Genomic DNA, 72,089 nt, shown 5'->3' on the forward strand with positions numbered 1-72,089 from the left:
AAACACTGAAGTCAATCTTCAATTTCAATTTTCAATGTCCATTCAATTTTGATATGCATGATTCAAATGAACCAAAACTAAACGTGTGTTTTGGTTAAAATAGTTGAAAATTAAACAAAAAAAGCAAACGTGAAAACAGAATAGCTGGCTGAAACGTATTTAAATTAATTGCCGTTATATGTAAAGAACGTAAGCCAAGATCCCCCCCCCCCCCGCATATGTTTAACACACCAAATCTAGCCACCTTTGCTAAAAACTTTGCACACCAGATACAGGTTTGAACCGAGTTACAGCGACCGCTCCCGTCAGTCAGGCGGTCTTCCTTAAACCCGAAAATAGCCGCCATGCTGTCAAACCTTTTTTTTTTTAATATTGAGAACGTTGGGGCTGTGGTTGTTTGCAAACTACAGATACTGTCTCAGACCTTCCAGTCATCACCAAGATTGTCAACAGTGTTTTTTCATCAACTCAGCAAAGTGTTGAACTCAAGCATGATGTAAATGCTTCATTTGCTTTTGCGGGCCATATAGAATGATCCCATGGGCCAAATCTGACAACCCCCCCAAATCCCCGCTCGTCAAGAATGACTCCGCCAATGTTCAAAAAGAAAGCCCCCTTTTTCTCATTTTCAAGAGAAGAAAGATGAGATGAGTCGCATCAAAACAGGCTACGGGGCGCATCGCACACTAATGGACCGGTGGGAACTCATTCGTGAGCTCCAGTTGCACCAGGACGGCTTTCGTGGTCTTATTTCAGGCCGAGCGAGGAGCAATTTAAAAGCCTCCTGCGTGGAACTGGCACGAGCTCGGCTGCATCTGCGGTCCCTTCCTCCACCCCTCCCCCACCTCAGCCCATGCGCACAATGAGCGGGTTCGGCGACGACACGCTGCTTAGTGCAGCGTGAAAAGGCCTTTTGATGACTTGCCGGTCGTACTGCGGTTGACTGTTCGGCTTTCGGACGTCTCTCTGAATTCTGAGATAAAAGTGAGAATACTGACAACTTTGGTTTTTTTCTTGGTTGGCCCCTAATCCCCTTTCGTACATTTTAACCCCATCAAATCCATGTAACGTTTTAACCACTGTCTCTGTCATGACATTTATTTTCCACATGATGGTACAAAAGAACAAATGAAGCTACAGTAAAGTCTCGTTATATCGATATCGGTTATATCGATAGTACTGCTTATTACTATTTCTATGAACGCAAGGAGAAAATTTACATGCCGCAGGATCGGATATATCGATAGTCCGGTTATATCGATATTTTTTCCGACTCCCGAGGAGCGAACCATGTGGATAAAAAGTCTCATTGCTTCACGAAGCTTCGTTTTCCCATCATGAGTCGTTGACTCTTCGCTTGCAAGTCGCACTCTCTTGGTCATCATCTCATAAAGACAGTGACGTTTTTGGATATGTCTCGTTATTTCGTGGTCACTGTCACAACGGTTTCACTAACGAGGATTTGCTGACGACTTCCAGTTTGTATTAAAGAGCGATGGAGTCCTCGTTTTCTCCCTTCGTCCCCAGCATCTTTCATCCTCTGTGAGCTCTTCCCCCGCCTCTTTGCCAACCATGTTTAATTGATAAAGCCACGATGAAAGTTGCAGGAGGGAGGATGCTCGTTCCGTGTTTTCTCCCCACCTGCCAAAAATGTCACTTTCTCGCTAGCCGTTAGATTTCAATGTACTTCCATGTTAGCGGGATTCTATTGTACCATATTTTCACCACTAAATGGCGCACATTTAATGAATGGCCTACTTTGGATTTTTTTTCCTTACATTGGGCGCTCCGTATGATAATACACAATTGACAATGCATCCACTAGATGGAGCTACGCTCGAGGACATGCCAACCAAACGATCAGATGTCAGTCAAACATATTTAATTAAATAAGGCAGTTACACCAATCAGATTGGTTCAGATCAATAATTTAGCAGTGCGTACTCCTCTGATTGATACGGCAATGTACGTAATGTCGAAATATTTACTACTTTCCTCATTAATGCAGCAGCACTCATCTGGAAAAGCAACACTTACTGCTATACACCCGGGTGAAAAGTACAGTGACACAAAGAGTACCGTATTTTTGGGACTATAAGGCACACCCAAAAGCCCTAATTTTCTTCAAAGGATGGAATTTTTGTCTCTATTTTGCCATAATTTTCCGTTTTTGGCACAATGATTAGAAATGAAAAATGTGACGTTTTTTGCTTGGTTTTATATTTAGTGTAACAAAAAAATTGTTTATTTCTGAAAATGTTAAGGCCAAAATATATATAAAGTGGTGATTCATTTTAATATTCTCTTAAAATGACTTCGCTGGGTGGAATTGTTTCTCAATATTGCCATCATTTTCCGTTTTTGGCACAATGATTAGAAATTGAAAATTTTGCGGGTTTTTTTTGCTTGATTTTGTATTTAGTGTCTCAAAAAACTATTTTTGAAAACCTTAATGCCAAAATATAAGTAAAACAGCTTTTCATGTTGTAATCTGTTAATTATTTGGCCATGTTTTGCATATTGATTAGAAATGGAAAATTTAGTGTTTTTTTTTGCTTGTTTTTGTGTCTCAACAAATCGTTTATTTCTGAGGATTTTAAGGCCAAAATATTCCACGAAAACCCCCAAGCAATATTTTAAAGAAGAAAGCTTGGTCATCTCTGAAAATGATATTGATTATTGCATTGTGATCAACTCTGATCAAACCCTGAAATATTTTTGAGCTCATAAAAATACCACACATTATATGTGTGGAGAAATGTGTGGAGAAAATACCACACATTATACTATTCTGCAATTTTTATTTACATGTTTGAGAGCAAAAAAAAAAAATGATGGCAAAATCTGCCCTTATTTTGACATGCAATCTAGCGCAGCAGCGTCCGTCTAATGCACAGGTGTCAAAGTCAAGGCCCGCGGGCCAAATCCGGCCCGCCACATCATTTTTTTCGGCCCGCGAAAGCAAGTCCAACTTGTTAAATTCCATGATGATTGCTAAAATCTGAGCCAAAATGTCATATTTTTGGATGTCAACCACAATAAAAGTTATTATTCTTGACTTCAGATTTGAAAACGAGTTATTCATTAATTTGCTGTGTGTAACGTAAAATATAGCTATGTGCGATGGAATCTTTGTAAAATACGCCGAGTAGAAGTCATTGGAAGTGATTTTACTAATTATGGACACAACTTGTCCGAAAGCGTCGGTTGTCCTTTAAAAATAGGTCATTTCTGGAAGGTGCACTTTATAATCTGGTGTCATTTATAAGTGGAAAAGGTTATAAAATACACCATCCATTTATGGTGCACCTTATAGTCCAGAAAATTCAGTACTTTATTTGTAGAAGAAGTACTCTGTAGCATGCCTCACTTCTATGAATGCTTTCCGGTGACGGGTCCAGATTACCCCCCACACCTCTCCTTACAGACCTGATCCTTTATTGCGACACATGGTAAATGACCTGTTCACCAGGGACATGAATCCCCCCTGGCAATTTGGATCGCCAAAAGCCCTCCGACATGGTCGGCTGATGTCTGACGGGGGAGGCTGAACGCGACGGTGCAAGTTTAAAAAAAGATGAATTTAAAGTAGAAGCGGAGATAAAAGTCTGCCTCTATATTCGGCTCCTGCGGTTATTTATAGAGCACACTTTGAATAAAATGTCATATCTATCTTCCGATCTGTCCGTCCGTCCAGCTCGCAAGCTAATTCAGGGGTCACCAATGTGGCGCGTTAAGCCTTTATTTAAAATAGATGAGATGTTGCATAATGACATTTATTTGCTTCATAATTAAAAAAAAAGCATTTGCATTATTGTTGATGTAAAGGTTTTTTTCTGCCGTCATCTGTACTTTTTTGGAGGTGTCGGACGTTTCGCTTCTCATCCAAGAGGCTTCGTCAGTGAACTAAAATTTAGCTGGTAGATCTGGCCCTATATATATATATATATATATATATATATATAGAAGGTGTCGGACGTGTCACTTCTCATCCAAGAGGCTTCGTCAGCGAACTAACATTTTGCTGGTAGCTCTGGCCCTATATATATATATCCCTACTGTCCAGAGGTGGCGGTGCCAGACCTCTGCTATGATATTTCCCTGCTCTCAGGTAGGGGTGAGCAGAGGAATATTTCCTGAGGCTACACTGATTACCACTATTGTCGTGACTGATGATGGTCTACGACTGGCCTGATTGCCCCATTTGCTTTGGTATCACCTAATCAGCATAACTAAGCTTATGTGGTAACAATCTCAGAAGTGTGTTGTCAGCACGATCCATCGCAGGGATAGTACTAGTGGGCCTCAATCTGCAGTACATATGCACCTAAAAGCTAGCAACCACTCATTTGATGACAATGAGGTTAAAATCTTAGCGAAAGAAAATAGATGGTTTAAAAGGGGAGTAAAAGAAGATAGTTTTATAAAACAGCAAAACCCTTCACTAAATCGCCATGGTGGTGTGAGGTTTAATTTGGATCGTGCTTACCATAATCAGTCAGGACAATAGAAGTAATCAGTGTTGCCTCAGGAAATAGTCCTCTGCTCCCCCCAACCTTAGAACAGGGACCTATAATAGCAGAGGTCTGGCACCGCCACCTCTGGACATTCGGGATATATGTATAGGGCCAGAGCTACCAGCAAAATGTTAGTTCGCTGACGAAGCCTCTTGGATGAGAAGCGACACGTCCGACACCTTCAAAGAACTACAGATGACAGCTGAAGAAACATTTTCATCGATGGACCATTCCTGTACGACTGAGAGCTTACATAGACGGATTTGCATGATTGGTGTCCTTTGCAAATGAATATTCATTTCCAATAATGACCGAAAATTGTCTGCCCGCCTCTCTGTCTGTCCACAACGCATTTACTCATGAATAACTCAACATAGCGATCGGATGCGCCTCATGATAAAGTTTTATTGTTGCAAACTAGAAGTTCTTCGTCACGGTCGCCGCCACCGCTCCAGGGGAGCAGAGCAATAAAAAAGACGAGACGATGAGAAGAAGAAAAAAAAAGGTGAGGCGATGCAGAGTGCTTGTGATAACAAAGTTAGCAAACAGAGAGCGGTGAAGAAAAAGAGAATTGGAGAAGATGAAGCTTCTGTGATTTGGTCTCTTAAAGACAAAGTACAAGTAGTTTGCTGCTTTTGGTATTTTGCTTGACTTTGAGGAGGACGGATTGGGCATAAAGTGGGTGTTTGTGGTATTGTGTAATTGAATGTACAGTGAGACCTCAACTTACAAACACCTTATCTTAAAAACTTTTCGTCTTAAGAACCTCTAATTTATGAAAATTAAACCTTATAATAAGCACTATTTTCATAATACACACCCACCACGGCGAGGCGGAGTGATCTTCGGCGGAAGCACACGACCGAACAGCGCTCCAGCCGACGCTACTTTGCACACCCCCTCTCATTGAATGCACACGTCGATCGCCTACTTGGAGCTTTTTGCTGATAATTTTACTATGATGGGACCGAAAAAAAAACCCACCACAGGCTCGTGTTCAGCCCAAGAAGACACAAAATAAAATCACCGTCGCTGCGAAGGAGATAATTGAAAAACACGAACGTGGTGTGCGTTTGTGTGATTTAGTGGCCGAGCACGGCTATGCTAAGTTAACCATTGCTCCCATTCTCCGGAACAGAGAAGCCATCAAAGGTGTGTTTGTTGCAAAAGGTGTTTCCGTGCTCTCAAAGCGACGGTCTCGGGCAATCGAAGAAGTTGAAAAAAACTTTATTTTACAGCACAGTTTTCTTTAATTTCTTTAATTACAGTCCTCATGTAATGTGCCTCTCTTTGTGACTTTATGATACAACGCAGTGTATTTCTTTCATTACAATACAATAGCACATTTATTATACATAGAATAAGGTATGTTGTGTGTAGTTTTAAGGCTTATTTAGGAGAAAGGTATATTTTATGGAAACCCCGGAACGGATTATTCCCATTTTAATGGTTTCCTATGGGATTTTTTTTTTTAGATACACACTTTTCGCCTTACACACTCTGTCTGGGAACCAATTAAGTTCGTAAGTTGAGGTCTCACTGTAGCTTTTTTGGAGTCACTGACCTCATTTGCATTAAAATCATAACATTTGGAGGTTGACATTGGAAGGTAGTGCAAGATCCACCCTTGCGGATGTCCATCCATCCCTTTTCCAGACCTCTTAATCCTCACGAGAGTCACCAGGGGTGCTCGAGCCTATCCCAGCCGTCTTCGGGCACGAGGCGGGGGACACCCTGAACCGGTTGCTAGCCAATCACAGAGCACACGGAGAAAAACAACCCTCTTCTCGCACAATCACAGCTTGGGAGAAAAGCGTTCAATCAGCCTGCCATGCATATTTTTGGAATGTGGGAGGAAACCAGAGGACCCGGAGAAAACCAACACGGGCCCGGGAAGAACATGCAAACTCCACACAGGGAGGTTGGACCGGGTCTTAAAACCACGACCTCTGCACTTTGAAGCCAGCGTGCTAACCACTCGCCCCCTTGCAGATGTGACGTGGACAATCATAAGATTCCTAAAATGCACTCGTCACCACCACAGGGTCAAAGTGGTCATGATTTTTATTTTATTTTTTCATGAATGGACTTTTCCGGTGATTCACACAAATTGTTATTGTCCCACATTGTTGAAAATGTCGGCGTATTTGCCGCCAAATTGCAAGATTTGCTAATAGGTATGGCAACTTGCTAAGTTACACTTAACCCAGCACGAAAAAGGAGCAACATATGTAAGGAATTATCAATTGCATCGCGGGGGAGGTTGTGTACCGTAATGAGTGAGTCATATCGTGCCCCCAAGCATACTCGACTCGATTCGCCCGGGTACCAAAATTAAAATCAGTTGATTTTGACATCGAGCGCACGGGTTGCTGCGTAGGAAAATCAGTTTGCCAGTTCTCAAGCTGTTTCATTCAACTTCCACCGAGATATCGTATTTTCTTGACTATGCGGTGCACCAAAAAGCCTTTGTTTTCTTAAAAGATGACCCTGCGCCTTATAATTCGGTGTGCCTTGTAATATGGACTCGCAAAAGGTCTTGCAATTATTGTCAGCAGCCATGTAGCAGAAGTAGTGTGCCGTCCATGTTTGATATGTAAAACGACGTTTCATTTCAATCATCACTGAAAGGACAACCGACGCCTCCGGACAAGTTGTGTCCATAATTTGTAAAATCACTTCAAATTACTTCTACTGAGCGTATTTTACAAAGATTCCACGGCATATAGCTATATTTTACGTTTTAAGACTCGCGCTGAATATTCTGGAAGTCTTGTTTTTGAGTTGGTGACGAGTCCGTACGTGACGTCATGAAAGGACTGCCCCCTGACCGTAAAAAAGACGCATTGTGGCATCCTTCCATCACGTCAATGTATTTTGCTGTACATGTTTGGTCTGAGAACCGTGTTGCACCCAAAAGCCACCAGAAGAGGGAGTCCAAGCTCCACGTGAGGAATTTATCAGCCTGTGGAAGCGGAGGTGGCCACTGGAGGTCGCCATTTTGTGCCTCTTCTGATTATCCATTGTTGCCCCAATGTTGCCTCAAAATGGCATGGAATAAATTGTTTAATTGACTGCATGTATGCTTTCCTCTTCAGAACTATTTGAATCATATTCATAACTGGATGTGTAACAAGAAAGCATATTCTCCGAAAATGAAGCCATTGTTTTGATTCTCCAGCAATGCAAGACACGACATCTTGCATGACGTCACGAACTGGGGGCGGGACTTTCTGAAAATGCCCAATTCGCAGCTCAATTTTTTTTGCAGATTTTGGACATTTTAAGTCATTTTTATTGGTGTTTTGCATTTGAATAAAAATATCATACTGCGTGTTTTGGGTATTTTAGATGCTATCAAACGTTTTTCTGATGTCAGTTAAAAAACAAAAAAGTGACGTCGGTTGTCCTTTCAGTAATCTCTTAAAATTATTTCACCAGATGGAAGTTTTCTGGATTTTGCCTTAATTTTCCGTTTTTGGCACAATGACTAAAAATTGAAACTTTGGCTTTTTTTGCTTGTTTTTGTACTGAGTGTTGCAAAAAAAATGTTTATATCTATATTTCACCGCTATTTTCTGTTCTTGGCACAATGATCAGATTTTGTTTTGCTTGTTTTTGTATCTAAAATTTATATACATAAATTCTTTTATTTCAAAATATTCCATGAAAACTCCTAAGGAACATAAATGTTTTAAAGAAAGTAGATTGGTAAACTTTCAAAATGATATTTATGATTGGATTGTGATAACCTGTAATAAAACCCTGCAATATGTTTGAGCTCATAAAAATGTAGAAAATACCCCACATTATATACTTTTTGCAATTTCTATTTTCGTGTTTGACTTCAAAAAACGGAAAATGATGGTAAAATCCTGCTCGGGGAAATCAACATTTTAAACTGTGTTATTCATTGAAGGTGCAATTTATAATCCGGTGCGCCTGATAGTATGGAAAATATGGTACAGTAAAGTCTCGTTATATCGATATCGGATATATCGATAGTCCCGGTTATGTCGATACTATTTCTATGCACGCACGGAGAAAATTACATGCAAACAGGGTCGGATATATCGATAGTCCCGGTTATATCGATATTTTTTCGGACTCCCTTGAATATCGATATAACGAGACTTTACTGTAGTTCTTTTGCATTGTGATGCCCAAAATGAAAGCCCCTTGGCCCCACTTGGACTCACTATTCCAGATGTTGTGACTCACAACAATCAAAGACAACCGCAGGCTGTCTTTGATCCAGCAGATTCTGACATGCCACAACAAAGAACACGCTCCGCAGCTCATAACCCCCCTGCTACACACCCCCTGCTGTGACTCACTACTACTGGAAGGCCGAAAGTGTGTGTTTCTCCATCTGCGACGACGCTAAGATGGCACGACCGCACTGCATACGCGTGGGCGGCGGCAGGACGCGGATTGGTCGCCGCGCTCGAGTAGCGCGGCGTGGGCGGCGCGGCTCGGTAGGAGACACCAAAATGTGTTTCGCGGTCGCCATGGCGACACACAAGCGAACGAAGGAAGGGGCGACTCACCCTAGCGTCGTCATGGTGACGATGGTGTACCAGAAAGAAGCTGGGATGGAGGTGAAGGTGGATCCCTTGGTCCCCTTCTCGGCGTAGAACATGACGGTGGCGAAGATGATTATGGCCATGGTGAGGGAAAAAAGAAGGAAGCCCAACTCGGAGGCGCAGCTCTTGAGCGTGTATCCCAGAATCCTCAGACCTTGGGAGTGACGGGAGAACTTGAAGATCCGGAAGACGCGGAAGACCCTCAGCGTGACGAAGGCCCCGCTAACGTCCTCGTTCTCGGGCATGACCAGGCCAATGTAGTAGGGCATGATGGCCACCACGTCGATGACCGACATGACCGAGCGCATGAACTTGCAGCGACTGGGGGCGGCGAACAGTCGCATCAGGTACTCAAAGGTGAAGATCAGCACACACGCCGTATCCATGCAGAAGAAGGCCAGATGGTACTTTTCGCCGCACGGAAGGTCCTTGACGCTACCCTTGGGGGGCCGGCAGGGGACCGTTTCCACTACGTTGGCGATGACCGACACGGCGATGAAGAAGCCCGTCACGTAGTAGAAGACCAGCGCCATGGTGGACGTGTGGGGGTTTTCGAAAGCTCGCCACAGACGCTCTCTGGGGGTGCTGTGAGGGGGCAGAGGAGCGTCCATGGCCTCGTTGGCTTCCGTGTCCTCGGCTAGACGCTCCTGGTTCTCCTTTTTCCGGTCTCGGTATTCCTTGGAAGCAGAAAGGCGGGGTATATACAGTCAGCTTTCAGATTGGCCAAAAAATAGCAACGAACCAACATACTTATCAAAATGAAGCGGTATAACTCTATTCATCATAAACAAAGTACTTTGGCACCACGTCAAGGTGTCAAAATACTATTTTTGTCCACACATAGCCCTTCAACACAGACAACGGTAGCAATTAAAGTACTCTTTGGTTCATTTCATCAAAATTCTCAATTCAAGTCAATCATATTGATAAAGCATTTTTATAAAACAATCGTGACATGGAGAAAAAAATAATTCATACAACAACAAACAATCCAAAACAAAGACAGGAAAAAGACAAAAAACAGTCCAATTGCAGCTAAAAATGAGATGTGGTGGTAAATCACTACTTTTGTTTAAAATGAAGCTCTCCGACTCAATTCAACATACAGTAAAGTCTCGTTATATAGATATCGGTTATATCGATAGTACCGCTTATTACGATACTATTTCCATGAACGCAAGGAGAAAATTACATGCGCGCAGGATCGGATATATCGATAGTCCCGGTTATATCGATATTTTTTCGGACTCCCGAGAATATCGATATAACGAGACTTTACTGTAGTTCCTTGGCGACGTCAAGAAACACGATGGCGGTGAAGTGCAACTTGTTTTCAAAATGCAACTCCTCAACTCACTTCAACACAGTTCTTTCACATCAAGCTGCCACAAGACACCAAGCCACCACTCAAGGCCAGCAGTTCTCAGACCTTGAAATTACAAAGAAGAAATAAAGAGTTTTGCTTACCTCCATGCAACAGTCGCCGATGATTTCGGGCACGATTCCGTAAAAGGCCAACTCCTCGTCGAAGGCTTGGATGCATTCGTGACGTGGGTAATGCAGCTTGCCTGTACGGTAGAAATTGAGGATGTGGCGGAACATTTCGGGGTCCCTGTCGAAGAAGTACTCCTGAGTATCGTCGTTGTAGAAAAACTCTTTTTCCGAAGAGCCTAGCAGCGTGTCGGGATAGCGGTCCAGTGTATTCTTCCATGTCTAAGCAAACAAACAAACAAACAAACAAATATTTGACGAGTGAATGGTGAGGATGTGATTAGACTTTCTTACTTTAGAGTAAGAGGTTGTGAGAGTGATTGAGTGTCAGGATAAGACTTAGCTGGCCAGCTCGCCGGACAGCCAACCATCTAGATTGATAGGTAGCTAGCTAGTAGCTAACTAGTTAGCTCGAGAGATTGACAGGTAGCTAGATAGCTAGCTAGATAAGTAGCTAGCCATCTCACCCTACATCCAGCTAGTTAGATAGATTGATAGGTAGCTAGGTACATCGCTAGCTAGTAAGCTGCCAGCCAGCTAACTAGATATATTGATCGCTAACTAGATAGATTGATAGGGAGATAGCTAGAAAGCTAAATATCTCCCTGACCCGCAAGCTCAATAGCTAGATAACTTGATAGGTAGGCCAGCCATCCAACTAGATAGATTGATCGCTAGCTAGCTAGAAAGTTAGATAGACAGACATTTTTCTCCCATTAATCTGAACTATAACTTTTTTTTTTTCAATCAGCACCAACCCACTTGCCACCATTTACCTCTGATTGACCTGCTATAAATGTTCACCATTTGATTTAGACCATCAGATTAAGCCTCTGAATCGATAAAAACTTAAATAAACTCGAACCCTTCAAGCATATGTTAGGGTTGGATTTGAGGTTGGTTTCATAGTGAAGTCACTTCCTGTAATTTCTTGACAATATATTCTGTGTCATTTACATGTATCTGAATGTGACATTCTGATTAATATGACCATTAAGCAGCGAATTTCATCAATTTGGAGGGTAATTTTGCCACTGGCTGTAAACCAAAAATTACATCACACTTGCTCAGAGCTCATTTTGTGAGTGTCACATGACCAAACACAGTTGACCCTTGATCGATCTATCGATCTATCTATCTATCTATCTATCTATCTATCTATCTATCTATCTATCTATCTATCTATCTATCTATCTATCTATCTATCTATCTATCTATCTATCTATCTATCTATCTATCTATCTATCTATCTATCTATCTATCTATCTATCTATCTATCTATCTATCTATCTATCTATCTATCTATCTATCTATCTATCTATCTATCTGTCAAGGTTATGTCAAGAGTATTTGTTTAGGGTTGCAACAATTTTTGGAGCCCTTTACCTGAAAGCGAACCCCGCTGACATTGACATAGAGGATTTCGTCGGATCTGGATGAGTTGTCCACTGGAGGTTTGGGCATAGTCTTTTTGGCCAGCGGCAGCCAGCCCACGGCCGCCGCCCGCGCGAATGGCAGCCATGTTGCCACACCGGCCGCCATTTTGCATCAAACCCAATCGCACTTGGGCTTCTGGGGTACGTCACTGACCCTGCCCTGACTTCCTGGTATGATGGGGGGTTGTCATTTTGATGAGGGGGAATGGCATAGGGAGGCAGAGGAGGGGGCGGGGGGTTAGTCACCGCTGGGCGTCACGTCATTCAAAAAAAAATGCAGGATGTCACTCGCGGTGACAAAGCACAACAACTTAGCCGCTGTTCAGATTCAAATAAAAGTGTGTGTCGGTGTGTGTTGGTATGCGTGGGCGTGTCCTGCGACGCCACAGTCTTATTAAATTGTGATGATGCCGGTGAACTTGCAAGCTCAACACAATATCCTCCTGCTCCTCCTCTTCTAAGTGTTTCTTGGTTTCATCTGCGGCTCCGCGTCGCCACCGCCCTCGTCCTCGCTGGTCCTAACTTCCTGTTGCTGCTCGACGCTCTCATTGGCTCATTGGTGGCGGGTCGGCGTCCATGTTTGGTCGTTCTGTCAGATGGAGAGCGGGGAGGAAAATAGGGACAATTTGAGAAGGAGCAGAGACATGGGAGAAAAAAGGATGGAGGCCTCGGGTAGAAGGCTCTCAAAAAATCTACAGTAATCTGATTACTGACTCGGTGTGTGTGTGTGGTTGAGTGTGTGCGTGCGTGTGTGTATGTGTGAGAGAGTGAGAGAGAGAGAGAGAGAGAGAGAGAGGGACTGACCGACAGAGAGAAAGAGAAAGAGAGGAAGAAAGAAAGATAGGGGGAGAGAGAGACAGAGAAAGACAGAGAAAAAAAGAGAGGGGGGTGAATAAAAGAGAGTGGTGGAGTGGGAGAGAAAGAGAGAGATAGAAGGAGAGAGAGAGAAAGAGACAGAAAGAGGGACAGAGAGAGAAAGAGAGAGCATGAGAGAGAGAAAGAGAGTGAGACAGTGAGAGAGAGAGAGATAATGAGAGAGAGAGAGAGAGAGAGAGAGAGAGAGAGAGAGAGAGAGAGAGAGAGAGAGAGAGAGAGAGAGAGAGAGAGAGAGAGAGAGAGAGAGAGAGAGAGAGCGACCAGGCAACTGTGTGTGTGCATGCATGCACGTGAGCGCAGCTAGTCAGAAGAATCCAGTCAGGCTGAAAGTTTGATTCATAATTCATGAACACACTTTTGACTTGCGCTGTGTGTGTGTTGAGGAGAGAGGCCTGAAACTCTAACCTGAGGCCAACAGTACCACGAACCCCTTGACATGAAATCAGAAGCATGTAACCAGACACATGTAGAAAATCATAGGATGCTGAGGATCCAAACCCGCAAACATGTACAGTTTAAAGAGTTTAAAGAAAAAAGCATAAACATGTGTAAGTGACACAAGCATGTAGATCGAAACATGCCAACAGAAGCAGACGCGTATTGACACGCATGTACTAGACGAAAATATGTACGAAGGAGCATGAGGATTTACACAGGGAAAAAAAACGGAAATGTGAAGACGAAAACAAACAGTTTTCGACCATAATCTGTTCCAGACACCTGTTTCCAGAATCGATTTGATCAAAAAGTGATTTCCCATTATAATCAATGTCATCAATGTCTGATTTTTTTTCCTAAGCGTGATTCAACAAGTTTCGGAGACTTTATTTCCTCATGTGTGAGGTTGGAGAAGTCTTCCACCCGCTTCTCTCTCTCTTACTTCAGGCTTCAGTCTCCGAACATGCATCAGTCCTCATGTTTGGCTCTTATACAGTCAAACCTCGGTTTTCGAAAGTCTCGGTTGTGGACCAATTCGGTTTTCCACCAAAGATTTTTGTTTTTTTATGCCTGGGTTTACAACCGAAAATGGTTACTTGACCAAACTGAGCACACCTGAATGCAACACGACTCCCTTCCGCTTCCTTATACATCACGTCCTCGTGTTCTGTCTCATTGGGACCGATCTCCAACCTCACACATGAGGAAATAAAGTCTCCAAAACTCACCCAAGTCACTGAGTGAACTCACACTGACTTCAATAGACTCAAACGAATTCGGACAGATAGACCCAGACTCGCGCATAGGGTAGAAAAGACTATTCGGCTCTCATGACTCATCAAAACTGGCTCGTATCGACTCTTGCTGACTTGTATTAACTCACGTCGACTGGTAACGACTCGGAATGACTCAAAAGGATCACCCTAGTCCTGGGTTACGGCCTCACTTCCCTCACACTGGCGTATCATTTGCAATTTGAAAGATGGGATGCTTCAAGACACACATTGACTCTTCAAAACAGACTAACACCGACTTTGTTTGTTTGTTTTGTTTGTTTGGACGCCCGCTTGATGACTCGCATCGACACAGCCTTGGTTGGACACTGAGCAACTCGCACTCACTGACTCACAGTGACTTGCAAAGAGTCACAAAGTGTCGTAAGGACTTTGATTCACTGTGTCGTACGTTGACCAAACAGACTCAAGCTGTCTCGTATTGACACAAACAGAAGAAAACTGACTCCTGTGGACTCCAAATGATAAATCTGGATTCACATTCAATGACGTCATTCTGGTTCAAATTGACTCAAACGGAATCTTATAGATTCAGTGTCGCATGGACTTTGATTCACTGAGTCGTACACTGAACAAACAGACTCACTCTGTCTTGTATTGACACAAACAGAAGCAATTTGACTCCCGTGGACTCCAAGTAATAAATGTGGACTCACATTTAATGATTTCCTTCTCGCTCGAATTGACTTAAACGGAATCTTCAGGATTCAGTGCCGAAAGGAAAAGAAGAAGATGGACTTTGATTCACTGTACACCATACACTGACCGACCAGAATCAAGCTGTCTTGTACTGACCCACACAGAAGAAAACTAACTCCCTTGGATTCCAAATCATAAATCCGGACTCGCATTCAATGATTCATTCTGGCTTAAATCGACTCAAACGGAGTCTTAAAGATTCAGTGTCATATGGACTTCTATTCACTGAGTCATACATTGACTGAACAGACTCAAGGTGTCTTGTACTGATCCACACAGAGGCAAAATGATTCCTGTGGACTCCAAGTGATAAAAGCAGAGTCGCATTCAATGACTTCATTGATAAATGACATATATGACTTCATTCTGGCTTGAATTGACTCAAACGGAATCTTAAAGATTCACGTACTCATTGACTCCACTCACAGTGACTGGCAACGACTTACACAGTGTCATATGGACTTTCATTCACTGAGTCATATGTTGACCAAACAGACTCAAGCTGTCTTGTATTGACACAAACAAAAGCAATTTGACCCCCGTGGACTCCAAGGTGATCAATGCGGACTCCCATTCAATAACTTCATTCTGGCTCGAATCGACTGAAACGGAATCTTAAAGATTCAATGTCATATGTCATACTTTGATTCACTGAGTCGTACACTGAGCGATCAGACCCAAGATGTCTTGGACTGACGCACACAGAAGCAAACTGACTCCTGTGGAGCCCAAAATATAAATTCGGACTCACATTCAATGAGTTTTATCTCTTGTTTCTATTTATAATTGCATTTTATTTATTATTGTATCCCTCCTGCCTCTGACTGTAAAGTGTCCTTGAGCGTTTTGAAAGGCGCTTGAAATAAAATGTATTATTATTATTATTATTATTATTATTATTATTATTATTATTATTATTATTATTATTATTATTATTAAGCTGCCTTGTACTGATTCATTATACTGTGGATCAAGCTGCTTAATTCTGGTTTCAATCAGTCAAACTGATTCAATGGACTACAATTCATGGAGTCGTACACTGAGAGACCAGACTCAAGGTGTCTTGTACTGATCCACACAGAAGCAAAATGACTCCTGTGGACTCCAAGTGATTAAAGCAGACTCACATTCATTGACTTCATTCTGGTTCACATGGACTGAAAGAGAATCTTAAAGATTCACACTATCCTGGAAAGAGTCACATTCCTCAACTCGCATGAAAGCCAAAACGATTGAGCCAAACGAACCCCAACCACGTCGGATTTGACTCAGTTGGTATCGACTCGGATGTCACGACTGAATAAGCCTTTGGTGCTTCCATAAAGGTTAATTTTCGGCCCATTGGAAACAATGGAGCCAAGTGTGTGTCAGTGTTGATAAAATATTCAGTTGAATCACATATGTGTGTGTGTGTGCGCACCAGCCAACAGAAATGTAAACACACCAAAAGTCCATCATTAATTTATCCATCTGGATGACGTCACACACGTGCACGTGTTTGTATTCTCTTTCCTTCCCTTCTAACATGCTGCCGTTCATCATCCGTTTAAAGCTTCTGCTCAACTTCTCCTTCTATTCTGTCCTAATCTATTCTGGGCATCGCTTGAATGTGGAGCACATCTCATCCTACTTACCTCTGCCACTTCTGACGCCCTTCCACCAGGAAGAGGAGGAAGAAGAGGAGGAGGAGAAGAGGATGGAGATGACGAGGAAGAAAAAGAAGAACAAGAAGTTTCCGGATGGAAAGAGGAGGAGTGATGAGGATGAATGGTGGGCGAGTCTTCTTTTTCCTTTTCGGGCTGTCGTGCTCTGGCGCGGCAGCAACAAGCACATCTGCTGTCATCCTCTCTCGCTCTCTTTCTCTCTCCCCTGCAAACACACACATACACACACACACACACACGAAAATATACACACAAGAAGATACATACTAATGGAGGCTCCACCTCTACCGGCTTGCCCGACCCTCCTGCTTCTCTCTCTCTATCTATTAGGTGTCATTTCTCACTTCCCTTTTTCCTCAACATACATGCACAATCACACCAACAAATAAATTGACACATGTACACACACACACGCACACATGCGCACATTCATACACACACAAGGGCATGCCCTCCCCCCAACCCCCTCACATGAACATATACAGTATGCACACAAACACTTACACAGTCACTAACATGTATTGTACATGCTAGCGCACACATATATATACACACACACACACACACACACACACACACACACACACACACACACACAAAGTCACACTCAAACACATGTGCCGGCTAGCTACACATTGAGGTCATCGCTTATGATCACATGGCAGCCGCCATGTTGCCATGTACATTATCACACATTCAGGCTTTCATCTTGAAACAGCAAGACGGTTAGCAGGGATCAAACCTTGGAGCAAAATTGCGCACGCACACTCAATAATGAATGCCAGGGTGGGCTGGTCAGCTGTCGTTTTGCCGACATCGCACTCGCATCATTAAAGTTTTATGGTTTAAAAGTTACCAACGTCAGCATTATGCCACGTGTCCACTAGGGGGGCAGTGTGCCAGGGGGCCAAATTGTCTGCTTGGCGGATGCCCTCAAGTGACGGTGTCAAAGTCATTTTTTGCCGCGGGCCACATTGTAGTTACGGTTTCCTCTCGGGGGCCGTTATGAGTTTGGGGAAGCCATTTTAGCCCCTCCACATATTACATCCAGAACACATAAGAAGTTAAGAAAGATTAGTTTTAAAATTTGAAGTCAAACATAATGACTGTTATTGTGGTTTACATGGGTTGAAATTTGTGTTGGGACTTGAGCTAGCGTCTTGGAATTTCACAAGTTTGATTTGCTTTCGCGGGCAGAACAAAATCATGTCGTGGGCCAGATTTGGCCCCTGAGCCTTGACTTTGACACATGTGCTCTAAATGCTAACCGTTGACAGATTCAAAAGGTGCCGCAATGTGTTAGCTTTAAAGGACAACGACCCCATTTTTTTTGTTCCCTAACTGACATCAGAAAAACATTTTATAGCATCTAAAATACCCAAAACACGCAAGCTGATATTTTTAGTCAAATAAAAAACACCAATAAAAATGACTTAAAGTGTCCAAAAACTACTTCAAAATGAAACCGGAAATGGCCAGTTTCAGAAGGTCCCGCCCCCTTGTCCGTGACGTCACGCCAAGATGTCTTGCCTTGCTCGAGAATCAAAACAATGGCTTCAGATTCGGAGAATATGCTTTCTTGTTACTCATCCTGTTATGAATATGATTCAGATAGTTCTGAAGAGGAAAGCATAAATGTTTGCAATCGATTAAAGGAGTCCTTCCGTGTCATTTTGAGGCGTCTGGACTCCAATGTAGCGTCCCAGAAAATGCGCAAGATGGCGTCCAAGCTCCGTTGGAAATGGGCTGATTTGTCTGCTGGGAATTTGTGTCAACTTGTATCAAATAGTAGTCTTGATGCAACACACAACGATTCACCATTGCGTTATTTATGTGTTTTCCTTCTAATTTCTCCATCAACACGAAGTTTTTAGATCAAACAAAGAACCCAAAATGCATTGTGTGTCACTTTCTTGGTCAGGGGCCTTCTTGACGTGACGTCACGGTATGTATCGTCACCAACTCAAAAACAAGACTTCCTCAATATTCAGCGCGATCTCAAAATGTAAAATATGGCTATATGTGGTGGAGTCTTTGTAAAATTCGCTCAGTAGAAGTCATTTGAAGTGATTTTACAAATTATGGACACAACTTGTCCGGAGGCGTAGGTTGTCCTTTAAGAGGCGCATTTCTTTGACACGTTGTCTGTCTGTTCTAAATTCACCCATCATATTTTTTGTTTTCGATTTAGTCGGTCTGCTTAGTTTGAGTCACGTAGAACTCGATTGCTTCAAATTTTGTATGCCTAAAAATTGCGAGCAACAAGTAGCCAGAACCGTACTATACTACATTTTGCCGTATAATCATAATCATAATCATAATCATATCCTAATAAATATGGACTTGAATGACACAAGAATGTTTCAAGCGCTTGCGGCTGACTTCCCGGCGCGATTCCTCCTTGTCGTCGCGATGCATTATTTATTAGTCGGACTCGGACTCAGCTGACGATCGATGCGACCTTCATGCGTTACGCCTTGCGCTCAGTCATGACCAATCAGGACATTTGCTCAATTACTGCTGCTCAAATGGACTTGGATGATGATTTTGACTTCTTGTTTCGGGACGGATGAATCAGCGACAACAAAGACTAGTGAGGGTGAACTGTTGGGTTTCGACCCAAGCAGGACCTAAATTTAGACTCAGCCCGACCTCGACTTTGGAAGGCCTCGACTGTCTCCGGTCAAAAGTATCCTCCTCATCATTCTGGTGGCCTTCCTCTCCTCTGCCTGCTGCTGTCTCTGTGTCCCTCGAGAGGGGGCGGAAAAAAAAGTAATAAAGGTAGCGATGTCCGCCTTAATGCAAACATGGCCTTTTATTGTTTTTTTTTATCCTTTTATGACTTACTTTTTCCCTGTTGGATTTATTACAGTGCTTCTTCTTCCGTACAATCCGTACAAATCATGTTATTTTTCTGTCTCAATGCATAGCGGCCTCACTTTGAGTCTTACCGGTTCATTATGACTCAATAGGAATCAGCTTGAGTCGATAAGAGTTAGTTTGAGTCTCAAAGAGTCATTTTGAATCTCTGCGGGTCAGTATGAGTTTGAGTCTTTAAGCGTTTGTTTCGGTTGGCACAAGCAAATGTGAGGCGATCTGAATTTTAGTTTCTAGAAGCCAATGTGAATAAGTAGGAGTCACTTAAAGGACAACCGAAGTCTCCGGACAAGTTCTGTCCATAATTTGTAAAATGGCTTCAAATGACTTCTACTGAGCGTATTTTAATAAGATTCCACCGCATATAGATATATTTTACGTTTTAAGACTCGCTCTGAATATTCAGGAAGTCTTGTTTTTGAGTTGGTGACGAGTCCGTATGTGACGTCACGAAAGGACCGCCCCCTGACCGAAAAAAGACACATTGTAAGAGTCCTTCCATCACGTCAATGTATTTTGCTGTACTTGTTCGGTCTGAGAACCGTGTTGCACCCAAAAGCCGCCAGAAGAGGGCATCCAAGCTCCATATAAGGAATTTATCAGCCTGTGGAAGCGGAGGTGGCCACTGGAGGTCGCCATTTTGTGCCTTTTTTTTGGGGTGAGAGATTTTCCCCCAACGTTGCCTCAAAATGACACATATAATTCTTTAATCCATTGCAAACGTGTATCCTTTCCTCTTCACAACTGTTTGAATCATATTCATAACTGGATGTGTAACAAGAAATCATATTCTCCGAATCTGAGGACATTGTTTTGATTCACAAGCAATGCAAGACGTCTTGGTGTGATGTCACGAACTGGGGGCGGGACTTTCTGAAAATGCCCAATTCGCAGCTCATTTTTTTTGCAGATTTTGGACACTTTAAGTCATTTTTATTGGTGTTTTGCATTTGACTAAAAATATCATATTGCGTGTTTTGGGTGTTTTAGATGCTCTAAAACGTTTTTCTGATGTCAGTTAAAAAACAAAAAAGTGACGTCGGTTGTCCTTTCAGTGTGATTTTAACTCTCTTTCAGTCCATACTAGTCAGTGGGACTTGATGAGTCGGTTTGTCTAAGAACAATCGCACTCTTTTAACATCTATAGCCAATGTGTGATCGACAGATCTGAACACAAATGGTGCAGCAACCCATATAGACAAACACTATGACACCAATAACGTTTTTCTTCAGATACTGCTCGTGTTCACTTGCCACGCAGTCTTATGACTGCGAGTGTAGTGGTTCACTTGTGAATAGTAGAGTCCCTGCTACTGCAATGGTTCATTGCAAACATGTCACTGGTCATTTGGTAGTTCGTCCGCACATGACTGAATCTATGACTGATTATGCCACGGTCAACTTGAATGCATCGGCCTACGTTTGCTTGTGTAGTGGTTGACTGAAAAGGTCGCTACAAGTGCAATACTTAAATTGACTGCAAGTTACATCAGTCTTGTTTTGCTTGTGTAGTGCTTGTGTAGTGGTTGACTGCAGCGGTCGCTACTAGTGCAGTAGTTCACATACTGTACATGACTGCAGTTGCACCACTGGTAGTGTAGTGGTTCACTTGTATGCTGTCAGTACTGTTCGTGTTTGAAGCTAAGAGCTACTTTTTGGGCAGTGATGAATACAAAGTTTGACACGCAGTTTTGCACATGTGACTGCAAGTGAGTCACTCCTATTGCAGTAGTAGTTCACATACATGACTAGACCACTGCTAGTATAGTGGTTCACTTGTATGCAGTCCAGTACTGTTTTTGTTCTTCACTTGACAACAATCACATCCTCCTCACACACTGTCATTACTGTGAGTATAGTGGTTCACTTGTTTGAAGTAGCGGCACGACTACTATAGTAGTTCACATAACTGTGGTCCAGACACATGTTGATGTCGGACCACTTGCATGGAGAACAAAACCGCTATCTCAGAAGTACAATCGACTGGGGTTGAGAGAGTGATTGCGCAGTGCTTCACTTGCCTGCAACAGTTCAACTTTTAGTGTAGTGGTGCACTTGAATGCAGTAGTGTCGTGGGGACATCTTGCAACCATCAAGCGGTGAGCCCCTGATGCCGCGAGAGGTGGAAACGAAAGTAGCGTGGCGCGTGCGGCGTCATGCGATCGCACCAGCACTTCTTCAATCACAGCCTCCAACACACACACACACACACACACACACGCACACACACACACACATGCACACATGCACGGGCGGACGCGCTCTCGTGCCGCAATGCCACATCTCCCCTCTCCCACTCATGCTAAAAACAAACATAAAGGCTCTCCTTTCAGTCCAATCAATACTCCTCGGGTGTTGTGTGCACGTGTGTTTGTGTGTGTGTGTGTGTGTGTGTGTGTGTGTGTGTGTGTGTGTGTGTGTGTGTGTGTGTGTGTGTGTGTGTGTGTGTGTGTGTGTATGCAGATGACGACTTTGTGATGCATCCGTGTCCTCTTTCCTGTTCAAAGCCAAAGTATGTGTCTTTCAAAGCACAAGAAGACGAACCGGGAGCTGGTGCGTTCGGCGTCATTGTGGAAATTTCCTAATCACCGTTTCCTATTCGGGACAGAGGAGGAAAGCGCCGGTGATGTTGGGGCTATATTTAGCTGAGTGACGTGAGAGAAAACTCGTGAATTTTTAAAACTTTGGACTCCGACTTCCTCTGTTGGCGGCCAGACTTTGGGCAATCCTTTCCCTTCACCATCCCGGTGACATCACCGCCACCGCGTGTACAATAAATTGTCGAAGCCGCCATTTTGGAAGGCCCCTTTTTAAGGATTGGCGACATTGGCTCTTTTGATGTCAACCTTGCACTGGCCACTGGGCTGTGAGAGGAAATTTGAACAAACTGAGACATAGTTGTGTGAATTAAGAGTTGTGCTGAGACAAGATAGAGCTCTTATTGTATTTTGGTACAGTATTATGAATACCAAAAAATATGATAGATGAAGTCTTGAGCTTATTCTTCTCTTCCTTCCGGCTTTTCCCTTCAGGGGTCGCCACAGTGAATCAGTGTCCTCCATCTAACCCGGGTTTGTGCATCCTCTTCTCTCACATCAGCTACCTTCATGCACTCTTTGACAACATCCATAAACCTCCTCTTTGGTCTTCCTCTCGATCTCCTGCCTGGCAGTTCAAGGCTCAGCATCCTTCTCCCGATATAGTCAGTCTCTCTCCTCTGGACATGTCCAAACCATCTCAGTGTAGCCTCTCTGACTTTCTCTCCGAAGCCTCTAATATGAGTTGTCCCTCTACTGTACTCATTACTGATCCTCTCCAACCTGGTCACTCACAAAGAAAACCTCAACATCTTCAGCTCTGCTACGTTTGCTATGTCTTGGTCCACAACAGTCACATCTTCTACTCTTTGGTCCTTCTCATTTCACTCATTCATCAATTCTTCAAAGTACTCTTTCCATCTTGCCATCACACAACTGGCACCTGTTAATACATTGCCATCTCTATCCTTAATCACCCGTACCGGCTGCAGGTCCTTACCATCTTTGTCTCTCTGTCTCGTCTGCCTGTAAAGATCAGTCTCACCTTCCTTGCTGTCCAGCCTTGCATACAAGTCATCAGAAGCCTCTTGTTTGGCTTTTGCCACCTTTACTTTAACCGTGTGCTGCATCTCCTTGTACTGCTGTCTACTCTCGTCCGTCCTCTCAGTGTCCCACTTCTTCTTTGCTAACCTCTTTCTCTGTATACACTCCTACACCTCCCCATTCCACCACCAAGTCTCCTTATCTACCTTTCTCCCACTCGATACACCAAGTACTTTCCGACCTGTCTCTCTGATTATGTTCGCTGTAGTTTGCCAGTCATCTGGAAGGACCTCTTGCCCACCCAGTGCTTGTCTTACCTCCTTCCTAAATGTCATGCAACACTCTTCCTTTTTCAACTTCCACCATTTAGTCCTCACTTCTGTCTTTGGTTACTTCATCTTCCACGCGACCAGTGTCATTCTACACACCACCAACCTTTGCTGTCTGGCTACACTCTCACCAACCACTACTTTGCAGTCATGATTTCCTTCAGATGGCGCCGTTGACACAAAATGTAGTCTATCAGTGTACTTCTGCCTCCACTCTTATCGGTAACCCTATGTTCCTGTCTCTTCTGAAAGAAAGTATTCATAATAGCTATTTTCATTCTCTTAGTAAAGTCAACCACCATCTGTCCTTCAGCGTTCCTCATCTGGAGTCTAAACCTGCCTATCTTCTTATTTTCCTGCGCCAACATGTCCATTGAAGTCTCCACCAATTACAACCCTCTCACTTCTCGGGATGTTCTGTATGACTTCATCAAAGTCCAACCAAAATTTCTCCTTCTCCCCCAACTCACATCCTACTTGTGGGGCATACCCACTAACAACATTGAACATCACACTTTCAATTTCCACTTCAGACTCATCATTCTATCTGATACTCGTTTTACTTCTAAGACATTCCTAACAAACTCCTCTTTTAAGATAACCCCAACTCCATTTCTCTTTCTGTCTTCACCATGATAGAACAACTTGAACCCTGACCCGAAGCTTCTAGCCTTTCTCCCTTTCCACCAGGTCTCCTGGACACACAGTATGTCAACCTTCCTTCTCTGCATCATGTCAAGCAGCTCTCTACCTTTACCTGTCATTGTTCCTACATTCAAAGTTCCTACTCTTAGATTTACACGCTTGGCGTTCCATTTCTCTCTTTTCCTCCGGGCACACCTCCCTCCTCTCCTTCTTCGACCAACAGTAGTCCATTTTCCACGGACACCCTGAAGGTCAACAGTGCCAATGGCGGCCATTGTTAATCCGGGCCTTGACCGATCCGGTATGGGATTCAGAGGTTTGATTCGCATATTTGTTTTGGCAAAAAAATTACATCGGATGCCCTTCCTGACACAACCCTTTGTATTTATCCGGGCTTGGGACCGGCGCAATAAGACACTGGCGTGTGCTCCCTTGTGGTTACATTGGATGAAGTTTTGAGCACCCCCCTATAATGACTTTTTTCCTCCCTCTTGTACCTCCCACTTGATGAGTGACATCCAAATCAAATAGAAAATAAGCATTTTGTTAGGGCAATTCGCTAATTTGGAGTGGTCAATCTGCCTGCCATGCATGTTTTTGGAGTGTGGGAGGGAACCGGAGGTCCCGGGGAGAACATGCAAACTCCTCACAGGGAGCGGGGCGCGAACCGGCGACCTCTGCACTGTGAAGCCGGAGTGCTAACCACTCGACTACCGGGCTATCCTCATTTTTTATGTATTATTTATTCATTACTACCTATTAATCTATGTATTTATTTATTCATTTCGCGATATATATTTTATTTTTATTTATTTATTTTACTTGCATTTCTGTAATTATATTTATTTACTTATCTATTTATTTGGTGATTAACGTTTTAATTTTATTTTTCATTTATTGATTGATTTATTTGTCTAGCGATGTATTATTATTATTATTTATGTTTATTTGTATTTTTATTATTTATGTTTATTTGTATTTTTATTATCTTTCTCTAATTCTATTTATTGATTTATTTATCTATTATTTTGTGATTAGTTTTATTTTAATTATTTATTTAATTGTTTGTATTTTTAGTATTGATTATATTTCTGTAATTTTATGTATGTTTATTTTTTCTTTTTTGGGGGAGAGGACAAGAAGAAAAGAAGATCTTTTGAAAACACCTTTGTTGATGCATCTTATTTTATGCTATTTTTGGTTTGTCGCCGATTTGCTTGAAATTGGTGCAATTATGTCCTATTTTGGAGCCATCGAGAGTAAAGAAGGAAAAAAGGTCAATGGCATGATTCAGCAAAAAATTATCATCATTCCAATTTTTATGTTTCATTTAAACCAGGCGTCTCAAACCAACGGCCCGGGGGCCAAATGCGGCCCCAGAAAGAATAGTTTGCGGCCCGCCTTGATATGAAAGATTAATGTTAGTGCGGCCCGCATGAATGATATTAATGAAACTTGTGTGTAGAGCTGAACAAGTAGGCAAGAGAAGCCATGTTTATGACAGTTCAGGACATTTTCTTTATGTTACGAAAGTTAAAGGTTAAAGAACTGTGAATACAGACATTTGAAACTTTATTAAAATAATTAGTTTTCCTGTGTTATTTTCTGTCGTCTGTATCTGCCTTATGATCATGATAATTATTTTATGTATTTATTTATTACTGGTTAATTTATTTTGTATTCATTTTTCCATTTAATTCATTTTTTTGTGTGTTAAAAATTAAGATTTTAAGCACATTGGAATGTTTTATCTGTGATTTTCTTGTGGAAATCTTGATGCGGCCCAGCCTCACCTAGACTCTGCCTCCAGCGGCCCTCGGGTCAATTGAGTTTGAGGCCCCTGATTTAAACCAACTCAACCTCAACCGAGCTGCCCGTGACCTGAAAACACATTAATGTGAAAGCTGTTTTTGTAAAAAAAAAATGTACGAGCCTGTACTTTTGAGCAAAAAACACTTGTTGATTGTTATTGATTTGTTACTGTAGTTGGAGTCACATGAAAATGTAATAATACCAAAATAACATGATGTGCAACACTTTCATTTAAATGTAAAGGAGTTAGCCAGCATTTTTATTTATTTATTTGGGGGGGGGGTTGTCCATTGCAACAGGGTGTTGACAAATAGCACAAAAAAGGCTAATTAAAATTATACCATGAAAGTTTGAACTAAAAAAGTCATCCAATATTCAAAATGCCCCTGGTCCCCGGGACCTTTTGGGGGACATTTTGAATATGAGTGAGATCGCATCTAACATCAGGTATAACTCCTGAAACCAGAAAAGCCTAGTAATATGGCAAACCCCTGGTCAGGGGTTTGCCACCCTGAAGCTAAACAATTTTTCACACTACAGCTACTTAAAATGAGGTTAAAAACACTATACAAATGTTGATCAATGAAGATATACAAAAATACCCATATTTCAACTCGTCAATCATGAAAATAACATGAGGAACTTAATGAGGAAAAGTAATGTTGGTGCTTCTTTTTTTTGCGAGAGTGCAATACTTCTTCAACAGGAGAAAATATCTTCAGGATGAGATTGATTCCAAGGAGATACATTAGAAGAATTTAGTGTGTTTTGCAGTGGACAACGCTTCTGTAATGCTTGGATCGAAGAAAAGGGTTGCATCGTATATAAACGTTGCCGAGTCCTCCATTTCCAATAGAAAAACCCGACACACACTGCAGTTCGCATCATTTTCACCTTTTCGTGAGCAAAGTGTAACTCCTGGAAATGCTTGGGAGTATTCCTCACGAAACGACTGTAATTTTCGTTTACATTTCACACTTTTTGTTGTTTTTCTCCGGCAGATGCAATTACATGACAATGATAATGATACATGGTAATGATGTTAACTCTTGACTCTCGATTCCAGGAATGAGCCGTAGTACGCGCATGCGCAATTCATCTAAAGCACAGGTGTCAAAGTCAAGGCCCGCGGGCCAAATCCGGCCCACCACGTCATTTTTTTCAGCCCGCGAAAGCAAATCAAACTTGTTAAATTCCATGATGATTGCTAAAATCTGAGCCAAATTTTCATATTTTTGGATGTCAACCACAATAAAAGTCATTATTCTTGACTTCAGATTTGAAAATGAGTTATTCATTAATTTGCTGTGTGCTCTATATGTAATATTTGAAGGGATTTAAACATTCTAATGGGTTCCCCAAATTCATAACAGCCCTCAAGAGGAAACCATAACAACAATGTGGCCCGCGGAAAAGGAAGCTAAAAGCTAGCACTGTGCTGACCGGCTGTTCTAAATTTAGATACGGTCTTGAGCGATCTCGTCTTTTGAATAAACGCTGGGTATTTACTATTTTGACGCTTTTTGACTTATTGTTTTTATTGGAAACCATAATTTTCCTTAATAAACCGTAACTCTGAATGGGATAATGAAAACCATACTCATTAGGCAAAACCGGAGTAGTTGGCAGGTATGCATATAATGATAAATAGAGCAGCTGCCACAAAAAAATAAAATAAAACAAAACAAATGTTGATTCATGTTGATCAACGTACAGTCCATTCAAGGACAACCGACGCCTTTCGGACAAGTTGTGTCCATAATTTGTAAAATCACTTCAAATGACTTCTACTGAGCGTATTTTACAAATATTCCACCGCATATAGCTATATTTTACGTTTTAAGACTCGCGCTGAATATTCAGCAAGTCTTGTTTTCGAGTTTATGACGATCCCCACGTGACATCACGTTTGGAACGCCACTGACCAAGAAAGTGACACACAATGCATTTTGCGGTACTTTGTTTGGTCTGAAAACTTTGTGTTGATCCGTGTTGAAGGAAAACACATAAATAACGCGATGGTGAATCGTTGTGTGTTGCACCAAGACTACTATTTGATACTAGTTGACACACATTCCAAGCAGACAAATCAGCCCATTTCCAAAGGGGCTTGGGCGCCATCTTGTGCATTTTCTGAGACTCTACATTGGAGTCCTGACACCTCAAATTGACATGGTAGGACTCCTTTAATCGATTGCAAACATTTATGCTCAGAACTGTTTGAATCATATTCATAACTGGATGAGTCACAAGAAAGCATCTTCTCCGAATCTGAAGCCATTGTCTTGGCGTGACGTCACGAATTAGGGGCGGGACTTTCTGAAAATCCCCAATTCGCAGCTCAATTTGTTGCAGTTTTAGCACACTTAGTCATTTTTATTGGTGTTTTGCATTTCACTAAAAATATCAGCCTGCGTGTTTTGGGTATTTTCGATGCTATAAAACGTTTTTCTGATGTCAGTTCGGAAACAAAAAAATGGTGTCGGTTGTCATTTAAAAAAAAGTTGACATGGTTTGAAAGTTGTAAAGGTTAACAACATCACGACGTACACGAGCTTGGCTTTAATTAAGAGCGCACCCAATTAACCCTCAGCCAATCGGATGCCGCCAGGCCAGGCGCACCGCTCACCTCCGCAATATCGCACGCTCTCGGCAGAACGCTGATGGTTAATTAATGTCGCCTCCCCGCAGACTCCTGTTGCCAAACTTTGTGACTTTTTACACCGAAAGCGATGTACAGAGGGGGCGGAGTAACAGTCCGCGTTATAGAAGAAACTTTTTCCTTCAAATTGATCGGAAGATCTTGCTCAGTTGGTAAAATATTACGACAACAACGATGTTTTCAATGATAACCAAGATTAAAAAAAACATGTTTTCTAATTCTCCATAGTAATTTTTTTCTTGTAAAGTGACCAAGAAATCTTGGAGCGCTAAAGACGCAGTGTCCAGCAAAATAAATAAATAAATAAACGTCAGACATTTTGACGCGACGTTGTTTCTCTGCGGACTCTGAGATAAAAGACACACTGAGCTATGTTAAGAATTGTGTTCACGTACGTGTTTTGACCAAATCTCACCACGCAATGTGCGTAAAAATAACAAACAAATAAATTGTGATAGAAATTGTTAAATAAATACTTTAATAATACACCGCAGTACATATTGAGAGCGCATTGAGAATATTTCATTGATTTTTATGGGCTTATGGAACGACTAAAGCGCAGTTTAAAAAACTGTGCGTCAAACTGGACGAAATCTAACAAATCACAGAAAGGGAGAACAACGAGCATTAACCATTTTATTTTTCTTGTTTTGAGTAAAGCCAAAAGAAACCTGTTCAAATTGCACATGAAAAAATGGGTGTGTCCGAGAGAGACCTTCTTATTCCCAAACACCTATTCAATACTTCACAAGCAGAATTGAAGACGTACTTCCAAATGATACAGGCTTGATCAATGCACACAGAAAAACAAATAATAATAAATAAATAAAGAAACTCGCACGTCTATCTGTGGCTTGCAAAACCCCGTGAACATCATCGATGCAGATTCCTTAATGCGTTTGCATAAAAAATTTCCTAGCTGGGTTTCCTTTTGATTTGCAATCGCAGCCGGTATCACGGGAAAAAGATTTTAATTTGTCAACAAAAAAAAAACAGGATGCATTCAAAAAAAAAAAAAAAAAAAAATCCACCAAACTCACTTTCTATGGTCAAAATTGTCGGATACCAGACAAACTGCGCCCATCCCCCCCAAAAAAAAAAGGGTCATGTTAGCTGCTTGTAAGCAACGAAGCAAAAGTACAAATGTGATTTTCCACTCGCTTTATTTGGTTTTGGTGGAAATCATATACAGTGATGCCTCGGTTTACGAACCCCTTGGCTTACAAACTTTTTGGTTTATGAATGTTAAATTTCTGAACATTTTACCTTGGCATACAAACTATTTTTTGGGAGCTGCAGCAATGAGCGATGTGTTGTTCGCGAACAAGCCCGTTCTCCTCAAATAAAATGGCAGCCGGCTTGTTTTGGTCCTCTATTCCCCACCCCCTGTCGTCGATTAAAGCCACGTGATTGGTCAAGAACGCAGCAGCGAGGGAGGGGGGGGTTTATAGACAGAGAGCCAGTGAAGCCATTCTCCAAAAAAGAAAATGGCTGCCGACATTTTTTTTGTCCTATACTCCACGCCCCCAGTCGTCGGTTAAAGCCACGTGATTGGTCAAAAACGTTGCAGTGAGGTGGTTTAAAAATTAAAGAGACAGGCAGAAGACAGAGAGTGACAAAATGGATAGAAAACAGTGAAATATGGACGTGTTTCAACTTTGATAGGCTAAAATTCCCATCAATCAGGCTCCACAAATAACCCGCACTAGCCATCAGTTCAATTTGAAATGAAAAGACAAACAAGGTAAGCAGCTATTCATGATGTTTCTAGTGTGTCTGCTTGCATCTGTTGCTGTTGCAATATCACAACTTCCAAGATGTACAGCCCAGAGCTCCTTGACACACTTTATGTAAAAAGGTATCCATTGCATCAAGCCATCAACGACCATCACAAATATAAATAAAATGAATTTATTCTAGAGTACAGTTTATTTCTTTAATTATAATACCATAGCACATTTATTATACATGAAATAAGGTATATTTTGTGTAGTTTTAAGGCTTAGAAAATTAGAAAGGACAAAATTATGTTTTATGGGGACCTGGGAACGGATTATTCTCATTTTAATGGTTTCCTATGGGAAATTAATGTTTGGGATACACACTTTTCGCCTTACACACTCTGTCTGGGAACCAATTAAGTTCGTAAGCGAAGGTATCACCGTATTTCCTATTTCATTTGAGATGATTTTTTTCCGAGGCCCCGGGGGCGGAGGTAGATCCCCGGACCCCAAGGAAACAAGACAGAACCAAAAACTGAAGCCATTGAGGGTCCAGGAAATGGACTCTCAATGGACAATGTAGTGTTGAGTGATGGCTAGCAATCAATTTTTGTTTTTTTATATCAATAAGATCCGATACAGTAAGCAGGACATAGACTGAGCCCAACAAAAATTAAAGACTTTGAGTTACAGGGGTACACGAGTTACAGTTTCAAGACGTATAATATATATATATTTTTTTAAATTCTTATTAACTCATTCACTGCCAGACAATGTGCAAAAATGTGTCCACTCCAGTGCCAGGGTTTTTGTCATTTTCACTCAAATTCCAGGACACGCATAATATTGAGTTTTAGGACTACATTAAAGGACAACCGACGTCCCCGGACACGTTGTGTCCATAATTTGTAAAATCACTTCAAATGACTTCTACTGAGCGTATTTTAATAAGATCCCACCGCATATAGCTATATTTTACGTTTTAAGACTCATGCTGAATATTCAGGAAGTCTTGTTTTTGAGTTGGTGACGACTCCGTATGTGACGTCACGAAAGGACCACCCACTGACCGTGAAAAGGACGCATTGTCGCATTGTCCTTCCATCACGTCAATGTATTTTGCTGTAGTTGTTTGGTCTGGGGACATCGTGTTGCACCCAAAAGCCGCCAGAGGGCGTCCAAGCGCCATTTAAGAATTTATCAGCCTGTGGAAACGGAGGTGGCCACAGGATGTCGCCATTTTGTGCCTCTTTTTTTTGTGAGAGATTGTCCCCCAATGTTGCCTCAAAATGGTCCAAATAAATTATTTAATCGATTGCAAACATGTATGCTTTGCTCTTCAGAACTATTTGAATCATATTCATAACTGGATGTGTAACAAGAAAGCATATTCTCCGAATCTGAAGCCATTGTTTTGATTCACAAGCAATGCAAGACGTCTTTGCCAGAGGTCTGACCAGCGCTTGAACGGCACCCCCCGCCCCATGCAACTAAAAACAAAACCTGAACAAATCCGGGAATAGCGCTCCACGTTATGCTTTTCAATTCCCAAATAAATTCGGGAATGGCAGTGAATGAGCTAATATATTTTCATATCACAGTCACATTCATGAGAAGCTTTGTTTAGAAGCAAAGAAAGTGCAACACACGTTCTGGCAAAGAGTTGCGGCCACAAAGCAAAAGTCGTTGATTGTGACGCAACGTCGGAGCCAGCGCAAACCGACACAAGCCGACACAGCACGGAGCCCTGAAGTGATCGGACCGTACACATCAGATATCTCAAAACAGGAATTATTCATATATTGCAGGGGAGCAGTGGGGAGGGGTTCTGTACAACGGTAATTATTTGCAACGGAGGTCAGCGGGTTGTTCTCGGTTCCCAGTGGAACTTAATTCCGCAAGTTTTTTTTGGGGGGGTGATTATTCAACGATGGTACATTCATTAAATATGACAACATGTTATACTACTGTTCCCTGCATGATTTGGATGGATGGATTAATGGAGACATTCCAGCATTTAAACGTCGCCCAAATGGCCTAAATCAGTGATTCCCAACCTTGATTGAGCCAGGGCACGCATTTTGAAAAAAAAAAAGAAAAAAAAAACAGCCAACAGAAATGTCCCAAAAAGTGTCGACAATATGTCAATGATATATTTTCTGCCGTATAACATTTATCAAGATGATCTGTTCTATCAATTACAAGTCAAGAGCTTCGATAGATGATCGACGATGGGAAGATTTGTTCCAAATCAATCATTCTCTGGCCAATTTTGTGAAATATGAACATTTCCCGCCAGACCCTGAAAGACATCTCTCTAACATCCCTCGGCACATGCTGGTTGGGAACCACCGTCTTAAACAAGACATCCGTTGCGGGTGCTCGTCCAACCCGGTCTTCCATCTGAGGTGAATAAGATATTTGAGCAATGGACAGATGACTCAAGATGTAGTCTCAGCCGAATGGCAATCAGGAGCCGGTTCTTTACTGAGACGGACTAATTCCTGGGACAAAACCTCCATGTCCTAGAATAGAAGACAGACGGACCAAAATGTCTTGTTTTTCATCTGTTGGGAGGAGCGCGGGCGTGGGGGTGATGAAAAACTCTCCATAGCAGATGAGGAGGGGGCTGGGTGTGTCGTCCAGGAAATGGACTCGAAACCACAGTGATTTTTTTTTAACCACCTCAAAAACACTTAGCAGCTCTCCAAGTACAGTACCGTCATAATGATCAACATTAAAATAAAAAAGAGAGTCGGCCTGAAGCACAGGTGTCAAAGTCAAGGCCCGCGGGCCAAATCCGGCCCGCCACATCATTTTTTTCGGCCCGCGAAAGCAAATCAAACTTGTTAAATTCCATGATGATTGCTAAAATCTGAGCCAAATTGTCATATTTTTGGATGTCAACCACAATAAAAGTCATTATTCTTGGAGTTATTTATTAATTTGCTGTGTGCTCTATATGTAATATTTGAAGGGATTTAAACATTCTAATGGGTTCCCCAAATTCATAACGGCCCTCGAGAGGCAAAAAATGACTTTGACACCCCTGGCCTAAAGGGTCAGAAACATGAGAGCTTATTCCTGAGCACTTTAATATTATTATTTGCCACCATAGAGTTCAAAAGGAATGATTTGCAAAACATCTTTGACCTACGTTGAATAATAAATGCCATATAAATCGGGACACTGTGTTTGGACGAGCAATGCATCGAACATATTATATCAAGAATAATATATCAAAAATAACTTTGGTTATTCTTAGAAAAAGAGAAAGTACAGTTAAAATTAAAACATAATCTAAGTGAAAAGTAAAAATATCTACCGTCCTGTGTTAAAAATAAATAAATAAATGAAGAGATAAATAAATAAGCTGTAATTATCGTACCATTATGTGTGGAGATATAATGAAGACTGCCCAAAGGAAATAGAAATACACATTGAAGAATGATTAAAAAGTGTCACACGTAAATAAAAAAAAATCTTCAAAGAGACAATGTTGTTAAAGGACAACCGACGCCCTTAGAAAAGTTGTGTCCATAATTTGTCAAATCACTTCAAATGACTTCTACTGAGCGTATTTTACAAAGATTCCACGGCATATAGCTACATTTTACGTTTTAAGACTCGCGCCGAATATTCATGAAGTCGTGTTTTTGAGTTGGTGATGATTTCTGACGTTACGTCACGGAGGGAACGCCCCTGACCGAGAAAGCGACACACAATGCATTTTGCTGTACTTTGTTTGGTCTGAAAACTTCGTGTTGATCCGTGTTAATGGCAAAATTAGAAGGAAAACACAAATAACGTGATGGTGAATCGTTGTGTTTGCACCAAGACAGCTATTTGATATTCACAGACACAAATTCCCAGCAGACAAATCTGCCAATTTCCAACGGAGCTTGGGCGCCATCTTCTGCATTTTTTGGGTGCTGCATTGCTGTCATTGACGGCTTGAATTGATCTGGGAGGACTCCTTTAATCGATTGCAAACATTTCTGCTTTCCTCTTCAGAACTACTTGAATCATATTCATAACTGGATGAGTAACAAGAAAGCATCTTCTCCGAATCTGAAGCCATTGTTTTGATTCTCGAGCAAGGCAAGACATCTTGGCGTGACGTCACGAACAAGGGGGCGGGACCTTCGGAAACTGAAACTTTCTGAGGTCATTTTGAAGTAGTTTTGGGACACTTTAAGTCATTTTTATTGGTGTTCTTCATTTGACTAAAAATATCAGCCTGCGTGTTTTGGGTATTTTAGATGCTATAAAACGTTTTTCTGATGTCAGTTAGGAAACAAAAAAATGATGTCGGTTGTCCTTTAAAGTTAAATACAACTGAACTGTCCTGTTCTTGAAAAGTAAAATGGAAGTCATGACTGCACCTAATGACAATCATCTTTTCCTTTCAGCTTTTCCCTTCAGGGGGTCGCCACAGCGAATCAGTAACCTCCATCTTCAGAGGTATGATACGCATGTTTGTTTTGGCCAAGCTTTTCCGTCGGATGCCCTTCCTGACACAACCCTCTGTATTTATCCGGGCTTGGGACCGGCACAAGAAGACTTATGTCCCTTTGTGGCTACAGAACAAGCAACTCGCTCAGTAAAAGTCTTGTGATGACCGATTAGCACATCGCCCTCACAGTGCGTATCTCAAAATAGATAAATAAAATGAAGATTACACAGTTAGATCAGTCAGTTTATATAAAAAAAAAAATCAGGTGAATCAGAGAAAATGTATTAAGATAAATGAAAATTGTACCTAATTTAATGTTTTAAAACAGTTTCAGAATATTGATGGCAAGTGTAGTTCATAGATGAAAATCACCTGACCTATATAATATGAGTTAAAAACCAGGAGGTTCACAAGAGCACAGAGTTCAAAATGCTAACATTAGGAAATTGAATATGGAAATTGTCTGCGCAAGCACGTGTTGGGTTTTACCTTGTGAAGGTGCATGTTCTTAGTCAGCTGCTCCTCCAGCATATTCTGCAGCTTCTTGTTCATCTCACGGAGGTTCTCGTCCCCGGATTTGACAAGGTCCCTCAAGACGGAACTCAGACCTCCTCGGTCAACCTGAGCCGCTCCGTGAGCGCCCACCGCTCCACCTGAAACGTCTGGGTGCACCGGTGAAAGAGGAGACGCAAACAGGTAAAAGAAAAAACATATTGTTTTTTTAGAAGATATTTTTAAACAATTCAATTGTTACTTGGTTTACTGCAAATAAATAAAGAACAAATAATTTTTTTTTTTTATTAGTATTCATAATTAATTTTTAGTGCTTTAAAAAAATACAATAAATAAATAAATATTAACAAATAATATTACAAAAATTAATGCATTTAAATAGACTTTTTGCAATGCTTGGTTGACTTTTAATAAATAAAATTAAATTAATATAGTGGTTTCAACAGTGACATTTTAAGTCTTTATCTGTATGATTTTTTTGCACAATTTAAACGGTGACTTCATTTACAGCGAACAACAAAATTAGATCATTAAATTATTCTTTTTGTTATTTTACACCATTCATAATTAATTGAAGTGGTGAATTAAATTATGGAAAATAATACAAACACAATTCCATACTACCATAGAATTTTAAAAATAAATACATAAATCAATAGATAGATAGATAAATAAGTACAAACATAAATGTCTAGAAATGAATAAATAGATATGAATGCAATTAAATAGTCTCTTTAATGCTTGGTTGACATTTAATAAATAAAACAAAATTAATATGTTGGTTTCTACAAAGACATTTTTTTAATTATTATTTTTATTTATTTTATGATGTATATTTTTATGCATAATAATTGGTTGATGAATAGTGAAACAAAAAGGAAGTCAATCATCCTTTTTTCATTCGGCAAATCATCTGTTTGATTTGTTGAATTTAGGTGAGCTGTTAATCAATCTTAGAAAAGTTAATAAAATATAATAATTGGAAATAAACAATGTTTTGAAATAAATTAATTGACACTATTACAACAATTTGATTTAATTTTGCTATTTGGGAAAAACAGAACAATAGTTATTTGGTTTAGTGATCGTGTTCATTTTGATTCATGAGGAACGAATCGTAAAGCGAATTATTTTCCGTCTGCATTTGAAGCGAGATTGTCTGTGTGTTGGCCTGCGCTCACCTATGCGGCTGTCCATGACGTAAGTCTCGATAATGGCGCTCTTCCTGCAGATGTCCTCCGCCATGGACGAGCAGCTCACCTCCAAATGTTTCACCTGTCAATATTACGGCGGTGGGCGGTCACGTGACAGGGCCAGCGTCCAACGAGATGAGGCCAGGTCCGTTTTGCTCAAAACGGCGGCGAAACCAGCGATCAGTGGAACGGACCTTCTCCTCCAGCATCCATTTCTCCTGCTGGACCTCAGCGAGCCTCTGGAAGAGTTCACCCAGTTCGTCGTCGGACAGCTCGGCGGCACGCTGACACTGAGGACTTCCTCCTCCCGACTGGCGACAACGACAGAGGGAATAAATTATGCCCGTGGATCCCGTTGCTCGCCAATCGCCAGTCAGTTTCACCGCCATCCACCTTGCTCTGACTGCCGCCTTGGTTCTCCTTCATCACGTCTCGGTAGGAGAAGGACGAGACCGATGACGAGTCTCCCGTCTGCTGGGTGCGACTGGGGCTGTTGATCTCAGACAAGACCAGCTCCTCCAGACCTGCGGGAAGAAGAAGTGGCTTTTTTGTCAAAATAGCAACGTTAGATTGTCGTTGGCGTCTATCTAAACCAGTGGTCTCAAACACGCGGCCCGCGGGCCAAATGCGGCCCCCGAAAGAATATTTTGCGGCCCGCCTTGATATGAAAGATTAATGTTAGTGCGGCCCGCATGATTGATATGAATGAAACTTGTGTGTGGAGCTGAACAGGTAGGCAATAGAAGCCATGTTTTGGACAGTTCATGTTCAATATTTTATTTATGTTAAGAAAGTTAAAGGTTAAAGAACTGTGAATACAGACATTTGAAACTTTATTATAATAATTAGTTTTCCTGTGTTTTTTTTCAGTCGTCTGTATCTGCCTTATGATATTATAATCATTTGATTTATTTATTGCTGGTTAATTTATTTTTTATTCATTTTTTTATTTATTCATTTAATTCATTTTTTTGTATGATAAAAATACAGATTTTGACAACATTGGAATGTTTTATCTGTGCTTTTCTTGTGGAAATCCTGATGCGGCCCAGCCTCACCCAGACTCTGCCTCCAGCGGCCCCCGGGTCAATTAAGTTTAAGACCCCTGATCTAAATGCTCCGGGTGGGCTTCAGAGAGCAAAAGGCCGCTTCTCTGCCCAACTCTAAAAATTGTCATGTTTACTCTATGGGGCCGTAAAAAGTGACATTTTCACTTACCGCGCGAATGGAGGTGGCTTTATTTGCGTTCCTCTCTTTTGGTTCTTGATCGACTGGGTGGGAATTGCATTGACATCAAAATGCCACGATGTGATGAGATGTGCTTTTTTTTCCTCCCTTGAGCACACACATGTTGCACTATTTTGTAATTACAGTAGCTCTGATACTTTTTGTTCTTCTACTTTCTTCCTTTTGTAACTTTGCTGGTGTAAATTGGGAATTTGTCCATTGTGAGACAGAGTCATTACATTCTTCAGGAAAGGAGGATAGCAGTGAGCCGCCATCTTGAAAACATGGCAGAAAGTGCACAAAATGTGCCACAATCCAGAAATAAGCGCATTTTCAAGCAAAGGTTTTTTAAAAATTGGCCATTAGGTGACATTGCAGACGCCAGGGGCCGTCTGTACTCTCAAGTCAATACACAAAGGCCGCTTCAGTGCCTCCTTCCTTCCAATGAATATTACATTTTGAAAAATAGGGCTATTTTGGATGAAGACACACCCCTTTACAACCAAGACACGCCCTTTTAAAGGTACACACATCCATTTTACCACACAAAGATCCCTTGCACCTTTCACAACAGAAATGCCCCCGTTTGAAGAGGAAGGGGTCCCTCTGATTACAAGCTGACAACTGTTTGCACATTCGTCTCTGTTAAGTCAAACAGAAAAAAATAAAATTACAGTCAAACCTGGGTTCAATCAATGTCTGCTTTTTTTAATCATGATTAAATAATACAAACACGCCTGCTCACAATGGAACGCTACACTAGGATAACGCATCTGGCTCAATGAGATGCGACACAAGGAAGTGACATATTAGGAAGCGGAGGGGGGTCGTGTGGCACACTAATTGTTTGGTCGAAAAACCGAATTGGTTCAAGAACAGAGATTTCGTTAAAAAAAGCGAGGTTTAGCTGTACAAAAAAAAAAAACGACTGTTAGAATTTAATTCTTCTAAGAATAGAAATCAGCATCGGCCATCTTGGTTGGGCACACGACCAACTTCAGATTTCTGATTGTCAGCTTTATCCTATGTCCAGAAATGCTCTTTAAATATTTAACTGTCCTTATAGATTATACATCGTACTCTTTGTGTGTGTATGTGTTTGTAGTAGAGGGAATCAAAGCGCTGGATGAAATATTTAGGAGAAGGTTACAGAGTGAGGACCAGAAGCTCCTGATGAGTTGACATAATCCTGCTGAGCTTTTGGATTCTTTCTTAACTCAAGAAACAGACACACACACAAACTTCACAAAGTGTACCTGGCCAAGTCCAGAATTCTCACTCAAGAGGGCTCTAATAAAAAAAATAGTTTGAAAGGTTAATTCTCAATTAGGAGGACATGACTGTCATCACAGTATCCACCTCCAAAAGAACCTGAACGGAAAGTTGGAGATTTGGGTCTTGTTTTGGGCAAAAGCTTGTTTTTTTTGTCTGCAGCCATCAGACAACGTTGGCGCAGCACGGCGATGTTTGGACATCCTTTCAAGGATTTGTTGTGGAAAAAAGAGGTGTGGGCGGTAGTTCGCTTTTTGGTTTTTTTTTAAGCGATTGCAAGGTGCTTAGAGTTGTACCTGTTCTGCTCTTGCTGTTAGTTAGGATTTCTTGAAGTCTCTCTTGCAATTTGTCTGCTCGCTTCCTTTCCAGCTGCAACTGCCTCTTTAAGTCCTTCAACTAGAAAGGTGCGCACGCACGCACACACACACACACACACACACACACACACACACACACACTAAAATAAATCGGCAAATATTGACTTTTTTTGCTATGGCAAAATAGAGACAAAAATTCCACCTGGCAAAGTCATTTTAAGAGATTATTGAAATGAAATGCCATTTTATATATATTTTGGCCTTACAATGTTCAGAAATAAACTAATTTTGTTTGTTTTTCTTTAGACACTAAATACAAAAACAAGCAAAAAGGACTAAATTTACAATCATTGTGCCAAAAACGGATAATTATGGCAAATCTGAGAAAAAAATCCACCCTGCAAAGTAATTTTAAGAGATTACGAAAATGAAACGCTGTTTTATATATATATATATATATATATATATATATATATATATATATATATATATATATATATATATATATATATATATATATATATATATATATATATATATATATACGTGTATATATATTGGCCTTAAAATTTTTAGATATTTTTTTAAACACTAAATACAAAAACAAGCAAAAAAAACGCAACATTTTCTATTTCTGATCATTGTGCCCAAAATGGAAAATTGTGGCGAAATTGAGAAAAAAATTCTCCCTGACAAAGTAATTTTAAGAGATTATTAAATGCTGTTTTATATAAATTTAAGTCTTAGCATTTTCAAAAATGAGCAAAAAAAAAAGCCAAATTTTCAATTTCTTTTCATTGTTCCAAGAATCTGAAAATTATGGCAAAATTGGAAAAAAAACGTAAAGTAATTTTAAGAGATTATTGAAACGAAATGCTGTTTTATTTATCCTAGTATGCACTGTGCACTACTTATTCTACTTAGTGTGGGGGTGGGGGGGTGGAGTCGGTGGCTACTGACAGTAGTTGTGAGACCTGTTGTGGCTCAATATGACTTCACATATAAGGCGCAGGGTCACCTTTAGAAGAAAATGAAAGATTATGGGTGCGCCTTTTACACTGGAAAATACAGTAACCTGCAGTACCTCCATAACGTATTCCCAGCATTTCACTTTTTTTTTCCACACAGCCCAATACCGCATTCCCAAAACACACTAAATCCTTCATTCGGTGCGATTGTGAGTGTGAATCGGTGTTTGTTTACGTGTGGAATTTAAAGGGATAAAAACAAACCAAAAAAAATGCATGTACTCAATTTTGCTCTAAGCCTGTTACAACAAAAGGCAGGAAAAATAGTGAAGCGCATCATCTCAGTCCAAACAAAAGGATGTGCCTTTTTTTTCCTCTGTGGTGACGCTTTTGGCTGTCTCTCATCCGTCTTATCACACGCACGAGCGCGTGCATGTTAACTCTTACACAAAGAAAGGCTCACCGCTGCGCTTCCTTTCTTCTCTAAAATTCGCTGCCCATCCACGGTGTCTTTGATTTCCTGCGGAAACGCAAGACGATGTCTCGGGTAAACGGTTTTATTTAGACAGATTTGGCACGGTATTGCCCGAATGTTTCAAGATACAACAATAAAGTGATAATGAATACACTGACCTGCTTGAGTTTGACGATGGCGCCATAGTGTTCATCTCGCTGATTCTGGATTTCCACCAGCTGCCCGTGGACCACTTCCGCCTCTGCCTGCTTCGCCTGAGATGAGCACGCATGACAACAAGCAGCTCTCAATGTCGGGAAACAGGGTTTGTCCTTCTTCCTGATTTGCATAACCGGTGCATTTGCGTCAATGCGCCATGCATTTTCGAACCCGGGGACACCCTGAACAGGTTGCTAGCCCATCCCAAGGGGAGACATAAGTCGAGCATCAACCGTCCACGATTACAATCACGTCAGGGGACAATTTAGAACGTTTTTTTAACTCGTCGTGCATGTTTTTGGAATATGATGAAATCGGAATACTTGCAGAAAACCAACGCAGGCCAAGAAGAACCTCGAATAATTGTATTTGACACTTTTTAAAGAGAGGGGGAAAAAAGAGAATATTCTACACCTAAAATCTAAAAAAAAATATTTTTAAGTTTCGACACTGAAGCTTGCTAGATAGCAACATACCTGGAGAAAACCCACACAAGCACGGGGGAGGACATGCAAACTTCAAAAAGAAAGGCCGGAGCCGGGATCGAATGCCCAAAATATTTCATTCATAATTGAAATCATAGATCATATTACATCATGCATATAAAAACTTTAGTGATTTACCTATTACAGGCACTGCACACACACACACACATACCCACACATGCGCGCGTGCACACACACACACACACACACACACACACACACGCACACACAAACGCACACACACACGCGCACACACACACACACACACACACACACACACACACACACACACACACACACACACACACACACACACACACACACACACACACACACACACACACACACACACACACACACACACACACACACACACACACACACACACACACACACACACAGTCCCATTCTACCTGTAGATCAAGTATGTGTTGGTCCTGTAGAGTTTTGATCCCCTCCCGATGGTCCAGCGTCAACTTGTCCGTGTTTTGCTGCTCGCACGCACGCACACAGTGACAAGAAACGTCAGTTTATATCACACGAGAGAAGGTCTCAACACACACACACAAAATATTTTTTTATGTAAATGAGGTCATTAGATGTTGTGCCTCTTGGACTCAATTCTGATTGATCACATCGACCAGCTGTGTTTATAGATGGTTGCTATGGAAACCTGTTGAGATAAGTCAAACTGTCCGTGTAGCTCAAGGAAAAATGACTTAACAAATGTTTTAGATTGTTTAACATCATGAAATTAAGCAAAAATTAAGCAAGCCAAATGCTTTTTAAAAGAATGAAGCTGTTTTGGTTCATATGAAACATGCAGATCAAAATTGAACGGACATTGAAAATTCAATATTCATTTAACTTCCTTTTTGTTCACATTTTCCTGAACATTCTTGTTACAATATAAAGATATATATTTTTATTCTTTTGTTGATTGTTGCCATTTTAGAAAAAAAATAATTGAAATTTACTATTGTAGATTTTTTTATTTAGAAAATAGCCATTTTAGAATTGTTTTTAAATTTAGAAAATCGACATTTTACAATAAAATAATTTAATTGCCATTTTCAAAATTGGGGGGGCTCATCCTGAGACTATAAAGTTTCCTTGACAGTAAATGAAATGTATTATTATCATCATTAAGTCAAATATACTACAGTAAAGTCTCGTTATATCGATATCGGATATATCGATAGTCCCGGTTATATCGATACTATTTCTATGCACGCACGGAGAAAATTACATGCAAACAGGATCGGATATATCGATAGTCCCGGTTATATCGATATTTTTTCGGACTCCCTTGAATATCGATATAACGAGACTTTACTGTAATTTGCTCTAATTGCGCCTCTAGATGACAGCACTTGGCAGACGCAAATAACAGCGCAACTGACCAATGTCTTCATTCTACATGTGGGCCAGACGTGATTGATTTTATCATAAATAGAAATTTTGATGCGTATTGCGATTTGTGCTATATCAATGCATTTGCCTAACCGGCGTTGACGTGAGCTACGCTTTACAAGAATTTCTGCGTGACTGTGTTTGTATTTGACTGGTCTGTCTCTTTTCTCAATTCAATCTCCGCCCCATACCCACCTGGGCCTCGTCGAGCCGGCGTTCAAACCATCCTTTGGTTTCTTCCATGGACTGCAGCTGACTGTGGAGTTCTTGTACTTTGGCTTGAAGGTTCTCCAGCTCTTTGCTGCGAGCCTGAAGCAGCAAAAGATTGCACTGTAATCCCCCTTAAATCTTGTCATTCTTCTTCTAGTTCACCTTTTCGTCTCGGAGCTGTTGCCGGATGTCCTCCTCTGAGCGATTTTTCTCCTCGTGAAGACCTCGGAGTTCCTTCTCATAGCGGGCCCTCACGCCGAGGACCTGCAGGAGCGAAGAGTGAGGAAACAGAATGGGAAGAAATAAGCCAAAACTTCTTTTGTAAAATCTATGACAATGAAAAGCATTGCGGAGGAGAGTTTCCGAGTCTCGAGGGCACTCCTGGAGGAAACGTGATGGGGACTGCAGAGCTCTCACCTCCTTCTCCTGCTTTAGTTTGAGGTCTGACAGCGCCTCCTTGTGGTTGGACGTCTCCTGGTTTAGCTGAATGGCCATCGTATCTAACATGGCCTTCCTTTTCTCTGCCGTCTATATGCAATCATCCATCACAGAGAGATACACACACACACACACACACACACACACATACACAAAACAGCTGGTGTTTCGAGTGTTGTCATGAAAGGAATAGTCCAACTCTTTGTCTACATACTTTTGTTTTACAATACGTCTGTGTAAAATCTCAGTCGTACAAGAGTGGTCCATCGATGAAAAGGATGACTGAAGAAACCTTTTTACCTTTGTTTTACAGTGTATTTTGTTTATAATCCATAATAGCTTGTGGACCAAATCCGCCCATCGCCAATATTCACTGAGTGAGTATGTACAGCACAAGTGCAACGGTAGGTGTGGTCGATCGACAAAGCACATACATTTGTATTTACAGTAAAGTCTCGTTATATCGATATCGGATATATCGATAGTCCCGGTTATATCGATACTATTTCTATGCACGCACGGAGAAAATTACATGCAAACAGGGTCGGATATATCGATAGTCCCGGTTATATCGATATTTTTTCGGACTCCCTTGAATATCGATATAACGAGACTTTACTGTATTTATTTATTTATTTATTGTTTCACATTTACTATGTATTATTTTTATTAGTATCATTTGTTTATTTATTTTATGTATGTATTTATGTAATGTATTTATTTGGATTGGATTGGATATGCCTTTATTAGTCTCACAGTGGAGAAATTTACATTTCACTTTTCATTTGGTTGATGTATTTATGTATTTATTTATAGTTTCTTATGTACTAAGTATTATTTTTAATTTGTATTATTTGTTTATTTATTTTATGTATGTATTTATTTGTAGAGTGAACGCTGGCGCGAATGGCTGCCGCTGCTCACCCACACGAAAAAAAAATCTTGTGACTAACGTGTCCTTTAGTTTTCAAAGGCGCTTAGAAATTAAATGTATTATTATTTATTTATGTTATGTATTTGTTTGTTTTCTTTATTCATGTATTTATTTATTTATTTATTTATTCATATGTTGAATTATTTATTTAAGTATTTATTTGTATATTTAGTTATATACTGTATTTGTGTTTGTTTTTTATTCATAAATTTGTGTTTATGTATTTATTTGTGTATTGGTTTATCCATGTACCTATTATTTTTTTATCAATCCAATTATTTGTTTATCTGTTTGACACGCCTTCTGTTCAACAGTTGACACGCCGCCTGGTGACCCGTCTGACTTATGTGCTTGAGCGTGTGCATGTGTCTGTGTGTGTATACCTTCTTGCTCTCTTCCAGCTCCCTCAGCAGCTTCTCCTTTTCTTGTCCTTCTTCTGTTAATTGCTCCAGCAACTTCCTGTTTGCAAAATTTGACTCCTGCAGGCGGGACAGTCAAGGAAGGAGAGAAAGTCTGTATTCATTTAGTTGCAAGAAAACGTTATGTGCGCGCTCTGAAATGCGTTACATTTCTAAAATTAAAATTTCTAAAAAAAAAAGCAAAAATAACCAATAACAAAAACGGTAATGGCATCGGCGGTTCCTTTCATCATTTTGCTGCTGTGAAATGTCAATTTCTCCACTGTGAGACTAATAAAGGCAAATCCAAAGTCTATTGAAGGCCTATGTCACCTGCAGCTGGGAATCAAGATCATCCCTCTGGGCCAGAAGTTTCTCCTTCTCCGCTCGACTCTGCTGCAGTTCGGCCGCCTGCGCCTCCTGCTGCTCTCGCAGCAAGTTGACCTCCTGCATTTTGCTCGTTTGAATCTGCAATCAACGGTTAAACCGGTTTCAGAGATTTTTACCGTTGCGCAGAAGAAGAACTTCAGGAATGGAACAGAGCTTGAAGATGGGAACATGCAAAACGCCGGTGAGATCTTGGCGTGTATTTTTATCTCGTATTTTTCAAGGGCTGGGCGCTTATTATTTATTTGTTTTTCTGAGTTTCTTCTTGCTGTTTACCTGTTCTAGAGCGGCTAAGTTAGTTCTCAGAGCATCGTTCTCCTGCAGGATGTTGTCCACCTGCTCCTGACTCACTGCGCTCTGACTTGCTACCTGCAGTGTCGGCGCATCACCAGAATAGAGTAACAAAGGCAGAGCAAGTGAGTGGGAGTTGGGGGGGGACAGAAAAAACACCCAATAAAGGTGGGCTGACCTGATCTTTGAGAGCGTTCACAGCCAGCTGATGTTCTTTGTCACTGGACTGAAACTTCTCCCTCAACTCTGTTGTCACCTGCCGCGGAGGACAAACAACTTGCGTGACCTTTCGCATCGCCAGGATAACAACATGGCCGGGTTGACGGTTAGACATTGCCCTCGCACCTGATTGGCTGCTGCCAAATCCGACTGAAGCTTCTGCATTCGAATGTTCATCAACTTGAGCTCCTCCTCGTGCCTCTGGTTGATCTCTTCAATCTTTGTCCTGCAGATATTTTTTTGCCAAATGTTAAACCGTGGACATGTTTTGGAGTGGTCACAATGATGCGTTGCTCTGACCTGCTGTCATTGTACAAGACTTCCTTCTCTGCCTGAAGACGCTGGAAACTGCAACAAATGACAAACATTGGAAAGAATCACTACCCCCCATGAGTGCAGTTTAGTTTGATAATGTGTCCGTTGTATGCACCACATACATAGACCAGCACACTATTTGGCAAGTCAAATTTGGTGACTTGGTTATGAAGCACCGCCCCCAACGCCAGTAATACACGCCATAATCCATGCATTTTTTTAACCTCAAGCACCCAACAAATACCCACTCCATAGCTGCCCCCACCCCCAAAATTGAAACCCACATCAGTCATTGGCTCAAAAGCGACAAATACGTCTCACCTCTCTTGTTTCTTCCTGAACTTGTCCGACAGCTGAAAGACAAACGTTACGTCAGTCCAGGAACCGTCAAGACTGGTTGAGGCACACCTGAGCATTTACCTTTGACAATTCATCCTGCAGTTTGGCGACCTCGTCCTGTTTGGTCACCTGCACGTCAATTGGATAAAGACTTGAAGTCACATGACAACAGACATCGTCTTTACTCACATGAGGATGAGAACATGACGATGATTGATTTGAGGGGGGGGGGGTCAATTGGTAATGGGAAAATGAAGCTTCGCAAAGCGCTTGTGATATTTTTTTACTCCTCCGGATGGTGCTCTTGGTTTAAATATGAAGGTTTGTGCAAAGAAAATGTCTTCAAAATCCACTGCATCTTTAAACCAATCAGAAGAATCAGAATCAGAATACCTTTATTCGTCCCGCAATGGGGAAATTTGCAAAGAGTGCCATCTAGAGAAGTCACAAACTATAAATGCTTCATGAAGCCTCACTTGCCCATCACTACTGTCAATGGCAGTTGAATGACAGGTAGCGAGCGGTAAGTGTGCGTGTGTACCTCCAGATGGCGCAGTTGCTCCCTCAGCAGCCTCTTCTCCTCCGTCTGGGTGTTCAGGGCGACCTCCAGCTCTGCTCCAAAGCAGTGAGTTATTGGACACAGTGCGGCTGACCAGCCTAGCGCTGAGTGCTTAGCTACAATCTCCTCTACGCTCTTCTCTGACAGGCCTAAAGGGGGATGGGGAGGGCGCCGCACACAGCAGGGGCAGTCTGACAGTTAGTGTGCCAGATATACAATAAAGCATTATCACCATCTCCGAGGTCGGGGATGGAGTGTGTCTGCCTTGTAAAGGCATTGACGGTGGTCACGATTGTGCTGTGGTCAAGCCAAATAACCCGAAATCTTTTTCCGTTATTTAAATGATCGCAACGCGATAACAATCGAGCATCGTGTTTGTCGTCAACTTGAAGCCATAGTGCGGCTTTGTTTTGCCACTGCAGATGACTCTGGTGGCATTTTAGCACACCTGGTGGATTTGAAATCACTACAAGGTTCTAACTACTGTGCAGTCCAACAGCTTTTGGCTATCGTTGAAATACTTCAAAAGGTTCTCACCGTGTAACCGTGTTTTTTCCAGCTGAGTTTGGTTCTGCAAAATGGAAGGAAAAAAAAAATGTCTCCATAGAAACTTAACTCAGACGGCGTCCTTGCCAATCACCTGCTGCCCACTCACACTGCCCATTTCTGTTGCGGACTCCTCGACTTTATCAGAAACGCCGTTGGCACTCGCTGACTGGTCTGGCTGTGAGGTAGCATTTTGGTCACCCTGAGAAAGTGCAGATCTCGGCTGCTCCTGAAGAGCTGGACGGAGAACGACACAAGTCACATGGACCTCCAGAGTCAAAAACATAGCTGAATGTTACTTGAAAGGAGACAGAATATATTTCGGAAGATTTTTGCTAATAAGGCATTTTAGATTTTGTGGAGCATCTAGCTTTAATATTGATTTTATCCGCTCCACTTATTGTAATTTAAAGTCCGCGTACCGTTATTCCTTCTCCAGACCGCCACCCAAGATCCGATTTTTAGCGCATCCAGGTTAAAACCAGACCCCTCATTTGTAGTTTCTATTGTACAGTGACAGAGCACATGAAATTTAAATTTGGGCAGATGGATTGAAGCCACATTCCGCAGATAGTTTGATAGGACATAAAACACGACACGTGTCAAATGACGCCCGCTTTAGCAACCTGTCAGACAAGTCAAGCAAATTCTAAAAATGAAACAAAAATTATGCATTTTAGAAAAAAAATAAATTACTCAAAAAAAAATCCAAAATAAATATTATAACATTTTTTTTTATTTCAATTAATCAACCAATTAATTATTAGTAACTAATGAACAAATTCATTGTTTCTTAGCAAATTAACTAGACGAATAATTAAAAAAATACAATAAGTAGTTAACTCATTCCTTGTTCTGTAGCCACAAGTGGACACAAGCCAGTGTCTTATTGTGCCGGTCCCAAGCCCGGACAAATACACAGGGTTGTGTCAGGATGGCCATCCGACGTAAAAGCCTGGCCAAAACAAACATGCCAATCAAACCTCTGAAGATGGAGGACACTGATTCGCTGTGGCGACCCCTTGAATGGAGAAGCCGAAAGGAAAAGAAGTTAACTCATTCACTGCCAGACGTGCAAAAATGTTTCAACTCCAGTGCCAGGGTTTTTGTCATTGTCACTCAAATTCCAGGACCAACAGATATTGAGTTTTAGGACTACATAAAATTCAGCAGCGTAAGAAACCTTAGAATCTCTTCTTTCATCAGAAAAAAATAGAGTCAATTCCTAAATTATATGGGTCTGGAGTTATATGGGCTTGAAATGAGGATGGCTGTCCAAATTACAATGCAATACATACATATTGATTCATATAGCGCATTAACAACAGCTGAAGCGGTTACAATGCGCTAATATGGAAAAAAGAGAAATGCGGCCCCCTTGTGGAAGTGAAAAACATTGCCAGATGTCTGGCCAGCGCTTAATCGGCACAACAGGAAGAACAACTAAAACCCGAACAAATTCAGGAATGGCGCTCTACGTCATATTTTCAATTCCCAAATAAATTCGGGAACGGCAGTGGATGAGTGAATTATTTAGTTAACTAATTATTTAGTCAGCCGGTAAACAAACAAACAAACAAACAAACAAACAAATAAATAAATAAATAAATAAAGGGTGGACCGGTAGTCAAGTGGTTAGCACGCCGGCTTCACAGTGCAGAGGTCGCCGGTTCGCATCCCGCTCAGGCCTCCCTGTGTGGAGCTTGCATGTTCTCCCCGGGCCCACGTGGGTTCTCTCCGGGTCCTCCGGTTTCCTCCCACACTCCAAAAACATGCATGGCAGGCAGATTGACCACTCCAAATTGTCCTTAGGTGTGAGTGTGAGAGTAACTGTTGTTTGTCTTTTTGTGCCCTGCGATTGGCTGGCAACCAATTCAGGGTGTCCCCCGCCTCGTGCCCGAAAACAGCTGAGATAGGCACCAGCACCCCCGCGACCTTAATGAGGATTAAGCGGTACGAAAGATGGATGGATGGATAGATGGAAAGGCAGATAGATAGATAGATAGATAGATAGATAGATAGATAGATAGATAGATAGATAGATAGATAGATAGATAGATAGATAGATAGATAGATAGATAGATAGATAGATAGATAGATAGATAGATAGATAGATAGATAGATAGATAGATAGATAGATAGATAGATAGATAGATAGATAGATAGATAGATAGATAGATAGATAGATAGATAGATAAAAACCCTGTTCTGAAAACGAATTTAAACTAATATATATATAAAAACCAACCTTGCACTTTTTTCAGCAGCGTGGCGTTCTCAGCCTGGAGGCGCAGCAGCGCTTCATCAGCAAGACTTGAGGAGGTGCAGGGGCTCGGCCGCGAATCTGCGTCCCCGCCCTCTGCCTTCAGATGCCGGTTTTCTTGTTCCAGTTGCTCGATTTGCATACACAACTGGAAATGACCAGACAACGGGGATGGCAAATCCAGATCCGATCCCATTCATCCGTTTGAAGTCGACTCGGGCGCTACCTTGGAAAGTTCGGCCATGAGCGTGCTGTTCTGCAGTCGAAAATCTTCTTCCTGACTGTGAAGTTTCCCCTGAAGCATCTCATTCTCGCTCAACAGCGCTTCCACTTCCTGCAGATGGAATACTTTGACTTCATGGGTCCTTAATTAATTGGTGGGTGAAATATTACACAAGTGTTCTGGTATTATCATGTCGACGCTACTGTTGTGCTGCACATCTGTTGTGCTGCACATCTGTTGTGCTACTGTTTTAGCGGTATCGCGTGACTGTTGTGGAACTTCTGTTACACCATGTGAGTGGCGTGTTACTGTTGTCGTCGCCCATCTTTCACGACATGGGCTACGATGCCTCGAGACATCTGAAAATCCGCGACAAGACACTACGTTCGCCTTAGCTCAAAATCGGACAATTACAAAACTGTGGGCATGACCGACTCAAAAAGCTCAAGTTCATTCCGATATGGTAGTGTCAAAGGTCAACCACTAGAGGTGGGGTCTCATAACCATGGTAACAAAGAGATTACATACCTGAGCTCTTTTGCTCTTATTTAAAGCCTGCGGGCAGAAAAGCACACAAAAAAATGAAACCAAACTAATAATAATAATAATAATTCCTATATTGTGAAACAAGTTAAGATTTTCTGATCTTATAATAATAACAAGAAACCCTGTATTTGGCACAGTGGAGAATAACAATAATAATACTAATAACAAATGGTTACTTTCTGTGCTTTGACAAAATCTCTTTCCAACGCCACATTTTTCTGACGCAAGGAGGTCAGCTCTGAAAAATACACAGCAGGCGCGTCATTATTCTTCATCATCATCATCATCATCATCATCATCATTATCATCATCATCGTGTCACATGACCAAAAGACAAGTAGCAGCTTTGTTTACCAGCCGAGTTCTTCCTCAGCTCATCAGACAGCTGATAGTTTTGTGTCCTCAACTCCAGGAGCTGAGCCTGTGCGACACAAACGAAACACGTAATGCCAAGTCATGTGATTAGCATCGAGCTACTTTGTAGAGCTAGTGTACAATTAGTTTTTTTAAATACCCAACCTGAAATCGTTTTAACACTTCCCTTGTTGGGTGACATTGCACGAAACCGGGTGTCATATGTGACTGCTTTCTCATAATAAAACGTTTGGGGTTGATTGCTGTCGTCATGCAGATGTTTGTAGATGCTGACACAGCTAGCAAAGAGGGCAGTATTGACCACGCACGCCACCTCGTTGAACTCTGTCACATTATATCGATAACAACAATGACAAGAACGTGAATGCCGCTTTGCGTGTGTCACGGGGTTAATTAGGCGAAGATAACTACAGAGGCGTCGTGCCACCCCTTAGGGGGCTAACATTAGTTAGCATACAAAACGTTCACCCGGCAGCTTTGGGATAACGTCGACCGCAAACCGGCGCGGCGTGAGACGGGCTTGCCGTCGTGTTGTTCTTACCTGCATACGGTGAAACTCCTCCTCTGAAAGCGCCTGCGACATGATGCTGGCGGCTAGCGGGTCGCTAGGCTAAGCTAAAGCTAAGGGGGGAAAACGACGAGCTAGCAACAGAGATAGTATGAAGGGGAGACCGGGAGACAGAGCTCTCGCTCGTTCGTTTCTGCCCAAGTCCGGCATTCACCTGCCAACCTATGTGACATTATTTGGGGGTTTCACTATGTCTCCTTCACTTCGAAACAATCACATATTTGGCCATTTTCTGAAAGAAGACAGCCCCGTTTATTATGGTACAACACGATGGAGACAAGGAGTGCTCACCGGTGTGTCATTAGTGATAATAAGGCTGGTGACGTCATACATATTCAGGAAGCAGCAGTGCAGTACAGGTATACACAAACAACAATGACCACTGCCGTCCACATTTTACTGCTTTTGAGTGATTTGTCCTCACTTTCATAAACAATTTCCTTTGGGTGTCTACACACATCTGAAACAAACCCATATTGGTACCCTGCCTGGTAATACACTATTATTCCAACAGTATAACAATAGTATTCATACCACAACACGACTACAACAGTAGTGCAACACTATCACAACAGTGCTACAACAGTACAATGGTAGGATAAGCAGGAGGGCAGTACTACCACAATACTATCAATTATAATAGTAACATGCTACCAGAACAGTACCCAAAGATAGGCATGCTACTACAACATGGTGCAATGGTTCAATGCACAGCCGTCTCGAAGTGTCCTTGAGCAAGACACCAAAGCCTAAATTGCTCCCGATGCCGATTCATAAGTTAGTTAATGCGGTCACAGAACGAACCACTTTGAGTACCAAAAGTTAAAAACAAACAACAGCCCAGCACACATCTACGACAACAAAATTAACCACAGATTGCTGCTCTGAGCAGATGACAAACCATCCATCCATTTTCAACACTGCCTATTCCTGAACAGGGTAGCAGCAGGTAGACTAAACCCTAAACTGGTCACCACCCAATCGCAGATCAACAAACATTCTCACCCACATCCACACACTGAGTGGTAATTGATCCCACTAGTGATGTGTCGTTCGCAAACGAGCCAGTATCTGTAGTGAACAAAAAGAGCCGGAAATGGGAGTCAACTTTTTTTTCCTCTATTCCTCACCTCCAGCCTTCGGTTAATGCCGCACGTGATTGGTCAAGATCCGGTGTAGAGGAGCGACGGGAGAATTACAGACACTCAGCAGTGAGGAAAACTAGGAAGGGTTAGAGCAGGTGTTGGGAACCTATGGCTCGCGAGGCATATATGGTTTTTCTTTTGATGATTGCATCTGGCTCGCCGATAAAACTAAATACGTACATATTCTCGCCTTTTCACTGTTCATTTCCTGTTTGGGCGGCAGTTGGCGGAAAGCGCAATTTTAATTGGAATATACTGACCTATGGCCATTGATGTCGAAACAGGTAAAGACCCCCTTTTAAATACGCCTGACGAGTAAAAAAATGATGAGTAGACTTCAAGTTGAATGGACGGAAGGATTCGCCTTTGTGGAGAGGAAAACGTGATTCTAATTTGCAATGAAACAATACCATGAATGAAACAGGTGAATTTCAGCGGCACTTTGACAAGACCCAATGCTAATGTTAGCATCAATATACTTCTGTGAGAGACAGCAGAAAGCAAGCGTGCAAGCTAATCAGAAGTGTGCAGGCTCACTAGCAGTAGCTTCGCCTATAGACCTGGATATTTGACTTTCATTCCGATCGTTTGGCTGGATTTTTTTTTACCAATCATGAGGAACAGACAACTCATATTAAATTCATATTAATGCCTGAAATAATGTCTGAAAATAATGTATGCCCAGACGCCCGGCGTACAATTTACAGAACGTCCCCGCCCAGGTGGTAGACAACTTTTCCAAGAAAAAAAAACAACTTTTTTTTTCAAATCAAACGTTTTCTTTATTGAATAAAGCCAATGTTTGAACGAAGATTTCGAAATCGGAATAATTTATTCCGATTTCGAAATCTTCGTTCGTTTTGGAAATTTCAAAATTTCGGTTAGTTTGTCAATTTGCATACTCAGCACGGCAGCCAATCAGAAGCCTGGTTTCTGCTTCCGGACTTCCCCGAGGCGATGCCAGCGTGACCTAGTTTGTTATGAACATTCGGCCGCTAACTTCCGGGAGGCTGATAGCCAAGTAAACAAAACAGTTGACAGCGAGCGCGATCATTGTTTTGTAAGCTTATGCCTTTCATTTTCGGTTTTGATGAATGAAAGTCTTCGCGTTTTAGTACGATGGTGATATCGTGTGTGGTTGATGGCTGTACGAACCGTTTTGTGAAAGGATCCGGGTTAAAATTTCACCGAATAACGATCGCTGAAGGAAGGAAACAAACCGATTCGTTTGTCAAATTGCATACTCGGCGCGGCAGCCAATCAGAAGCCTGCTTCGTGCTTCGGACTTTCCCGAGCGTTATAAGGTTGTTCATTTGCATATCATTTTCCAAAGTAGACGCACAGAACCGCAGCCCCAGAAGAAATATTCAAAAGAAGCCAACAAAATTTATGACGCTACAAAACATAAACGTACATTATCCCGTGACTGTAAAGCGTCCTTGAACGTTTTGAAAGGCGCCTGGAAATTAAATGTAATATTATTATGATTGAAAGCATTGTGGAAAGAGGAGTTCACGCGCCTTGTAGCAGACGACGCAACGCAAACATTGCATTGTGCAACATGCCGAATAGTGTATGGACAAATGACAACTGGAGCAAAATCATCAGCAAGGGATATTTATGATAAATAAAGCAAGGGAGTATTTGGGGTAGGTACATCCTTAATAAAAAAATCCTTAATACTAAACTTTTTGTCATACGTTTCAGACACTGTTAATGGTGAGTATCATTCCTTTCATCACTTTGCTGCTGTGAAATGTAAATTTCTCCACTGTGAGACTAATAAAGGCAAATCCAATCCAATCCAATCCAATCACAAGGTTATTTTAAATAATATATTCTGACATTTTGTTGAAATCATGTGCGCACATGCTTGCGCGCTTGTGTGTGTGTGTGTGTGTGTGTGTGTGTGTGTGTGTGTGTGTGTGTGTGTGTGTGTGTGTGTGTGTGTGTGTGTGTGTGTGTGTGTGTGTCTGTGTGTCTGTGTGAGTGGCTCTCACTGAAAAACATTTCTAAATATTTTACTTTTATGGCTATCTTAGTCAAAAAGGTTCCCGACCCCTGCGTTAGAGAAACACAAGCACACTGTGAGTAGCACGTGAAACAGGAAAGGGGGATGACAGAGCTTGATTGCACTACAAAGAAAACACAAAAGTGAAAAGGTGAGAAAATGGATAGAAAACAGTGAAATCTGGACTCGTTTCAACTTTATTGATAGTTCAAAAGCAGAGTTTAGACTGCAAGTTTAAAATATCCCACCAACTAGGATCCACAAATAGCCTGCAGCGGCACATAATAACAGTCCACCCATCTGTATAATTTGAAGAGAAAAGACAAGCAAGGGAACCAGCTATTAATGACGTTTCTAGTCACTAGAAACACACAAGAATCTAGTGTGTCTGCCCGCATCTGTTGCTGCTGCAATATCACAACTTCCATGCAAGATGTACTTCCATGCCAGAGGTCCTTGAGACTCCATCCATCAACCCAGCTAAACAGAACACAATTGATGAGGAACTGGGTAAAACGATTGCAAGTGATTTTCAGCCATTTTCAATTGTGGATGACAGAAAATATACTCATGCTCTCAATCCAATGTATGCGATTCCGATCAGGACATTTCCCCATTGTAAGGCTATTAAAGGCTTCTGATTCTGATAACACGTTCTCAAAGAATCATACCGTGTGGGGCGTCCTGGTAGTCGAGTGTTTAGCACACCGGATTCACAGTGCAGAGGTCGCCGGTTCGCGTCCCGGTCCAGCCTCCCAGTGTGGAGTTTGCATGTTCTCCCCGGGCCCGCGTGGGTTTTCTCCGGGTCCTCTGGTTTCCTCCCACACTCCAAAAACATGCATGGCTGGCAGCTTGACCACTCCAAATTGCCCCTAGGTGTGAGTGTGAGAGTGACTCTTGTACGTCTTTGTGTGCCCTGTGATTGTCTGGCAACCAATTCGGGGTGTCCCCCGCCTCGTGCCCGAAGACAGCTGAGATAGGCACCAGCACCCCCCGCGACCATAATTAGGAATAAGCGGTACGGAAAATGGATGGATGGATGGATATATGTGTGTGTGTGTGTGTGTGTGTGTGTGTGTGTGTGTGTGTGTGTGTGTGTGTGTGTGTGTGTGTGTGTGTGTGTGTGTGTGTGTGTGTGTGTGCGTGTATTGCTTGTGTGTGTATTTAAGGTTGGGCGGGTGAATATTATTGATTAAATGAACAGGTGCTCTAACAGCCAGTTATGTGCGCCAGTTCCCCCCGTTCTATGTGCACCAACTGTTCTGTGGCCATCACATAACAAGGAGTCCATGAAATATGACCTTCGACTGGTCTTGATTGGTTGACAGGCCTGATGACAAAATGTACATGGCGACACGGCCCAGAAAAGAGGAAGTGAAACTTCCTGTATGCAAATCCGACTGTCGGAGAGTAGTCAGGCTCCCGTTCGGCCAGACTTTGTAATCATTAAGGACGACGTGCGCAGAGAACTAAATCAACTCGCGGGTTGGTGTACTTTTTCTTTACTTGCGTGTGTTAGCGTCGGAAAAGAAGAAGAAAGCGAGCAAGGAAAAGACATAAACATATGTTGCTTTCTAACTTTCGCATTGGTGACCCGTAGTCTCGTTGCAGGAAATTGCACCAAATATGACAACATGAGTGAGGTGATGTATGCTGTCGTCAACAAGCACAAACCGCACCCGCCGCGTGAAAACAGGTATGCGGGTATATTCATATACAGTAAAGTCTCGTTATATCGATATTCAAGGGAGCCCGAAAAAATATCGATATAACCGGGACTATCGATATATCCGACCCTGTTTGCATGTAATTTTCTCCGTGCGTGCATAGAAATAGTATCGATATAACCGGGACTATCGATATATCCGATATCGATATAACGAGACTTTACTGTACTTCCTAATCCTCCTCTTTCCTTGTTTATTAGTCATTCCTTCCTTCCTTCCTTCCTTCCTTCCTTCCTTCCTTCCTTCCTTCCTTCCTTCCTTCCTTCCTTCCTTCCTTCTTATTTCCGTCACTAACTCTGTCATTCTATAGTCTAAATGACACCTTTTTCCTCATTTTCTTCCTTTGTAACATTCTTTTTTTTCCCTCATTTACTACTCACGTCTTTTCTCCTTTTCCTATTTTGGACGTTCCCGCACACTTCACAGCTCCCATCACTATGACAACGAGCTACCAACGACAAAAGCACCTTTATACAGCGTGGTCGGAGCTCCGGAGGGCGCTGTGAGCTTCAATCGCACTACCAACCGCACTGCAGGATTAGTGGGATTAGTGGTTAGCGGCGGTGTGGAGCAGGTGTCAGGTAAGGAGCAACCCGCCCAGGAATACACTTAAATGTCATTCTCACAAAGTGTCCCTGATTCCCTTGAAATGAGCTTCACAAATCAAAGTCATTCTGATTGTTGGAAGACAAGATATAGAATAACATTCTTTTTTTCTACCGTTTTTGTACTTTTTCTTACTTGGGTTCTTCTCAACTAATAAAAATAAAACACCTGAGCTACGAAATATTCATACAATTCTACACATTATGATTATCTATCCATTCAGCCCCACTCCATCCATCCATCCATCCATTTTCACCCTTTTCTTCTTATTATTATTATTATTATAAATTATGACACATTCGTTCCAGGCACACCCAACGATTATGAAGACTTGTCCACCTCGGTGACTGATATGAACGACACGGGTGTACGTGACGGTCTCGGTCAGTGGATATTCTTCCTGTTTTCAAACTAGCTAGGGAAGATGTGAAAAGCGAGGGAGAAAATGGATGATTGGTAACCGAGAAAATAGATGAAAAGTGAGTGTGGAATTAGGTCACAAGTGCAGAGTGGAAAGAATGTAAGGCAGGATGGAGCGGAAAGTTTACAAGGAGAGAAGAACATAATGAAAATAAAGAGGCGACAGACAAGTAAACAAGCGAAGAGCTGACGAAATCGTGGAAAGGGATGACTGACAAATGAGCAAGGGATGCAATTTTGTGCTAAAGAAATGATATACATTAAAGTAGCACGTTGGGCTGTAAAATTAAATAAGCAAGTCATTAAAGTTCTACGGTAGTGTATATGGATTTTATTTGGGTTCTTTTTTTAGAATTTAATTACCGGGTACAGAAGCCAAGAGGACCCAGAACGCCACCTGCTGGTTGGACATGAAAACCGTCCATGAGCCACAACTGGTCGAGTTTGGAATGTGCATCATCTGTTTGTTGTTGTCTAAAATAAATTTAATTTTCGAAATCTAGTCTGAAGCATTTTAAGGAGCATTTAATCACTCATTTTTGCAACTAGCATATCCTGTAAATACCATGAATAAGTATCATAGTTTACCAAGCCTTCCCTGAAAATTGAGAAAACTTGAGTGAGCTTGGAAGCTAGCACGGAACAAAGAACACAATTATTACTGTATTTCAATGTTTGGCAAATGGCGGATACATATGAAGCTGTATAAGGTCTACATTTTCAGTTCGCTCCTGAACACAGAGGAGCCTTTAGTGTCTTTGTTTTGCAACCGGTCGCTGAGCACTGAGAAACATACATCTTAGTTTAGCAAGTAGCCCCTGCTACGTGATAATGTCATTGCCTTCTTAGCATAGCTAGTGGATGATGAACAGAGAGAAGCTGCATTTATCATTCTAATTAGCGGCTAGTAAATAAAATATCAAGATGGAATAGTCTCATCCTTTTAAAACTATAACCGCAGCATTAAATGAAATAGCACTTACGATGGAATGTGCATGTTTTTTAATACACACACACACACAATAAAAATAATAATAATAAACAGCCTTATGTAATGGAAACTTTTTGCAGGTCAGAAATGATACTGAGAAGCATTAAGCAGGTTAGCGTGTAGCGTGTAGATTTGGTGTGCTAATAATATAGGGGGGGGGCAATCTTGGTGGATGTTTTTTTTTGCAAATAACAGCAATTGATTTCAATACATTTCAGTGAGCCATATAGTGTTTTACGTTTGCTTTTTTTATTTTAATTTTAAGCTATATTAAGCATGTGTTTTGTGTCATTTGAAATGTGCATCTCAAAATAGAATTGAAATTGAATATTCAGTTCATTTCAGTTTTTTAACACTTTAATTAAAATTTGTAACAGTTTAACAGACGTTTTGGAATTGTTTTTGGTTGATTGTCACAATTTCTGATTTAAAAAAATGAAAATCACCATTTTACAAATGTTGTAAAAAAAATTGCCATTACAGAAATCGAAATTGAAAATCGCCATTTTAGACATTTAAAAAATGGGCAATCATCATTTTAGAAAAAACATTAGAAATTTGCCATTTTAGAAAAAAATAGAAAATTTCCATTTTACAATTAAAAAAAAATAGTAATTTGCTGTTCCTAATTGAACCTCTAGATGACAGCTCTTAGCACACGCAAGTAACAGTGATACTGGCCAATTTATTTATTCTACATCTGGGCCAGATGCTATTGATTGTATGATGGGCCGGATGAAAATTGACCATAGGCCGCATTTGGCCCCCGTGCCGGACATTGGACATGTCTGGTGTACCCTGTCCTCACCGCTACACAATTAGCGTCTTAGCTTCGCAACCAACTTTAACATTGACATCTGTGCAGGGAGAAGCAGAAACGAGACTGCCAAAACGAGCGATGAGTGATTCGATTTCACGTGATGATGCGATTTAGAAAGCGGAGCTTGTTGCTAGGCAACATAGCAGCTCCCCTTTCAAGTTTCCCTTCTTGTTGTATATTTTAAACATTCAGGTCAACGTGAAGCTCATAGGTAACCATGGCAACGACCTAATCATCCCCGTTGCTCAGTCTCCGTCCCAACTGCTCCGTCACGGGTTGGAGGGCGGTCTTGAGAGGCATCCATGTTGCAAAAGGAAGTCGCGGTCCTTGTCGCGATGTCATTTCCTGCTTCTTAAAACCACCCAAAGCAAACATTCCTCATCTGCGGTTCATTTTCTTTTTCCTGGCCATCATTTTTGGTCTTCGTCCCTCCTTTTTTTCCCCCTCTCAGCCATCCTCCTCTGGTGTGTGTGTCTGTGTGCGCGTTTGTGTGAAACTGGAAAAAAAAGATGAAAACATCAAGTGAAGAAAATGACAGGGGGGCAGACGCGGTGGAATGATTACAGGCTTCAACGTTTTAAACCTTAAAAGTCAGCAGACGTTATTTTGGGCCCGGACCTCCTCTGAGGAATGCTGCTGGTTCTGCTGGCTCACACCCTGTGACCACGTGACCCATCAGTTCTCACTCATGAGGAGGCTGTCGTCATAGTAATCAGAGCAACCCCCCCCCCCCCCGCCCCATCCCCAACACACACACTCACACCCAGCAGAAAGTAAGCCTACACGCCTTTTTTCCAGTTGAGAGGTTGCCAGTTTGAATCTCAGCTCCTTCCTAGAGCTCCAGCTTGCTTCCAAAAACATTTTATCGGATAAACTTTGGTAAAGACCCTCCAACTGCTCATGGGTTCAAATGTGAATGTATGTGAATGATTTTTTTCATGTATGCCCACTGTCAACAAATCACCTATAACCTCTTAATTTGCAACTCACCCCCAAACATATCAAAACATTTAGTGCTTTAATTGGCAAGTCCTGAACATAGAGGAGCCTTTAACACCTTAATTCAGAAAATCGCCCTCCCCAGGCGCCAGAATAGTTGGACATTAATCTTGTAAAATGAGCAAGCGGTTGATGAATATGGGGGAGAGTTTAGCATCTTAATGAGCAATACGGCTTTGAATATCGATGAGCATTTAGCCTCTTCACTTAGTTTAGTAAAGACTCCTAATTTTTCCAATAGTCGAGCAATCTGTCAATCATATTCACATTGACATTTGCTAGTAATCAGTCCATTTTTTTGTACATATGAGGCCTGATATTTACTGGTGCGTGATCCAATTTTTGGCTCAAATTGACCTTCCTTTTCCCCGCTGATGAGCCCATTGTTTGTCTAAATAGGTGTACTCTGCTTCTCGTGACCATTTTAAACCAGGAGTGTTTAGCTTATTTTTTTGCCGTGAGCCATATTGTAGTTGCGGTTTCCTCTCCAGGGCTGTTACGAATTTGGGGAATCCATTAGAATGTTTCATCTTCTCCACATATCACATACAGAACATACAACAAATTAAGAAAGAGCTAGTTTGCAAATCTGAAGTCAAGAATAATGACTTTTATTGTGGTTGACATCCAAAAATGTGAAATTTTGGCTCAGATTTTAGCAATCATCATGGAATTTAACAAGTTTGATTTGCTTTTGCAGGCCGAATAAAATGATGTGGCGGGCCAGATCTGACTCCCGGGACTTGACTTTGTCACCTGTGGCTTAAACTTTTTCTTTGCATTTTGTGTACATGTATTTGGATACGGTGTATACATCCCACAGCCACCTGGGGGCGTATTTGACATACTGGAAGGGAATTGCCGTGATTTGCTGTAATGGTCGGCTTCTGTTTTTGGGTGACATCATCTCTCGCATTCACACATTTGTGCTGAACCTCTTGGGGGCCTGTGTGTGTCCAACCCATTTTGCTCTCCTCGTCCGAGTGATGAATGATGCGTGGATGGGTGAAGAGGTAGTGTGTGTGTGTGTGTGTGTGTGTGTGTGTGTGTGTGTGTGTGTGTGTGTGTGTGTGTGTGTGTGTGTCGTCCATGTTGCTTTGCTCCATTCAAAGTGCTGCACCAATATCTCCCCTTCGCTCCCTCTCTCCACATCTGCTTAAAGAGGAGAAAAACAGCAGAATCTGGATGGAGCATACTAGTCAATTGCACTTTGGGGAGGGGAGATTTTCTATCTTGGAAGCATTGTTTTACATCGAATTTGTCAATTCTCGAGCCAACCTATAATTAATCCATAATAGATACTCTTCATAAGATGTCGTGTTTAGTTTAATGGAGCATTAAATGAGTATATCGTTAGGTAGGTATCGAAAAAATAATAATTGCCCCTTGAATTGGCTTTGGGATGGTACAGTCCAGATAGGGGTTTCACATACATACACACACATATACACACTGAGTCAAGCCGATCCGAAGCAGGTTGAGTGCGAACGAGCGGACCGGTCGTTCCCGTTTTTCTCCTCCGGATTATCCGCCCTTTTATCGTCGGTACCGTTACCGGGAGCAGTTCAGCGGTTTTCTTCTACCAGTACCGGCTGGTTTCGTGCAGCATTCATGAGAGGAGAGAGCGACACGAGACACTTTGGATTCACGAGCTAACCGGACCTCTTTACCTTCCAACCTCCCCCTGTCTGCTTTCAGGTATGTCCACTAGTTCGGGGGGAGGGGGGGTACTAAGGTGGATGTGTGTGTGTGTGTGTGTGGGGGGGGGGGGATTGAAGGGAGGCTGCGTTGAATGACGGCGTCTCCCTTTTTCCACGCGCGCATCCACGCTCATCTCGTGCTGTGTTTTTGTGCGCCTTTTTTTTCACAATTTCCACTGGACTGGCAAGCAGAGACGCGGGGGGTGGGGGGGTTGAATGTGAGAGGGGGGAGGGGAGTTGATCAACCCAGGTGGGGCTGCTCGCTTCGACCCACAACACGCCGAACGGTGGAGTCCTCGTGCCTGGTGAGGGAGGCCACCCCCATCCCCTCCAAAAAAGGGAGGAGGTTAAGAGACCCCATTAATGCCTGCCTGTACGAGTCCGTGTGTTAGGAGAAAAAAAGGGGGGGGGCTGTGTGTGTGTGCGTGTGTGTGTGTGTGTGTGTGTGTGTGTGTGGGGGGGGTGTCCTTCAAGCAGAGGGACTCCAGACACTGATCCATTAAAGAACAAAGGGGGGTCGAGGGGTTGGGGGTGGAGTCCAAGGCTTGGTCCATGTTTGTCATTCCACCTCCATGTGCGACTGAAGGGGCGGGGGTAGGGGTGGGGTTGCGCCTTATCAGTGATCGATAAAGTCACGTCACATCAGATTGAAGTGTTGAACGAAAGCCAATCTCCCCGTGAAACGAGCATGCGATCACCCGATCAATCAATACATCAATAAGCGAATCCACCCGGTGATCATCAATAAAGTGACTGATCACGTCTGATGTCACCATCGATGATCATTTGAGCCGTTTCTGCTGATCCGCAACCTTTAGGGGGAAACTTGTTTGATGCACGTCATCACCGTGTTGCTTCGTTAGGAAATGATCGCGTCGTCGGCATTGCACCTAAAATGTCGTTGGTGTGTTTCTCTGAGGAGCGCCAAGGTCGCTGTTTGATTCCCCCCCCCCCCTACCCCCTGACCCCCCAACCTCATGTTTGAACATCAAGATGAACAATATCACCGGTCAACATAAGGCCCGTGGGCCACATCCTGTCCACTGTTTCTGCTGCTTTGAGAAAGTCAAACTGAAGTGTCAAGTATGTTATGTACTGCTTTTATTTTGAAATGCATGTGTCAGCAATATGAGCAAACATAAGCAGCGACTATGGTAAAAAAAGGAAGCAACTTCTCTGACCAACTATTTAAAAATATATATAAATAAACAAGTATGGTCCTCATATGAGCAGCAAATTTATTTCCTGCACGTTTGAGAGAATTGAGGAATTTGTCCTTGTGTGTGAATGTTGATCAAAATGTGATGTCAGGTCGATGTTTGGAAATATGATATTTTGGTGTCACTGAGTAATAATCATAATAATACATATATATATTTTTACCAGTTTTGAATTTTGATTTTCAAATTACAACAAGCTATTCTACTCAAGTGGTGATACATTTTACCGATTGTGTGTGTGTGTGTGTGTGTGTGTGTGTGTGTGTGTGTGTGTGTGTGTGTGTGTGTATGTCGTTTGTGTATACGTGTGTGCGTATGTATGTAAATGTGTGTATGTGTATATGTGTTTATCTTCTTTTCCTTTCGGCTTTTCCCTTCAAGGGGTCGCCACAGCAAATCAGTGTCCTCCATCTTTAGAGCTTTGATCCGCATGTTTATATTATTATTATTTCACTTATCAGTCAGAGAAAGTTTGACTGATAAGTGAAATATTAAAAATAAGTGTCTCATTTATCTTTGTGGAGGCGAGCCATTACTGATTGTGGGCGCTCAAAGATTGTCAAATGCGATGTGAAAAATTATCCAATTTCACTCGATTGGCCCGGCTTCTTAATGTTGTCAGTTTGAAGGATGATTACTACTTTCTTCTTACTTGTCACTTGAGTTGGTAACCAGATTAGCAATCTCAAAAACACTGTTGCGTATTGTATCTGTTCATAAAATTGGTAACATTTTGTTTCCATTCCCACTTGTTTTTTTATAGATATTTTTCTATACTGAGTATTGTAATTTCACTTCAGGTACTTTTGCCTGCTCATGAACAGACGGACATCCATCCATTATTCGATTCACTCGCTTATCCACGCGAGGGTCGCTGGCATGACGGAGCCAAACTGTTGGAAATAAGTTAATACAATTTTATGGAATTTAACAATGTAGGTCAGTGCATGTTTTTCCTGTCTAGGCCTCAGACTTTGAAGGCCTTCGGTACATGTCATTGTCATTCCGCCAGCCGCCGCCTATTGTTGACAAAATTTATCAAATGTTATGTTTTTGCCTTTTTTAGCCTGAAGTCTTAATTCACTGCTGTGTGCGTGTGTGTGCGTCTGTGTCTACATTCATGATGTCATCCAAGCAAAGATCATGAGACTTCCTCTGTTTGCTTTCTTGACTATCTTCCTCGTCATGTTCCTATGAGAAAAATGCCACCTAACAGTGATGTCATCATGATTCTGTTTACGCGCATCTCAAAGAAAGACGTCAACCGAGCGTATATTGCGCGGGGGGGGGGGGGTGTCAAAGTTCATCTTGTTGCATGCTTGTGGTCAACACTTGTGCTTTCTATCTTTTTGAGTTACTTCCGAGTAAGTGAACACTGGCGCGTGTGGCTGCCGCTACTCACCCACAGAAAATCTGATCCTGTGACTGTAAAGTGACCTTGAGAGTTTTGAAAGGCGCTTAGAAATCAAATGGATTCTTAGTATTATTATTACTTGTGTGGTTTGTAGCATTTAATATGTGCGGGCGGAAGACAGGATGGGCCCAACAACCGAAAGGAAACAATCACTTGGCCCTTTTCTTTTCCGCTCTTGATGACCCTTGACCTGCAGTTGGGGGGACCTTGAGTGTGCATGTGTGTGAGAGAGTTTTGAAGGAGATGTGCATTTTTCACAATGCGTGAGTTACCAGGTGTCTTCTTAACCATGTAGTCGATGTATTTAATGGACGTAGGATCATGGCAGCCTTTTACGACACCTATGCCACATCATTTTTCTTCGGCCCGTGAAAGCAAATCAAACTTGTGAAATTCCATGATCCTTGCTAAAGTCCGAACCAACATTTCAAATTGCTCCATGCAAACCACAATAACAGTCATTATTTTTGACTTCAAATTTGAAAACTAGTTACAGTATTCATTAATTTGTTGTGCGCTATAGATGTACTATGTGGAGGAGATGAAACATTCTAATGGCTTCCCCAAATTCAAAACGGCCCACAAGAGGAAACTGGAACAACAAAGTCACCCATGGCAAAAAAATTGTTTGACATCCCTGTTTTACGAAACTCATTTGTGGGAAACTACTCATGACTTAACATGCTCATTTTTATGTTATTTTTGCTGAAAAACTCGCCGGTTACCAAAAAGCCCTAAAACAGAAAGCGACCAGGAATTATGTTGACGTGATGCATCGCAACTGGAAGGCAAGCTTTGTTTATCCCATTAGTTTTATATTTACATTTATATTTATATTTATACATTACTATAGAGATTGTGAGGTAGTTGAAATGTTATCAGTGTTTTGGGATCATTGCTTGTCGTGTATCGTGTTGTTAAAGACTGTTCACCTATTTTGCCAGGATTTGGTTCCAATTTTCCAAAACTGGCTTCTTTTAAGTGTTCGCTGGTTTCATGCAGTTAACTCAGTTTACAAAGATCGCCAGTCTTCGCCAGATCGCCAGACTACCCGCCCTCTGCGGGTAGTCGTCCGAGTACACCCCGAACTGGTCGGCAGCCAAGTGCAGGGCACACGTACACCATTCGCTCACACGATTACACCCAGAGGCAATTTTTAATCTACCTTTAACCAGCAATGCATGTTTTGGGATTATGGGAGGAAAGCAGAGTACCCAGAAAAAAGCCACACAGGCACAGGGGAGAAACCCCACACCAGTAGACCGAAGTAGACCCGGCACGTTTGCGCTGTGATGGCGTGCTAACCACAGACACACAGGCCATTCACAACAGAGGTTATCTCGAGGCACTTTTACACATTGAGCAAGTCAGGAAACGCACTTCTCATACATGAAAGAAAACCACCGGATTCCCATATGAGCAAGCACTTGGCAGCGGAGGCAAGGAAAAAAAAACTCCCTCGAAGGAGGAAACCTCGAACAGAACCCAAGTTCTGTGGGGCGACCGTCTGTCTCGCCCGATTGGGCACAACGGCAGCCATATCGACAACACCAAGAGTCTCGAGAATCCAAGTCAGCCCACATACGGTCGGGCCAAGGGCGAGTCCGGCTTTGGTTGGATTGGCAACTAGCAGGTTGCTGGCGTTTCTCTTTCTCCTCCTTTGGCTTATTGGGCGCAAGCGTAAATGATTGTGTCTTGAACACAAAACATTCAAAAACGTTCAATGTAAAAGGATTTTACCGCAAGGTCTTCCTGTCGGTGGACTTTCCACAATAATGTCCAGGTAGCTCACGCCACTCATTATCTCTGAATTCTGCCCATCAATTCGCCGATTTAGATGCCGTGTTTGGGGAACATTTGCTCTGCTGCCCAGCCCGCGTTATGGCGTTAGGCGTTAGGGTTAGGTTGGGAGTTTGGGGTTAGGGTTTAGGTTGAGGGTTGGGGTTAGGAGTTAGGGTTAGGGTTGTGTGTTAGGATTAGGCGTTAGGGTTAGATTCGGGTCAGGAGTTAGGGTTAGGTTTAGGGTTAGGTATTACGGTTAGGTTAGGGTTATGAGTTAGGGGTGAGGTTTGTGGTTAGGATTTGAAGTTAGGGTTTGTGTTAGGGTTAGGGAGGTCGGGGTTCGAGTTTAGTGTTAGTTTGAGCTGCGGGACACTTCTTTCAAAGTTTCCAAGATTAGTACACAAGAGCACACTGGAAGAAAATCACTGTCGGTCTCCATGGGTGTGGTTAAAAAAATACTGTCCAAAAAATAATCAAAGTATCTGGTTTCATATCACGTAAATGAGCCAATGGGCAAATACAATCGCTAAAAAGCCTGGTATCGATCCCTATACAAAGAAAATAGTAACTCTCGAATTCCTGAAGACAAGATTTGGAGGCACAAAGCGAGTGAGCTACTATTCTCAGATTCGGCACCAAATCCTGTCACTCCGTGGAGGATCTTTAAGACGTCAGTGTTAGTTTTTAGCCAATCATTTCTTGGGTAGGCAGGAAGTGTTTCTCTTTTTCATATTTTTACTTCTTGAGAGGAAAGTTGGGCTTTGGAGCAGAGACAAGACATCGTCTTGTGTGAACGGGAAGTGATGGAAATTTAAACAGTGTTTGTTAACTTTAACACCCGACACTTTTCACACCAACTGGTGTGTTGAAAGTCACACACTGTAAACTCAAGGCAAGAGTGGCCCGTCACGGCTAAGCGCGGAATGGGGATTCCACATTTTCCAGCGGTGTTTAATTTTTATCCGGGTTTCAAAAAGTTTGTTTTGTGGTTTTGCTAGTATGTCATTGGAATAAAATGACACATCGATGTTTTAAAAAAGGAAGACTGTCTTTCGTATAAATCAGTGAGAATATACCAAATTAGTGTGCCACGAGCTCAGACACTTCCTGCGGTGACTCTGAAAGTGTGTTGTAATGATGGGGAAGTAAAGCTTCATGAAGCACTTAGCAATAGTTTTAGACTCCTTGAGATGGCACTCTTGGTTTAAAGATGCAGTGGATTTTTAAGACATTTCCTTTACACTAACCTTCATATTTAAAGTCAAAGCACCATTTGGAGGAATCAAAAAAGATCACAAGTGTTTCATGAAGCTTTGTTTTCCCATCGCTATTAAACAGTGTTTTTTTATTTATTTATTACCGACTGTGTGTGGGTGCATGTGCGTTTGTGTGCGCAGGTGTGTCTTTGCTGACCTTTATGACTCCCTCGGTCACTGGTGCCATAGCAACAGTTGCCTGGATTTCCAGACAGTGAGATCACAAAAAAAATCTTAAGTTTCCACTTCAAAAATGCACCACATAGCACAATTAAGTCACTATAACAAGCAAATGCACAAACACATTAATCAGTTTTGAATAATAATTACTTTTTGTACATACTGCATGTTTTTAAATAAAGACAATTAAAATGAAAAATATTTTTTGTTCGATGGTCTGTCTGATTTCGGGAATCAAATTGTGGCCATTCAGCACAGACATTTGCATCCGCCATCTCTGAAACATTCGAGCTAGCAAGCCTTTCCAAGACGGTGCATGAGTTAGTATCTGCAGACCGCCTCTCTGTGCTCTGCTACACGGCGACCGTGATGATTAGCGGTTAATGAGACGCGCTCCAGTGGCACGTCGCCTTAATAAAGTTTGAATCCAGCATAGCAGCCATGGCCGGACGCAGGCCTGCGCACAGACACCGAAGCCCAAAGAGGTAGTGAAAGATCAGCACATTAACTAATTAGCCTGCCGGGCTGAGGGGGCGACACCAGAGAGGAGCGCTCGACAGATGGAACCGTGTGTGTATTTCTTGAAGTGCTCTTTAGTGTCATTTGACCATCCATCACCCTTGCCAACTACGACTTGTTATTTTGGTATGCATTTATCTCCAGAGGGGGCGTTTTTAGCCATGTATTCCACCTCTAGGGTAGCAAGTGTTTAGAAGTAAAATAGGCGGTGAGAGTAAACCGTAGGGAAGGGTTATATCACATTCGGTTTAATCACATAATATTTTCCTCTTGCAAAAATCCAATTTCTGTTTGTTATCACATTTTCCTTCGAGAAAGTAAGTTCAGTAATATCAATGTGCGCTTTCTCTTTGAGGCCATTTTTATACTTTCTTGCATTTCCATCCCTAGAAGGCAGAAGTGTTGTACAGCCCATCCTTGGCCGGACTCGGACCCCTTGGTTCCTAATCTAAAAGGACAACCGACGCCGCCGGACAAGTTGTGTCCATAATTTGTAAAATCGCTTCAAATGACTTCTACTGAGCGTATTTTACAAAGATTCCACGGCATATAGCTATATTTGACGTTTTAAGACTCGTGCTGAATATTCAGGAAGTCTTGTTTTTGAGTTGGTGACGAGTCCTGACGTCACGTCACGGAAGGAACGCCCCTGACCGAGAAAGGACACACAATGCATTTTGGGTACTTTGTTTGGTCTGAAAACGGCATGTAGATCCGTGTTGATGGCGAAATTAGAAGGAAAACACATAAATAACGCGATGGTTAATCGTTGTGTGTTGCACCAAGACAACTATTTGATATTCGCTGACACAAATTCCAAGCAGACAAATAAGCCCATTTCCAACGGAGCTCTGGCTCCATCTTCTGCAGTTTCTCAGGGTGCTACACATCAGTCTTGATGCCTCAAAATAACGTGGAAGGACGTCTTTAATCCATTGCAAACATTTATGCTTTCCTCTTCAGAACTATTTGAATCATATTCATAACTGGATGCGTAACAAGAAAGCATTTTCTCCGAATCTGAAGCCATTGTTTTGATTCTCGAGCAAGGCAAGACATCTTGGCGTGACGTCACGAACTGGGGGTGGGACTTTCTAAAAATGCCCAATTCGCAGCTCAATTTTTTGCAGATTTCGCACACTTTCAGTCATTTTTATTGCAGTTTTGCATTTGCCTAAAAATATCAACCTGCGCGTTTTGAGTATTTTAGATGCTATAAAACGTTTTTCTGATGTCAGTTAGGAAACAAAAAATGGCGTCGGTTGTCCTTTAAACCAACAGTCTTGAACTTGAGTCTTAGCCTGGACTGTCATTGGAAATTGGTTCTGTCGTCGCATCTCGACTGGATTACTGTAATGCACTTTACATTGGAGTTAGCCCAGACGTGTCGAAGAATCCGACCCGCGGGCCAAATGCGGCCCATGGTCAATTTTCATGTGGCCCACAGCCTTTTTCATAAAAGCAGTATGGTCTGGCCCGCATGTAGAATGAATACTTTGGGTAGTCGCGCTGTTTCCTGCATGTGCTACGTGCTGCCTTCGAGAGGCTTAATTAGGAACAGCAAATTAGTCTATGAATAATTGACTCAACCTCACTGTGTGGAGTTTGCATGTTCTCCGTGGGCCCACGTGGTTTTTCTCCGGGTCCCCACATTCCAAAAACATGCATGGAAGGCTGATTGAACACTCCATATTGTCCCTAGGTGCGAGTGTGAGAGTGACTGGTTGTTTGTCGCTGTGTGGACTGCGATTGGCTGGCAACCAATTCAGGGTGTCCCTAGCCTAGTGCCCAAAGACGGCTGGGGTAGGCTCCAGCACCCCCCGCGACCCAAATGAGGATTAAGCGATCTGGAAAATGGATGGATGGATAATTGACTCAATGTTCCCCCCAATTTTCTAAAATGGCAATTATTATTTTATTTTATTTTCTAAAATTGTGCTTATCTAAATTCTTATATTCAGCTGTTACAAAAAAGTTAGTGTTCAAAACAGTGAAAATAATTGAATATTCAATTAAAATTTTCAATGTTAACTCAATTTTGATATGCATATTTCAAATGAACCAGAGCACATCCTTAAGATAGCTGAAATTTAAATAAAAACATATGTGACACACAGAATGGCTCACCGAAATTTATTGAAAATAATTGCTGTTAAATGGAAAGAACATCTTCCAAGGTTGCCCCACCCTCCTACATTTTAAACACACCAAATCTAGCCCCCTTTGCAAAAAGTTTGGACACCCCAGGAGTAACGTGATTAGTGTTTTAAAACAACAACTAAGCAGCACGAAAGGCATTTGCGTACTTGAGAATTTTTATAAAAGTGATTGAGTCACAGGTTGGGTTACAAAATAATGTTAAAATTTGATGGAAATGAGCTCAAAGTACCGTTGTGATGATTCGCTCAACAAAAATGTCGCACAAAAAGTACATGTGGAGAAATGGAGATCATCTTGTCTCGCTTGGCTCAAAAAAACAGATTAATTACTTTTGGATCCTATTAGTTGAATGCAAAATGATTATTTGGGTATATATATATACACAGACTCATTGGACCTTCTCTCAGTATGTTGCTTGCATACGAAGATGCAGTTTTTGTAGAGAATGACTTTTGTTGGGGCTATGAAGTAATGTTGGCCCATTTCCGGCGCACACCATTTTTGATAATCTGACTATCACTGCTCAAAACTCACTTTTTGGTTGCTGTATGTTTGTTTTTGCAGTCATGACCTGCTGACACTCTTCACCCATCCGTGGACAACTCCTCCTTCCTTTTCCCATCTCTTCCGACTCCCACCATGCTTCCCTCCCCCATCTCCATCCTCTCGCTCCTCCTGCTATCCTGGCCCCTCCTCTTCCTCTGCGCTCCGGCGGCACCGCCTGGCCCCCTGGTGGCGGCAGGTGGCCGAGCGGCGTACCGGGTCTTTGACACCTCCCTCACCCACCTGACCGTCCACAAGAGGACAGGCGAGGTTTTCGTCGGAGCCGTCAACCGAGTCCTGAAGCTGTCGGCCAATCTGACCGAGATGAGGAGTCACATGACTGGTCCGGTCGAGGACAATGCCAAGTGTTACCCCCCGCCTAGCGTCAGGGCCTGCGCTCACCGGTCTGTCTCATCCAAATCGCAGCAACCATCTGTCTGTTTGTACGTCCGTCCACTGACTCGTACGTTTCCCCAGCTTGGATTCTTTGGACAACGTGAACAAGCTTCTGCTGGTGGACTACACGGGTAACCGGCTGGTGGCATGCGGATCCATCTGGCAGGGGGTGTGCCAGTTTCTCCGACTGGAGGACCTCTTCAAACTTGGGGAGCCTCACCACCGCAAGGAGCACTACTTGTCTGGTGCCAGAGAGGCTGATGGGATGGCAGGTAGGCGGGGATCCTCCATCCATAACACAGAGACAGTTCAACCTGGGTTTTCAAACGTCTCGGTTCTCATCCAATTCGGTTTTCGGCCAAAAATTTCATGCCTCGGTTCACGGTCGAAAATCTGTTCTCGACCAAACTGGGCGCACCTGAATGCGCTACTCGACTCCCCTCTGCTTCCTTATAGGTCACTTCGTTGTGATGCATCCCATTGTGACCGAGGCATTAGTGTTGTTGAATAAAGGTTTTACAGTCAAACCCGGGTTTTCGAATATCTCCGTTCTCGTCCTGTTCGTTTTGCCACCAAAAAATGTTTTTTTTTGGCCTCAGTTTTCAACTGAAAATGGGTTCTTGACCAAACTAAGCACGCTTGAATGCACCTCTTGTCTCCCCTCCGCTTCCTCAGACGTCACTTCCTCGTGTCACTGTGAACGACAACGCTTCATCCTTACGGTCTGTAATGAGCAGACGTGTTTGTATTCTTCAATCCGGAAAATCACCCCCGGTGACCCTAATGAGGCATTGGTTACATTGATTATCATGAGAAATGTTTCAGTTTTGGACCAAATCAGTTTTCCAACAGGCTTTTGGAACGGATTATGGGCGAAAACCCAGGTTTAACTAATCTTTTTCATCTCCGCAAAGATGGAAGAAAGTTCTTTTGTGATCAAAGGT

General features: G+C 42.0%; 3 protein-coding genes and 1 pseudogene across 9 annotated transcripts in view; 2 read left to right on the forward strand and 2 right to left on the reverse strand.

Annotated features, from left to right (window-relative positions):
- kcnd1 (potassium voltage-gated channel, Shal-related subfamily, member 1) overlaps nucleotides 1–16,700 on the reverse strand; it is a 26,144-nt gene extending 9,444 nt beyond the window's left edge. For all 3 annotated transcript variants that reach the window (XM_089007018.1, XM_089007010.1, XM_089007026.1), the window contains exons 1-4: nucleotides 16,472–16,700; nucleotides 11,981–12,619; nucleotides 10,571–10,816; nucleotides 9,068–9,780 (exon numbers count right to left, since the gene is read on the reverse strand). In XM_089007018.1, coding sequence (XP_088863144.1) covers nucleotides 9,068–9,780; nucleotides 10,571–10,816; nucleotides 11,981–12,136 — 1,115 coding nt within the window. In that variant the 5' untranslated portion in view covers nucleotides 12,137–12,619; nucleotides 16,472–16,700. The remainder of the gene's footprint in view (nucleotides 1–9,067; nucleotides 9,781–10,570; nucleotides 10,817–11,980; nucleotides 12,620–16,471) is intronic.
- A 12,329-nt stretch (nucleotides 16,701–29,029) lies between these two features.
- gripap1 (GRIP1 associated protein 1) lies at nucleotides 29,030–51,504 on the reverse strand. Of its 4 annotated transcripts, none has more exons than XM_089006828.1 (29): nucleotides 51,230–51,504; nucleotides 50,668–50,734; nucleotides 50,490–50,551; nucleotides 50,296–50,322; nucleotides 49,771–49,878; nucleotides 49,530–49,692; nucleotides 47,391–47,518; nucleotides 47,273–47,306; nucleotides 46,718–46,788; nucleotides 46,258–46,305; nucleotides 46,159–46,190; nucleotides 45,823–45,870; nucleotides 45,649–45,748; nucleotides 45,482–45,559; nucleotides 45,289–45,381; nucleotides 44,959–45,093; nucleotides 44,611–44,706; nucleotides 43,273–43,383; nucleotides 43,018–43,119; nucleotides 42,841–42,954; nucleotides 41,646–41,723; nucleotides 40,708–40,803; nucleotides 40,538–40,594; nucleotides 39,086–39,185; nucleotides 36,684–36,814; nucleotides 36,485–36,601; nucleotides 36,279–36,372; nucleotides 35,074–35,246; nucleotides 29,030–32,653 (listed from the first exon to the last, which is right to left on the reverse strand). In XM_089006828.1, the coding sequence occupies exons 1-29, from the start codon at nucleotides 51,269–51,271 to the stop codon at nucleotides 32,570–32,572; spliced, it is 2,589 nt and encodes an 862-aa protein (XP_088862954.1). In that variant the 5' UTR covers nucleotides 51,272–51,504; the 3' UTR covers nucleotides 29,030–32,569. The 4 variants fall into 4 exon arrangements, with proteins under 4 accessions (XP_088862954.1, XP_088862938.1, XP_088862929.1 ...); XM_089006812.1 differs by having other exon boundaries at nucleotides 46,718–46,884; XM_089006803.1 differs by having other exon boundaries at nucleotides 46,718–46,884; nucleotides 47,376–47,518.
- A 4,265-nt stretch (nucleotides 51,505–55,769) lies between these two features.
- LOC148903684 (uncharacterized) lies at nucleotides 55,770–58,551 on the forward strand (annotated as a pseudogene). The gene is made up of 4 exons (XR_016116329.1): nucleotides 55,770–55,897; nucleotides 56,024–56,108; nucleotides 56,566–56,720; nucleotides 57,054–58,551. The product of XR_016116329.1 is annotated as an uncharacterized LOC148903684 (transcript).
- A 2,866-nt stretch (nucleotides 58,552–61,417) lies between these two features.
- plxna3 (plexin A3) overlaps nucleotides 61,418–72,089 on the forward strand; it is a 50,399-nt gene continuing 39,727 nt past the window's right edge. The window contains exons 1-3 of the mRNA XM_089006996.1: nucleotides 61,418–61,673; nucleotides 70,771–71,153; nucleotides 71,227–71,417. Coding sequence (XP_088863122.1) covers nucleotides 70,846–71,153; nucleotides 71,227–71,417 — 499 coding nt within the window. The 5' untranslated portion in view covers nucleotides 61,418–61,673; nucleotides 70,771–70,845. The remainder of the gene's footprint in view (nucleotides 61,674–70,770; nucleotides 71,154–71,226; nucleotides 71,418–72,089) is intronic.

This window comes from Hippocampus bargibanti, linkage group LG01 (genome assembly GCF_051943395.1).
Source record: "Hippocampus bargibanti isolate YZ-2025 linkage group LG01, ASM5194339v1, whole genome shotgun sequence".
Lineage (NCBI taxonomy): Eukaryota > Metazoa > Chordata > Actinopteri > Syngnathiformes > Syngnathidae > Hippocampus > Hippocampus bargibanti.

Bases quoted from the DNA above. Each gene is read 5' to 3' on its own strand.
- gripap1 (XM_089006803.1), bottom strand. From the start codon at position 51,271: ATGTCGCAGGCGCTTTCAGAGGAGGAGTTTCACCGTATGCAG. The intron at 49,693-49,770 runs GTAGCGCCCGAG...GGTCATTTCCAG, and splicing joins TCATGGCCGAACTTTCCAAG to TTGTGTATGCAAATCGAGCA. The intron at 42,955-43,017 runs GTGAACTAGAAG...TTGCTGCTTCAG, and splicing joins AACAGCTCCGAGACGAAAAG to GCTCGCAGCAAAGAGCTGGA.